We start from the raw sequence: 71293 nt of genomic DNA, 5'->3' as shown, positions 1-71293 counted from the left end.
GTAAGTTCAAACTGAAGGGGTCTCAGTGAATAACACTTCGGTTCTGAAGATTTGGCTTTATCCAATTATGTTGTTTATATAAGTGCTTGTTAGAGAATCAAGCTTCTAAAGAAAGCAGAAAAAGCAAAGCAAAGCTTGGAGGGGAAACCTTTTTAATCTGTGACCCAATTCCTTTGGAAAGAGTCTATCATATTCCCCCCAGATTATCAGCGTCGGCTGCATCAGGAAAAGATCCATGGCTCGAGAGAATGTCCAAAGACGAGAGAAGATATTGACAAATCAATGTGAATAACTGGTTCGATTGCTCGAGTCCTATGAAGAGGACAGAGATTTCGAGAGAAAGAAACCTGAGTTATCTTAGGAAGGTTAGACATCTTCCTATCTTTGTGTAAGGCATTGAGCAGCCCTGTCCATTCTTGAAGGTGCTCCGTACCCATAAACTGCAGACAATCATAGTGACTTTTCTTGAAATGCCACAGAACTTGAGTGATCGATATAAACTCTTCCAAGTTTAGCCGGCGAGAAACATCACCAGATAAAATCTAAATATTTAGCTTTTCATGAGTATGTTGAAAAGAGCGCAGCTGATGTGAGATTGATGGACAGTGAGAGTTAGCACTATGTATCACAACCCACCGATTAATATCTACCGGCCTTCACAACTAGACATCTTGTATAGTCTCAGTTCACAAGGAACAAACTACTTGTTCATTTTATCTAGTGTCTGAAATGTTCATTATTGTCGAGATTCAGGGACTAAATGATGCCAATGCATTATTTCTAGACCTCAAATATGGTTACCGTGAACAGAGCTGTGAGGGTCAAGGGCAGAATGCTGAATGGTAATTTTTCTTCGACCAAAATTTCACGTCCTTGCATGGGGTTTACTCTGATCTAATTAGAATTTAATCAGCCTGATACCTCCTAATCTTGAGCAATAAAATGTGAATAAGACTATGATGAGTATGGTCAAGAAGTGGCCTAAACGATAACATAAAAACAGAGGAGAGCCACGTAAAGATTCTACTTCCCCATTCAATGTATCTATTACCTGATAATTAACTGTATAAATTTCCATTATGAATCAGGAAAAGGAAGGGTGAGAGTTTCGCTAGCAAAGGAAACGAAAACTGAACACTCGGCATCAATAAACTCAGATTCGTAGGCAATTTGCTAAAACACAAACGTGCAGCTGAGAGATTTGTAACTTTTCGTTGACTTACATCAATGAAATCCTGCATAAAGCAAGTGGGAATTGTCATCACCGGCTTGTAAAAGACGACCTTGAGCAGCTCTTTCATCTTCTCTGGCGTCTGTGGTAACATGATACTCACGGCCTCGTCCATGCTCTTCACCTGTCAGACGACATTACCCGAAGACAGATCCAGTTATCACGAATATCAAGAAACAGTGAGACACGCACTGAAATCCCACAAGAATTACACACAAGTTCCAGAGCAGTTTCTGCAACATGATTAGCACTCAGGAAACGAGTCTATTTAATGTTTTCTGGCCCACCTGAAACATTCCATCCTCCATATCCTTCTCCTCCATACAGACCCCTGCACCCCACAGAACCAACTTCTCCACCATCTCAGGGAACTGCGCCGCCAAGCTATATGCCACGAAGCCACCGTAACTTGCCCCCACGACTGCCGTCTTTCTCACTCCCTCAGCCTTCAAGACTCCTGCAAAAAGGGTCAAATGCTGATCCAAGTCAGTCTTTCTCGATTCATTCGGTATCCTGTCTGTCAGAAAGTCGACAATCCTACCTGCGACGCACTGAGCCTGAAACTGCTCGGTCCGCTCGGGCCGGTTCGTGTAGGAGTCGCCAAAGAACAAGAGATCAGGCACGTACACGTTGAATCTCTCGATGAAGCGCGAGACGAACGCATTCCACTGCCACATTCCGCTGGCTCCGAGGCCGTGCACAAGGAGCAAGTTGGGCTTGTTGGGCTTGTACGTCTTGGGGACCCAACAGTGCATGACCGTGCCATCGCCGCTGAGGTCGGTGGTGGTCGACTTCAGGCCCATCCAGGAATAGGAGAAGCGCAACCATCTGTCGTATGTCCCTGAAAAGCTGAAGCACTCTGCCATCGAGATTTGGTTTGGGTTTATGTTGTCTGCTCTTTTGTTGGTATTGTCTTGAGGTTTTCTGAGGAGTAGCTCGCCTTTGGAGGACGGAAATGGTGGGTTTGATGAAGAAATGAAGGTGGCGTTTTCTTTTCTTCTCCCTTAAGAATCTTTTCTTCTTCCTTAAGAATGCGATACTATTGGATTGAGCAGAGACGGCGATAAAGTCAACCTGCTAATGGCTGTATTCTATATAGTCTGCTAATTTTGGTGTTTACCAAGAAGAAGATTCAAAGAAGCTTTATTAACCGGCTGTATTCTATATAGTCTGCTAATTTTAATGTTTACCAGGAAGAAGATTTAAAGAAGCTTCATTGGTTAAGACTTGAAAAGCCAAATCAAACACGGTGGCCGCAAGAGATGTGCGTCTATCGAGAGATTTAAATTAAGCTAACAGTAAAAGTCTATTCAGATGTGCAATTTAATTGTATTTTAGAAGTGTCGATTTCAAGAGTTGGTATATCACGAAATTCAACCATTCTTGAGATATAAGAAATTGTTATTTTATCAATACTCATGAGTTTGATAGTTGAATTTATTCAGAATTGATTAATCATATGAGTTAATTAATCTATTGGCAAAGACCATAAAAGATTAAAAACGCGCATGCTAGAGAATTCAATCGTGGATAAACAGCTTAATCCTCAACAAGGGACAATATTACGCTATTGCAATTCAATCAAAGAATGGATATAAATCGATTCGACGAAAGTACGTAGTCGGTTTACGGGTGATTTTGCACAATTACGATACTCGCTGCGAATGAATAAACTAATTTCCTATTAATCTTGTATTCATGGCAAGTAATTGATTTGTCGCGATTACATGACAATCAAGATTTATCCATAATTTGAAGAGACATAAACATGAATTGAAATTTTATCAACCATGAGACAAATGTGCAAAAGCCCTAAAAGTCACTCGACAATTTAGATTGTACTAAAGTTACACATGATCGATTTTAACCACGAATTTTAATTCAATTTCGGATATCGAACTTCTAAGGATTTCAAAACCGACCTATTGGACGTCGCCTCATTCATCTCGGTAAGTTTTAAATTTTGGATAAGGATTAATAGGTCGAGAATTGGAAGCCAAAAAAAGGAGCCGTGCCGAGTGAAGGCCTAATGGGTTTCATGCCTAGGAAGTGCGGTCAAGAGAGCCCAAAGAAGCCCACCAACCCCATCCAAACCTATTTCAAGCAATTGGGCTCAAGGGCAAAATTGGGATTTTGTGTTAAAGTGGTGAAATAACCAAAATGCCCTTTCTAGAAGACCTTTGGCATTGAAGAAGAAGAAGACAAAAGGTTAAAGACTTGGAAGAGAGGGTTTTTAAAGGGATTTGGTGATTGCATTTGATTGAGGAAGATTTTGGGGGAAAAGTCTCACAAGTCTCTCTCTCTCTCTCCCTCTCCCTCTTCCCTCCTTCCTCCTTATTCGGCTGAACCCCTTCTCTCTCCATCTTTCTTTCATTTTCTTCTCCTTCTTCTCATTTTCTTCACCACAATCATCACCCCTTGCCGTCATGTCCATTGCCATCGCCATTCGCCGCATCTGTGCTGTCCATTCATGTTGTCATTTGCTATTCGACGCCGTTGCCATTCACCACTCGCTATTAGCCATGCCGCCTTCATTGCCATCACTGCTGCCTTTGTGCACCCTCACCAAACCGCTGCTATTAGGGCTGCCATTCAAACTATGAGCACCACGCCCTCATCATTGTCGTGCCACCATCACCATTAACTCATCGTCTTTGTTAAACAGTGAGTTAACTTCCTAATTATTTATTAGAGTGTTGATTGCATTTAGGGGCAGTTTAAATTAAGTTTAATTTTAGTTAGTATTAATTAATGATAGCTTAGTTGATAAGTTATTGCAATAAGTGATAAGTAGTGGTGATAAATTATCAAGGAAAGTGATAAGTGGAAGTGATAACCTATCATGAATAGGATGATAAGCTATCACCAATGGAGTAATAAGCTATCGGTAATTAGGTGATAAGCTATCATAAAGTAAGTGATAAGCTATCATTAAAGGCGTGGCAAGCCATTGGAAAATAAGTGATAAGTTATCACTAATTAGATGATAAGCCAGCAATGGTATGGTAATAAGTTATCGGAATAAGGTTGATAAGTTATCGCAATAGGGCAATAAGTAGTATTTATATACATTTTATGCTTGACTTATGAGGTGAATTTGTACATGATTTATGTTGTTTGAAGCTTGTGATGCCATGAAAAATAATTATCCAGTTTAGAAACCTTGTATGCTTATTTTAAAGAAAGGTTCATGAACATATAAAAGGTTATTCACGAAGTGTCATGTTTGGGTATCATATTTTATGTGTCAAATGGGGCAAGGATGTTTTAAAATAAAAGTGTACAAAGTTTGATGGGTCAATTATATGTATGTTTGTGATCATGTGTGAATATTTTATTTCATTTTCATGTGTGAAAATTGCAGCAGGTTATTGTTTGAGTACAAATCGTGTTTGCATTGGCTAATTGATGAGAAATAAAATTGGTGTAAGTAACTGGTGTGCTCATGTGGTCACTTAAAGGAATCTGTCACCCAACAAGAGTTTGGGGACGATGCCTGATTTTATCAGATGTCCATTAGGGGTCCGGATGCTGAGTTGTAATTGAGGCCATATGATGTTTTTTATGGGAAGCCGTCCATGATGGGGATCCAAGATGATGCCATGCTCGATGGGGCAAAATGATGTCCGGTATGCCGGAGATCGCCAACTCTTGTGTTGGCCATGGCTTGAGTGGTCGTAATAATTAGAACACGCGTGAATATATTATGCATGAAAAAATATGAGGAGTGTTTTGATTATATGTATGCTTGATGTGTTGTTATTGGCATGTGCTAGTTAAAAATATACAAGGTGACGTAATAATGTCCGCGGGATTATTTGACGTGTTGTATGTGTAGGTCGCACCTGAGATGAATAAGCGTTCTAATCAATGCTTAGGTTGTTAACTTACTGAGATTTTACCTCACTTATTGTTGTTTGTTGTTTTCAAGCCCATAGTATGGAGAACTATCATGTTCAGTTCAGGGTCCTGATGGATCAAGAAACTGTTGTGACTCTATACTCTATGCCGAAGACCAAACACATTTGTGAGCCTTTTTTTTACAATCGTCTGGGTAGACAAATGGTTGGCCAATTGTGTGGCCCACATGTTTAAGGCATGGTTCGTCCAAGTCGAGAAGAAACATTTTGGCCTAAAGTGTGGGTTTGATGGACCACCTAGCAAGACTCCTGGAGAGCAGATTTAGAATCCGATGGACATCGACACCCTTGATGGTGCCGTAGAGCATCTGGAGACCAATCTTAATGAGAAGTCTAACCCTAATACTCCACCCAAATATCATGGCTGATGATGGGCACGAGATGCATCTCTTTTGGTTGGCCCTTGTGTTAGAAAATCTTAAGTTAGCCCTAACCCTCTGATGGTTTTTGATGGTTGGTAGGAAACTACAATGTAAGGACTTGTGAATATTCAACTTCCTAGAATTAACAAGTATATAAATAAAGGCAATGCTTTTGGAAATGTTTATTGTTATGCTTGTACTATCGTTGCTCTTTTTTAATTGACCAAGTGTTTATAATATGCTTCCACTTGTATCTAATCAAAAATAAAAATAATGGGTCGACAATGCATCCTGAGAAGTTGCATCTAAATGATCAATGAGAAATAGGGGCTGTCCCGAGCTCGAGGGTTGGGGCTAACAAGAGTGCTCCATAGATCATGCATAGCAAGTAACAACTTTTTTATTTTCCTAAATATTAATTGCTCATATGGCAAAAGAAAATCATTGTATTAAAAGGAAAATCGTAGCATTTTCTTCTATTATTTAGTATAACTCCACTTAATAAGATGACGGAACGCAAGACATAGGGGACCGTGGAGATTTTTTTTATTTATTTTTTTTTTGGCCATTCGCTAAATTAATTTGGAAAATCTGTAGGAAGTATTTGTAATGATGCGGTTGAGGTTAGGAAAACATAGCAATTCCCGTTGTCTATAATTGTTTTGGAACATAGTCTAGATAGGTTGCATTTAAACTCTTAGAAATTCCATAAATTTTTGCCAGAAACTCCGACAAATATTCTGTGCAATGAACTTCGGGTGAAGAAAAGCTCTAATAGTGGCACTTTAAATTCAGGAAGAATTCAATTGTACACTTATGTCATATTTATCCTAAATTAATTTTTTCTGTCATACAAATTAGAGATTTTAGTAGATTTAAAACTTGAGGAAGCTCTCGAGGCAAATTAGTAGGTTTTAGCAGATTTACCAATCTAAGATTTTGGTGAGTTAGGAGTTTATGTGACACAAAAATTACTTTGGGCAAATATGATACAAGTGTTCTTGTTTGGAATTTTTTGTGACCTGAAATTAGTTTGTTGATAAATGTGGTACGATATACCAATTTGGAATTTCTATGACATGAAAATTAGTTTAAATGAAGTATGAGTGCATTAGTTTGATCCTTTTTTTTTTGGGGAGGGGGAGGTTTAACTCTTTTGAGTTCAAGAACAATCCAATTGTACTCCTTACATTTGACATCTCATATGTTAATACCGTCTAAATAGTTTTTACCGAATGGGGCTAAGTAGATAATTAAACATTCACGGCACTTTGATGCCAAAAAAATTATATTGTGGCTTGCCCATTTCATGATTCTTGAGCTTGTGAGCTAATATCACCGATTCTACTGGACTTGTTTCAACTTTATCACTTACATAAAAAGAGCTCTTTGGCAAGGACAAAATTCCACGTCGCTTATATGCACAAATGAGGCAGCATATACCTGGTTTCGTAAGAGGAAATACTATCTAGATCTACCATGTAGACCTCTATATGCACTTCACCTATAATCCTCAAGCTGAGTACCATACACCTCAAGTATCAAAACTTGGCACAAATGAACATTTAAATGTTACAACTTCCAAAAGATACATTTATGTGTCAAAATTTGAGAAGAAATGAATACTTAAGTGCTAAGGGTGAAATTTTTTTGACTAAATTGCCGACGTGGCATTTTCCTTTTTTACTAATGAGGCAATCATTTTGCCCCTAATTTGATTTTTAATATAAATATTAATTAAATTAAATTAAAAATAATTTAAAAAATAAATAATAAAAAGAGAACATGACAACAAATCAACGAGCGCCTCTATGGTCCTCACCATTGCTGCTCCACCATTGTCGAAAAGGACTGACAACGATGTGGCGAGGGTCGATCGAGGTTTTCAGGCCCAGGCCAATGGCCGACAACCTTGGCCAATCACAAGGGAGGGCCAGCGACGACTCTCGCCCAGATCTGGAGGCCGGGTTGTGGGCCTCCCCCAAATTTGGCTCAGGGCTGCCGTTGGTTAGGGCAGGGTTGGCCTCACCTATGATCGGCCGGGGTTGCCGACCACTAGCTGTGACCCAATGACCCGGACCAACTGTGCTCCCACCATTAACAACCCTTTTCAATAATGGCGGGGCCACAGCCCTTGTCGATTTTCTCCTCCCCCCCCCCCCCCCGCTCCCCTTTTCTTTTAATTTATTTTTTAAATTTAATTTAATTAATATTTATATTTAAAATCAAATTTGGGGACAAAACAACATCATTTTGGGACAATCTAGCCACGTCAACACCACATGAATTTCCAGTGAGCCATGTAGATTGGTTTTATTATCAAAATAATGTCACGTCGGATTTCCAGCTAACCTCGCCAAAGTTAGCACTTAAGTATCTAATTTTCAAATAAAGTAGCACTTAAAGGCCTATTCAGTAATCATTCTATTTTCGGAAACAACTTGTGACATCCTAATTTTTTACCCTGCTTCAATTCAATGAAATGGGCTTTCCATCGACACGCCTATGGTATTTTTTCTCTGAGTTGATCACTTATAAGATAACTAATCTATCAGGTAAAGCCGTTAAGGGATATCAACGCGACAAACTTGAGAATTCGATTAAAAATCGACTACTCAACCGTGCTAATCAACAATGGTCAATATGGCACCGTTAAAATCGATTAGAGACCGGAGATAGGTTGATTCGATAAAAGCACGTAATTAAATTGTGGGTAATTCTACCTAATTGCAAAATTCGCGTCAAACAACACTAAATTGATTTTTTTGTCGATTTTGTACCCGGTGCCCGTAATTAAAACTTCAGATTTTTACGACAACCGAGAATTGCCGATGAGTTGGAGATACACAAACGTGAATTAAAAATTATCAACCATGGGTCAAATGCAATAAAATTTCTAAAAGCTACTTGGTAGGTTAGGTCACATTAAAATTGCGTCTGATCGAAATTAACCATGAAATTGAACTCAATTTCGGGAATCGAAAGTTCTAGTGTGTCACGATTTATTTTTAGGACATCGTCTCATCCTTTGAAGAATTTTCAGCGAGCTTGGAATTTTGGCGGAAAATCAAAATTTGGCAAATTAAATTCAAGAAATTCGGATGGGCATCTTAATTGGCAATTTTGGCTACCAAAGTGAGTTGGTTTGTGAGGAATTGAAGGGAAATTGGTGTAAGTTGTTTGGTGGGAAATTGAAGAAGAAATCCACAAAATTCGTAGGCACTGCTGTTGTGTTGTTTTTTGGCATCAAATTGAAGTTATATGGTGAAGTTTTATGGAGAGATTGGCTTGTAGAGGAGGCCTAGCTAGCAAGAGCAGAAGACTTTGTGCCCAAAGTGATCATTGCATGAGATATTTCAAGTGCAAGGTGATTGGCCACAAGCAAGATTTCTTGGCCCCTTGTCCCCTCCTTGTTTGTCCTTCCTTACGTGAACCAGCCTAGCAGAACCCCTTCCAGCAGCAACTTCTTCTTCTTCCTCAGCTTTTCTTCTTCATTTTCCTTCATTATTGTGTTGCCAGCCCTTGCACGGTCCAGGCCAGCCACCGCCTTATGCCCCTGTGTTGTCCGAGTTGCTCGCGAGCTAGTTAACTCTCATGACTAGCATCCCCAAGCCTAGGCCAGCCCACATTGCAGCTCGATGCTAGACCGCCTGGCTTTGCCGTTACTATCAACCAGCCGCCCTTGGCGACTGTCGTCCTTGCTCCTCTCCAGTTGCCGTCCCCATGCCATCCAGCCACCAGCGCTATAACCAGCCTCCTTAGACCAAGACCAGCCCCCGAGCATATACGGTCCTCCCAGCTGGACCTATGAACCTTGTGGGCTTTTTCAGCCCATTCCAAACCTCTTTTGGTGTCACCGTAGGCCTAGGTTTTGGTTACCGTCACGCCGCTGTTGCTATGGACCCATTTGCATGCTTAAATAGTGAGTTGACGCCTTAATATCTAATTAAGGGGTTATTTGTACTTAAGGGATATTAGTGGGGCTAATTAGAGGTTAGAGAATTGGTTAAGCCTAATTAGGATTAAGGTTAGTTAGTTAGTGTAATTATTTACTTAGTTAGTTTAGTTAGGTGATTAAGTGGTTAGATTAATTTAGTTAAGGGTTAATTAGATTATGTGGTTAGTTTAATTAGAAAATTAGTCAGCTTAGTTAGATTAATTTAATTAGTTCGATTAGGTGGTAGATTAGCTTATGTAGATTAATTAAGAGTTTAATTTAAATAATTTACAATTTATTTAATTAAATGTAATTTATTTAATTAATTATTAATTAGCGTAAATTATACCGGGATAGCCAGTGATCAGAATTTTACGCTGATTGTCATGGTTGTATTAGTTTGTGCAATTGATTACTAATTTATGTAATTGAGTGCTGGATGATGATTTTTCAAAAATATGAATTTTTGGTATTTAATTTAGAAAAATACCGAGTGTCAAGTTTTGATGCCAAAAATATTTTAAGTACTATATCAAGTCATGGAATTTTAAAATAGGAGAATATTACGGTTTATGGTCCGATTTGACTGTATAACCACGCACAATTATTTTATCAGGTGTTTTTAATATGAAGAAAATAAGTCAAGTATATTATTTGAAATTGAAGCATTTGAGTGCATAGTACGATGTCCTTGGCCTAGATTGGATGTGTGTGTGATCGCTATAGAGGACACATATAATAGTGAATCACCCCCATTGCATTAAATGACTAGTGACCAAAGTCATTTATGACCAAACTTGCTCTACAAGACAACATTGTTCTAGAACTACTTGTCTTCCAAGTCTCTAAATAGAACAATTATGGCCTAAAGCTTATAGGGGACATATAAGCTTGTGATTCATCCCTTGCATGAAATGACTAGCTTCCAAAATTAATTAATGGCTTGAGCTTGGTCTTCGGGACAACTTGGTTTTGGACTACTTTTCCTTCAAGTAGGTGTGTGACTCATTTCTTGCATTAATTTTCTATCTTCCAAGAACACTAATGGCCATGATGAGGAAGAAAAAAAAGGAGCGCAATTTATCAATGGATGGGAGTTATTAGCATCCATTCATGACCAACCATTTTATTCAAACCAAGCTTCATAGCAAATTTGGAATTGGACGAGGCTAGGTGTGGCTAGGTCCAAAATTGGGATTGGTTGAGCATATGTTCAATTCGGATTGGCATAGGATCAATTCGGATAGGTCTAGGAATTGATCCAATAGGTCCTAAAAATTGATCCGACTAGGCTCAAGGATTAATTTGGGCTGATTCAAGATCCCTCGCAAATGATCCATGGTTGGTTACAAACCAACTCATGTTTGAGGATAATTGACTCATGGCGGACCCTTGGTTGTCATGGAGATCGCGTGGGTTGGTTGATTCGCGTTCAATGCTTGGCCGCACAAGATCAATCCATGGTCGCTTGCTGTTGGGGATGTCACGTGTCACGCCCCGATCCTCGGGCACGCACACATCCTTCTCACTTGGTCGATTTTATACTGCGATATCCCAGGACAATGTATCGCCGACCTTTCATATTTAAGCACATGCGGAAGCAATTATAAATCCCCGACAATAAAAAACAATGGGATAGAAAAGCAGGCTATATTTTTCATATTGAATTATAACCAAACCTTTATACATAGCATTGACAGAGCACTTCACAAACTATTCGCAACTTCAGTCTCACTCTATCTACACATATACAAAAGGGTTCACAAAGAGATGAGATTTCAATCTCGTCTAAGTCATACTCGAGATCATCCCGATCCTCCTCTCGATTCCTCTTCACTCAGATCATTCTCTTCCTCAATTTCACCTGCGAGTTCTCCTTCACAAATTCCTCCTCCTCGGCTCCTCGTCGGATCCCGAAATGTTTTCCCCCAAACTGGGATGAGACTACGTCTCAGCGAGTTCTACCCCACTAAGCCCGATTAGTAAACTATTATACTAAAGGCTGCCTAAACACGCATAGCTCGAAGACGTACCTTAGCATCGATCCCACCCGCAAGTCAAGGTACAATTTACAATAGACACTCAAGCAATCATATCACCGATCGAAGCATCGATCAAATTGACCTAGTCGATTACAAGCCAACAAGACCACTCACGGTCATTTCCATTCAGTCAATCAATTCACAACATCAAATCAAAACAATGATCAATCGACTTCGTCGATTACATGTCAGACGGACCATTCTGGGTCAATTCGATTATTCCATCTCAATCATTAATTACGAACTACGATCCTCATATCACATCTTAAGCAAAGGTGGAAGACACAGTCCCACTCGACAACATTCAATATTTATTGGCTTTACGGTCCCACTCGACCACTTTCGATAATCGATACACAGAAATACGGCCACGTAGGCACAATCTACGCCACACAGGCATGATCAACTATCGCCACACACAGGCATGATCACTTATTGCCACACAGGCATGATCAACTTTCAACAATTTACGAGCATTCTCTAAGGCAACTTCTTCGCCAAGATGACATAATCAACCACCGAATACACGTGCATTCTCCAGGGTGATATTCCGATTCACCGAGCCCACGAATTTCCTTTCAGGTGATAACCAATACCCAACGATTTCTCAATCAAATAATTAAATCAACTCAACAAGCATTATAACCGCTGAATAACATACTTGGCCATTTACCAATCAACAATTCAATCTCAATCAATTTCAATCAATTTAGGGTAAATCCCTAAAATATCACAATTTATTCAATTCCATACAACGTGGAGCTCAAATGAATAAACGGACTGCGCCATGACGATCAGCACGAGATTTCGGTCGTCGGCCATCAAAATCTTAATTTCCGAAAAATAAATAAATAATTTATTAATTTCGAAAATTACATAATTAATATTAAAATTCAATTTAGCTCAAAATAAAGCCTGATTAAATAAACGGACTTCACCACGGTCATCAGCACAATATTCCGGTCCTGAGCCATCTCAGTTGAATTTTCGGAAAATAAATAATTATTTAATTTAATTCCGAAAATTAATATTTAAATACTAAAAATCCACTTAGGCCCGAAAAGCCTAATTGAGCCCACTAAGGGTCGGGAAAAATCCCGAGGCACTTCCAATAATTAGTAGACCACGTCTACTTGTTAATTGCACAATCAATTTATTTAAATCGCATCACAATTGACTAATAATTGCTAATTTATTCTAATCTAACAACCTAAACATAATTAATTAAATCTAAACCAACCTTAAGCATAATTAGCCAACTAATCAAGATTAGTGAGATTACTCACCAAATCGCGCACAAATCGGATCAATCCGACGGCGGCGACGCGAGGAACGATACTTCCCAAAGCACGGCTCGGGTTCGGGGCCTGGAAACGGCCCAAAACGGGCCCGAACCAGCTGGAAACCCATTTCGTGGGTTTCTGCCCTTGGCTGGTCGGAGCAGATCCGGCGGCCAAAACGGCGAGGGAAGGCCGGCGAAGGACGAGGGGGACGCCGGGGAAGTCCGGCGGGGCTAGGCGGTGGCCGGAGGTGGCCGGACGGGCGGCGACGGAGCTGCAGCTTCTGGTTCTGGTTCGCTCGCGAAGAAAGAAGGAGAAGAAGAAGCTGGTTCTGTCGTGCGCGGGAAGGAAGAAGAGAGAGGAGAGAGAAGAGAGAGATAAGCATTGACTGGTCAAAGAGGAAAAGAGAGAGAGAATAGGCGGTGGGGAAGGGCTACGCACGAAGGGGAGGGGAGAGAGAGAGAAAAAGAGAAAAGGAAAAGGGAAAGAAAATAATACTTTAATAAGAAAACCCAATTTTCTTATTTCTAGTATTTTCCTTTTCTCATTCCCTTTTTATTTTCTTTCGGGTCTTCGATTTTTCCTCCGATAATTTCTTTCTTGAAATTTCGGACTCGGCAATAAATTGATAGACGATGAGACGGTCCTAAAAATGAATTGTGACACGTCCGAATATTCGATTCCCGAAACCAAATCAAATTCCATGGTTAAAATCGACCGGACGTGATTTTAGTCAATCCAACCAATTAGGTAGATTTTAGGATTTTACCATGGATATATCCCTTAACAACTCCACCCAATAGGTTAGTTAACTCGTGAGTGATCAGCTCAGAGAAAAAGGACCATAGGCACGTCGACGAAATGCACATTTCATTTTATCAAAACGGGATCGAATTTCAGGATATCACATCACGCCCCGAATCTCGAGCAAGCGAACATCCCTCGATGGTTGATAGAATTGCGACATTCCCAGGACGTGTCGCCGACCCATTCGGTTTATGCATATACGGAAGCGAATTAAATAAACTCCAGACACCAATCAACACAAGATAGTAGAAAGACTTGCTAACACTTTTTTTTTTTCACAAAACATACTTTATATACGCATTAGGTTCAACCTACATGTTTATATACATGAGTCTATATCCAAAAAGAAGCTACTAAGCCAGCTTTACCCTGGACCCTACCTACTCGGGAATCAGGTCTACTGCAACACTGTTTGAGATGTCAATGTCCAAGGGATCAGCTACCTCTACTTTGGACCCTGCAACCTTGGGCCCCGAGTTCGCCATGATATTGTCAAGTATATTGATATCCATGGGGCCAAGTATCTCTTCATACTCCTCCAAAGGACCCTCCCAAATCCCGTTAAGCTTGTTAAGGAACCACGCTTTGAAGCAATAAGGTACCAAGTGAAGTAAGCCCTCATCGACCCAAATAGTAGTCACCACAAGCTCACGGGTCCAGGTGGTCCCGAGGATAGGGAGAAGTGTAGTCTCGGTCTCCACCTACCGTGGACACCCAAAATAGACGTGATGTACCTCCATCTAAGAACCTGAAAAAGGGTTAACTATGACGGGGTGAGATAAATCTCAGCGAGTTTACATCCTAAACCCCAATTAGGACGAGAATTCACCTAGAGGCAGCCTAAACATGCACCATATAAGATTTACCTCGTCTCAGCACCTCTTTGCACATTAGTACATCACATATGCAGTTATCAACGTAGAAGCGTAAATCAATAACTGGAACATCTCATATCATTCATCAAATAATTACAGGGGTCTTGATTATAAGGCCAAATTGTTATGACACGTCTCATTCCGTACCACGCAATTTTTTCCCATAATTAGGCATGGCTATCTCAATCACTCAAGCGTGTCCCAGTTATTTACGACCCAATGGCCACGGCCAACTCATTAGTTGGCAGTTATCTGACATAACCGGGTGTTGTCCCGCTCCGTCGGACACGGCAATGTTTACCCCTAAACGGCATTCCATAAAGAAGCATTGGCCCAACCTCCACTACGATCGGTATCCGTTGTCAAAGGCATCTGAACTTAATTAGGCATCGTCCCACGTGAATGCATTAGGACGGGTTTCGATAATAACCACACACACCTCCATGCTCAGCTAAGAATATTGTACTTTGCACTCAAATACTTACATTTCAAATAATGAACTTGACTAATTTTTTTCATATTAAAAATACCCAATAAAATAATTGTGCGTGGTCACACATTTAATTGACCCAATAAACATGGTACTCTCTCAACTAAAAATCCACGATTTTATATAGTACATAAAATATTTTTGTGTCAAAAATCGACATCTAGTATTTTTCTAATTAAATACCCTAAAATCAATTTTTGGCAATAACTATTCAAAAATCATCACCAAGCACCCAATTACATAATTTATCAATCAATTTCACAAATCAATTCAAGCACGATGAGCAATGTAAAATTCCATTAACTTGCTATCCCGGTACAATTTACACTAATTGTAATTAATTAAATAATTACAATTAATTAAATAAATCACTAATTATTTAAACTAATTCACTTAATTAATTTAATTAAGCTAACCAGACTAACCTAATTGAGCTAACTAAACTAATCAAACTAAGCTAACTACCTTAATCTAATTAAGCTAACCAAATAACCTAACTAACCACTAACTAACTAATTGGCCTAACTAACTAACTTAACTACTAGTTCATCTAACTAAGGATTAACACTAATCCATAATTAACACTAATCAACCTACTAAGTATAGTTAACTTCCTAATACAAAATTAGGGCGTTAACTCACTAGATTAATGAGGTAACGGGTTCACGATGATGGCGAGGTGAAGACAGTGAGATCCCGTGCCTACGACAACTCCAACGAAGGCTTGGAAGAGGCTAAAACAGCCAATCAAGTCTTAGCTAAGGCTGAGCTTCAATTATGCTGGAAGCTAGCTGAGATGTGGCTAGGCTCAACTGACAGCGCGGGGACGGGTGGCTGGATGAGCAAGGCCGGCTAGGTGGCGGGTGGCAGCAACGGGAACTGGCGTTGAGCGGGCTATAGGTGGCCAAGCGGGGTTGGCGAGGTGATTGCGAGGCTGTACTCGTGGGATCGGGGATGGCGTGAGGCGGTGAGGCTAGTCGGGGGCTGCGGTTGAGGCGATTCTAGTGTGACTGGCCGGGCGATGCAGGCGGCTAGTGGCTGGTTGGTTTTGTTTTGCAGCAAGGAAATGGAAATGAAGAAGTGAGGAAGAAGAAGAAGAGCATGGGGTTTTGCTGGGGTTGTCGCACAAAGAAGAAGTGGGGAGGGGGGGGATAAGGGCCAATGAAGTCTAAGATTTGGCCAATAGGGAAATATGCACAAATATCTTTCACTTGAGTGCATAAGCCCCTAAAGTCTTCTACTCTCCAAAGTCCAAGAACCCTTTAATGAGCATTTTTCCCTTAAATCTTCACAAAACGATTCAATTTGAAGGCCAAAAGTCCTAAGGGAGCAGCCCCTACGAATTTCCATAATTTCTTCACAAATTATTTCAATTTGGTAGCCCAAAATTCCTCTAATTCAGCCCGTACTAATTTCTCTTTAATTCTCCACGAACTAATTCATTTAGGTGGCCAAATAACCAAGCAAAGCTGCCCATCCGAATTTCCTCCTATTTAATTTTTGCCGAATTCAAATTTTCCGCAATTTTCTGGGCTCGACAGAAATTTCTTCAAAAGATGAGACGATGTCTTTAAAATAAATCGTGATATGCTCGAACGTTCAATTCCCAAAACCGAGTTTAATTTCGTGGTTAAAATCAACCGGACGTAATTTTAGTGCAACCCAACCTACCGGGTAACTTTTAGAGATTTTATCGTGTTTGACCCGTGATCAATACTTTTTTATCCATGTTTGTGCATCTTCGACTCGTCGGCAACGCTTAGTTGTCGTAAAAATCTCAAGATTTTAATTACAGGTATTGAGTACAGAATCGATAGAAAATTGGGTTAGTGCCGTTCGACGCGAATTTTGCAATCAAGTGGAATCACCCACAATTCAATTATGTGCTTCCGTCGAATTGACTTATATCCAATCACTAATCGATTACAATGGTGCTGTATTGACCCTTACCGATTATCACGGTCGAGCAGTCAATTTATAATCAAAATCTCAAGTTTGTTGCGTTTATATTCCTTATCGGCTTCACTTGATAAATCTGTTAACTCGTGAGTGACCAGCTTAGAGAAAAAGGATCATAAGCGCATCGACGAAAAGCCCATTTCATATTATCAAAACAGGGTTGAATTTTTAGGATGTCACATGCTGTTGGTGTGCAACCATGCGAAATCACCAATAAACGGTGCATGACTGCGCAAAATCGATCCATGATCATCCGTTGATCAATCCATGATGGTGCGTGATTGTGTCACAAACGATCCATGGTTGAGTAACTTTAATCAACTTGCGTGATCAGTGGATCAATCCATTACCAATCCCATGGTCAATCCTTCCATCAGACCATGGTTGGTCTAGGACCACCCTTACCAATTTGGCCAATCGGTTCATGATTGACACTTGGATCAATCCATGGTTGATCCCCGTAATTAGTGCATCAATCCCTTGGCCGTCTCTCATGATTGAAACGGGCACCAAAATCATGGATGTCACACTTATTAAGTCAAACAATCTAACGATACCATAAAAATTACCTTGATCAATCCATGGTTGATCCATGTAATTAGTGCACCAATCCCCTAGCCAATTCAGCCACCTTTACCAATTCAGCCAATCGGTCCATGATTGACACTTGGATCAATCCATGGTTGATCCCCGTAATTAGTGCACCAATCCCCTAGCCGTCTCTCATGATCGAAACAGGTGCCAAAATCATGGATGTCACACTTAATAAGTCAAATAATCTAATGATACCATAAAAATTAGCTTTTATTTGTAATTTGATAGTTTGTACATAATGCACTTCAACTTCTTTACAAATTTAATCTATTTACTTCTCCTCCTTCTCTTCCCATTTTCTTTATCACTCATCTATGTAACTCTTACAATTAAAAAAAATTGTATTATTTTACATATACGTTTACCAAAACAAACTTAATTTTTTTACATGCATTTGATGCAAAGTACATAACGCCCAAAAATAATAAGTTACTATATAAAACTCATGAATTTCTTCGTATAAGTTGCCGTAGACTAGGACAATTTTCTCATCCAATGATGCGTTCATTTGATTATTTATTGTATCGATTTATTTTTAATTAATTTCCATTGTAATATGAATAAAAACTCCTCAAACAACCATCGTGGCATTTGGCCTAGCCAGAAAGGGCATACTCCGAATTTTCTTGGTCGCGGGTTGGATTCTACTTGCTCTTCATCTTAGAAAACCTTAGTTCAATTATGAAGGGCAATTGGGCTTGAGAGAGTCCTCGAAATTTGTACATGCTTACATTCTTGTGGACTAGAATTACATAATTGCATTTTTAAGTGATAGTTATCTCCCAAATCGAACATATGAAAATAGGTGTCGGAATCCTATGATGATGCCTAAAGGAGTCGTCGATGTTGGTTCCTCCTTCCCAAACCGTTTGGGCGACGGAGAAACGACCCTCTAAATATTAATTCGGGCCAAGTCTAGTTCTTAACAAGATCCAGATTTTAGAATGGAACTTCCAATGGCTACTTCTCATGCATTTTTTTAGCAACTTTTGGTTCGAACCCAATACTCGCCTCACTACCTCAGCCTCCTGCTACAAGAACTAACATCTTGACCATCTCTGCACCATCATCTGATGAAGTTCAGCAGCCCAGGAAAGTTAAACTGAAGCCCAGTCAATCTTTATTAATCATGAGATCAGTTGTATCTCAGTGGATGGGAGAAGAGCAATTAGCCCAGTAATATCATCACGACTCTCATTGTCATGAGCGATCTTCGAGGGTGCGAAAAGTTATCGAAATCTCCTCCAAAGAGGCTAGGCCAATCACCTGCTCATGTTTTCAGCTCCAGCAACGAACGGTTTTCAAAATATTGGAGTGCCGGATACCCTAAGTGCCAAAACTTGGCACGAGTAAACACTTAAGTACCGAAATAATATAAAAAAAATAGAGTACTTATGTGCCAATAGCAAAAATTTTCGGTCAAACTGCTGACGTGGCATCTTCCGGCGAGTATTTTTATTGACATGACAATTATTTTAACAATATTTATTCATGTGGATAGAGCAAATGCTAAATGACGTCATTTTGGCGTGGTTGATAAATGATGACATTTAGCATATTGAATCAAGCACTGTCCCATGCTTCCCGTCCATCTCACGCTCACTGTCCTTCTCATGCTCGATTCTTCACGCTTGGTGGCTGTTCTCGTTGAGGCTTTGTCGTCGCTTGCTGTTCACCAACAGTCGCTCGCCAGTCGCTGTCGTTGCTGAGGTACAGGTGCTGGTGCAAGCTGGTGCAAGCACCAGCACCTTGCAGCAGCACACCACCTCCTGGTGGTGGTTGGTGGCTGTGGTGGATGGTTCGTGGTGACTGGTGGCAGCTGGATTTACAGTTTTTAATTTGGGGATTTTGGCCGATTTGGGATTTTTATTTTGGGAGACCATGAAGATGACGTAGTTTTGCACATTGATTATTGAGTAGACAATTCAAGCAAGTCACGTAGACCACTTTTACTTTTAAAATAATGTCACGTTGGATTTTCGGCTAGCTTTGTTGGGGTTGGCACTCAAATGTTTTTTTTTTTTTTTTTTTTTTTTAAGTGATAGTTAAGTGCACCTTTTGGAAATTGTGGTGCTTAAGTGTCTACCTGTACTAAATTTTGGCATTTGTGGCATATTTTTGCCTAGAATATTGAGTACTAATATGCCACAGAATTCATGCTGAACTGGAACTGGAGACAATGTTCATCACAATGGCATTAGTTTGCTTCGTGTACCGTGTAAATAGCGTTACAAGCAAACATTGCAACACTAATCTGGCAAAATTCACGACGAACCAAAATAATTCGTCTGTAACGCAATATCTTAAGGAAACAAGGAGATATTCCCCATACTATCAGCCTTACTCTTCATAAATTATATTTTGTTGAACCATGTTTCTTCTGATTACACAGCTTAAATTAACGCATACATAAAATTTGGACAATCAAGCTGCAGAATTCATTGCCGACTTTCAGTCCACCTTCCGCCCACTAGTTTGATTTAGGTGAAAGGAGTGGATCGCCGAGGAACGCCTCGATGTGTTTGTACATCTCTTTCGGGTTTTCTTTTTGCATCGCGTGACCACAATCCTTTATAACCACTAGTCGCCCGTTTTCATTTAAATGCCTGGCCAAAGTCATTCGAATAATTAAAAAAGAAGCAGGTTATTCCATAGAAAATCTACCAAGAGCAATAGAGCAAAAACAGATCCTCCTGTAATTTGATGCACATAAGCAATGGATTTTCAAATTGAAGTGGTCTTAGATGTTTAAGAACATTTTGGTTCTGAAGATTTGTTTTCAACCCATGATGTTGTTTATGCAAGTGGTTGTTAGAGAAAATCATGTTTCTGAAGACAGTAGAAAAGCCAAAGCAAAGCTTAGAAGGGGAACCTCTTTAATCTGTGACCCAGTTCCAATGGAAAGATTTTATCATATTCCCCCCAGATTATCAGTGTTGGCTGCATCACAAAAGATCAGTGGCTTGAGAGGATGGCAAGGATGAGAGAAGATATCGACAAAATCAATATAAATATGTCATGAGTAAATTGCGCGAGTCCGATAGAGAGGACAGATATTTCAAGAGAGAGAAACCTGAGTTATTTTGGGAAGATTAGACATCTTCCTATCTTTGCACATTGCATTGACCAGCCCTATCCTTTCTTGATGGTACTCCTTATACAAAACCTGCAGACAATCATGGTGACCATTCTTGAAAAGCCACAGAACTTGAGTGATCGACAAAAACTTTTCCTAGATTTCCCGTGAGAAATGTCATCAAATAAAATTTAAATGTTTAGCCTTCCGTAAGTCAGTTGAAACGGGACACTAATGCAAGATCGATGACAGTGAGAGTTAGCACATTGTATGACAAGTGGTTGTTTAATCTCAAGGGTCTTCATATTTTGTGTAGTCTCAGTTCACAAGGAACAAGCTACTAATTCATTCTGTCTTGTGTCCACAATGTTGCATACAGTCGGGATTCATGGACTTAGTGCCCTAATGCAATATTCCTCGGCCTCAAATGTGGGTAAGGGGGAACAAAGCTGCGATAATCCAGGGCAGAAACTTGGATTCATAGGAGATGCGCAAAGACGCAAATGCGCAGCTGAGAGATTTGTAACTTTTCGTCAACTTACATCAATGAAATCCTGCATGATGCAAGTGGGCATTCTCGTCACCGGCTTGTAAAAGGTGACCTCAAACATCTCCTTCACTTTCTCCGGCGTCTGTGGAAGCAGAAAAGTCAGGGCTTCGTCCACGCTCTTCACCTGCCGCGATGACATTGTGCCAAGACTCAGTTCCACTATCCCAAGTATGAAAAAACAGTAAGACGCACAGAACTCCAACAGAAATGCATATTAGTTCCTAAGCAGTTTTTGCAATCGAATCTATGTAATGTTTTTTTGCTCACCTGAAACATCCCATCCTCCATGTCCTTCTCCTCCATACATACCCCTGCACAGCACAGAACCAACTTCTCAACCATCTCCGGGAACTGCACCGACAAGCTATACCCCACGAACCCGCCGTAACTTATCCCCACCACGTTTGTCTTCTTCACTCCCTGATCCTCCAAGACTCCTGCAAAACGGGTCAAATGATTATTCGAGTCAGCCTTGCTCGTGTCCTGTGCTATGCTATCCTGACGTGTCAAAAGATCGACGGTCCTTACCTGCGATGCACTGAGCCTGAAACTGCTCAGTCCGCTCAGGCCGCACCGTGTAGGAGTCGCCAAAGAACAAGAGATCAGGCACGTACACGTTGAATCCAGCGATGAAGGGTGAGATGAACTCGTACCAGTTCCACATGGCGTTGGCTCCAGGCCGTGCAAGAGGAGCAAGTCGGGCTTGTTGGGTTCGTACGTCTTGGGTACCCAACAGTGCACGACCGTGCCGTCACCAAGGTCGATGGTGGTCGGTTTCAGGCCCGCCCAGGAAAAGGAGAAGCGGAACCATCGGTTACATGTCGCTACAAAGCTGAAGTACTTCATCATCAAGATTTGGTTCTCTTGTTTGCTCTTTGGGGTTATCTTCTTGGAGTTTTCTGAGAAGTGGGTCACGTTTGGAGGATGGAGTAGATCGAAGAAAATGGTGGGTTTGATCAAACGACGAAAGAGGTGCTCTTTTTATTTCTCAAGAATGCAATACTATTGGATTTAGCAGAGATGGGGATTCAGGCAAATCTGCAGATTATTCTGTAGCCGGCTAATTTTGGTGTCTAGTGGGATAAAGATTCAATGGAGATTCCATGGTTAAGACTTTTTTTGTGTCAATCCATGATAATGACTTAAAAAGTCAAAAAATAGAGCGTGGGTGGCTTCCTTAAAAAAAAATGATTAGACTATGATATGAGGGCTGCATAAAAGTCGATACAGAATAAAATTTATTTTATTCCGTGTTTAATTTTGTCCAAGATAGGATAAAGTCAAGTACAATAAGAATATAACTTAGATAAAATCGTGAGAATATGAGATAATGGTGGATATAATTTCTTATACGCATCATATGAAATCTATTTCCCTTAAATTTTTTGTATTAAAAACACATGAAATAATATTTGGGTTCTAATATAAAATAAGAAGTGGTTCGTATCCTTCAGTAGAGGGAGCTCGAGGAAAAGTGGTTTGTATCGTGGATTCTCAGAGTTGCCTAACAAACCTGTAAACAATCAGCATTAATATAAATTTTTGCGCCTAAAAACAGGACAATACGTTAAAGTCACTTAAAGCATGCATGATTACTTCAGCACCTGTTTCTTTCATTTCATTTCTTAGTAACATCAATGACGCAAAACAGACATTTAGAGGAGCTAAAGAAAGAGGCTCTCATGACAATAGCTAATGTTATATATCGAAAACAAAGTCCTAAATTTATGCATTCTAGCTAAGCAGTGATATCATCTTGAATAGTAATAATCTGCCTCCCATTCACAATTCATTAAAGTGCAGAGTAGACGGCTTCTCGTACAAGCATGGCCTCTACCGAACAAACTGAAAAAGTAAAACCTAGTGAGAATATGTGGTACCTCACACCTTGGATCAATTAATTCAGTTGGATTCAAAAGCTTTCTACACTTATCACGCCTTACGTAAAATCACAGTTTATCTGGGGTAGGACAGGTACCGTCCACAAGCCGATCAGTTAAAAATCATCACATTAAAGCTGTCACAACAAAACATCGTTCAACTGAAAAAATGTGAGCAACTTGTGCAAATGAATCTGTAAAGATGAACAAGTAAATAGCTTGCCAGACTTTCAAACCCTCTGCATGGTGTTCTTAGAAACCAATTGTTCTTGAACAATTTCTTGAAAATAGCTTGGCAAACTTCAGTCTGCTGTGGGGTTGATGGACGTCCAAACTTATCAAACCATATATTGAACCACTTATAGACTTGCTTATGCACTGCTTAATATCTGCGGCATGACAGGAGAGAAGATCGCATTGAAAATTTGATAAGAAATCAATTTTTATAAAATAAAAATGAATGTAAAAAAAAAAAAAAAAAGAATTTTCACGTCAAGAACGTTCCTACAGAGATGATTGCCGCGACCCACTGCATGATATTTTGATGATAACACGGCTGTCAAAAACATGTGCACAAGAACATAGAAAACCTGGAGTGCCTTTAAAAGAACACATGCCATCTTCTTACCGAAGACGTGTCCAATTAAGAAGAAATTCATTATGTTTTTCACGCATTTCAGAGCATCATCCACTCTTTTGACGTGGCGATGATGTAAAGAAATCAAGAGAAGTTATAATCACGTGTCGTAAGTCTGCTGCGGTGTGCACTTCTTCTCCGAGGTTCTAGTCTCTGTTGCAGTCCCATACTCATCAGTCCCACAAATATATAATGAGTTGTAACCTCTAAGGCGGCAATATCGAGCAAACAGATCCGCACTCAATACACCTGTCCTGACAAGGTAGATCAATCGAATTCTCTAGAGGGGCAAAGAACAAATCAACGAAATGAAACAGGATATAAATTACAGCTTGAAAGGGAAAAACAACAACATCAACTACTCTTCTAGGATAAACCGGTTGCGATGGGGGATAAGAATACCAGATTCTTCCATGCAACTACTATTCAAAGGAGACAATGCAACAAGATTAGTATGCTGCAAGATGACAACCAGGTATGGGTGTGTGACCCTCGGTGTTTAAAACAAATGACAACCGATTACTTCTCTAATCTATATCAGACAGTGGGACACCGCGACTATGGCCCTATTTTGAATCAATGTCCTTGTATAATCACTGAGGAAATGAACTTGTCCCAGACAGCTCCGGTCACTAAGGAGGAAGTCCAATATGCTACTTTCCAGTTGGGAGTTACTAAAGCGCTGAGCCCCAATGGTTTAAATGGATGGTTCTTTCAAAACCATTGGGATATTCTTCAAGATGACCTAGTGTTATTGGTGCAACAATTCTTCCTATCTGGAGTCATGCCACCTGATCTAAATCAAACTATCATCTCTCTAATCCCCAAGGTACCTCACCCTGAAAGACTCGATCAATATCGCCCAATCAGCCTCTGCAATTATGCCTACAAAATCATTTCTAAAGTGATTGCAAACCGCCATAAACCCTACCTGTCTGACCTAATATGCAAGGAACAGAGTGCCTTTGTGAGTGGATGACAAATACAAGATAACATCTTAATAGTGCAGGAGGTACTTCATCAAATTAAGACCAGAAAATGCAAGCGCCAATTTCGAGCTATTCTAAAGATGGAATGCAAAAAGCATATTACCGGGTTGAGTGGGATTTTCTACAAGATTATCTCCTCAAGATAGGTTTTCATGCTACATGGGTACACTGGGTCATGCAATGTATAACGATAGTATCTTTTAGTGTTAAATTCAATGGTGAACATCTTCCATTTTTCCAACCATCCCGAGGTCTTAGACAGGGAGATCCTCTCTCCCCCTATCTATGCATCCTTTTGGCGAATGTTCTCTCTCATCTTATCAATCAAGCAGTTACCATGGGGCTTCTCACAGGCATCAAATTGAACAGGCGGTGTCCTACTCTATCTCACCTGTTTTTTTTGCAGATGATGCAATTTTCTTTTTAGATGGAAAATTACTTGAATGTCAGAATTTGGCCAACATTATCAATCAATACTGCTTTGCTACTAGCCAGGCTGTTAATAGGAATAAATCTGGAATCTTTTTTAGTAAAGATTGTCCTCTTACCCTAAAGGAAAATCTTGCTCGGGAACTCCGAATACCTATGATAGATAAGTCTAGTAAATATCTTGGTATACCATCCGACTGGGGTAGATCTAAGAGGGAGATGTTTGCTTGGATATTGGGAAGAGTGAATTCCAAATTAGAAGGGTGGAAAGAAAACTTGATTTTGAAGGGTGGTAAGGAAATTTTACTAAAGACTGTCGTAGAAGCAATACCTCAGTATGCCATGTCCATTTTTAAGATACTTGTGTCAATTTGCAAGTCCATTGAACATAAAATTGCTAGGTTTGGTGGCAAAGTGACGGAAAGAAATCAGGCATACACTGGAAGAATTTGGAAGCTCTTAAAAGTAGCAAGAATAGTGGGGGTCTCAGCTTTCATGATCTTATTGACTTCAACAAAGCCATGCTTGGTAAGTAAGCATGGAGACTTCCACAGCATCCAACTTCCTTATGGAGTACCCTTTTTAAAGGGCTTTATTTCCACTCACAAGACTTTCTGCAAGCGGATCAGGGTTCCAAACCATCCTAGGGATGGCGGAGTATTCTTCTTGGAAGGGATGTTATTTTACCTCACCCGCAATGGTCTGTTGGTAGTGGACAAGCTATTAAAATTTGGGAAGATCGTTGGCTCCCTAGAGGGGTTATAGGAGGCCCTATACCTCGCGATGCTCCGCAGATGATAGCTGATCTATTCGACTCAAATAACAGCAACTGGAACACCCCCCTTCTTAATCAGAACTTTGATGCACCAACAATTGTTGAAATTCTTGCCATACAGGTAAGCCCTCATTATACTATTGATCATATTATTTGGTTAAAGACTCAAAATGGCAACTATACTGTCAAAAACGCTTACCATACCATCAGACAATACACTTCCAACAATCGACATAACCAAGTGAAGACTTTATTTGATTTGGGCTTAAGGCCCGTCCGCCCAAGTTGGGCCCAGAAAGCCCGGCCCACGGGAATAGGGCCCGTGGAAAGAAGGGGGTATAAAAGGGAGGAGAGAGAGAGAGAAAAGGGACCGTTTAATTAAAAAAAAAAAACGACGTACGCTTCTCTCCCTCCCTCTCTCTGTCGTTTTCCTCCAAAGGGAAACAGTGACTCCCGAAGCGTTTTTGCTTCACCGGATCAACGGGACCAAGATTTCTCTTCCTCCATTGGCATCGGTGTTTAATCTGTGGCTAAAAGGTACGCTCGAATCTGTGGTGTGCTTTAGGATCGGTGATACGTGTTAGAATTCCCGGGCTTGTCTTCCGCTTGAGTTTAGGGGTTCGATTTAGTGTCGAATCCGGTTTTTCGGGGATCAGTCATTCCCAACATTGGTATCAGAGCCCTAGTTCATATTTTCCCGATCAATTTCATGTTCTTTGATTGAGTTTTCGCGAAGAAACTTTCGGCCGTACGGATCAGGACAAAAATCCCGACACCCGAGCGTTCTTCGGCCTTTTTACTGAGTTTTTGTATGTCGAAACTGTTTTCTTAAAAGATGGGGAGAAAGGCGACGCGAGACGAGTCCGGAGGTATGTCGTGCACCACCGGGCGACGCCGCACGCGCCCACACCCGAGCGTTCTTGACGGCCGCCGGCCGTGCGTGGCGCGCGACGCGCTCGAAGCGTTGCGTCGCCCAAGACGTGCGGCACACGCGTCGGTCGCGAACCGGCGCGTGCGCACCGCCGGCGGGCGAGCCGGCACGCGCCGGTCTGCGGACCGACGCGTGCCGACGTCATCGATGACGCCGCACGGCAACGGTTCCGCCGGACGGTCACCGCCAGCGACCCGACCCGGCGAGACTCGGCACGCGCGCGGCACGTGTCGGTTGACGTTGCGTGACGTCAACCCGCGCACGCGTGCGGCACGTGCCGGTTGACGTCTCGCATGACGTCGGCCCGCGCACGCGCGCGGCACGTGCCGTCGGTTCGCGCGAGCCGGGCCCATCGGTCGGACTGGCTCGGCCGGTCCGACGACCGTTGACCGACGTTGACTGGTGACCTCCGTTGACCGTTGACCGCCGTTGACCGTTGACGACCGTTGACCGACGACCGTTGACTGTTGACCGTTGACCAAACAAAAAAAAAAGAAAAAAGAAAAAAAGAATGTGTTTCTTTTTCAATTAAGTCTATGTGGATTATAATGTGATCCCTTGTTTGTTCTGCATTTGTTGCAGGAACAATGCCTCCTCTGAGATTACGCGCACCTATTCGTGCAATTACCGATGAGCAAAAGGATAGGCTGTCTAAGTTGATAGGCGAGGCGACCGATCATCGATGGGAGAGAGGTGACTTAATTGATCATGTCCTTGAAGTCAACGGGAAAATTCAACAGGTCATATGGAATGGTCGTCCAATATCACAGTCGAGATGGTGCGATTTTCATAAACACTCTTCCACCCGAATGGCAAGATGTGTTGAATCGCATATGGGATGTCAACGGAGCTGCTTTCTATAAGAAAATTGTGATGGATTTTGTAAATGAATATTATTGTATTGTTATAAGGGAAAAGATCAAGAAATTGAACAAAATAGGATCTTTCCCAGTTCGTGTGCTGACTTGGTGTTAGTTGTATTGGCTGATATATATTAAGTGTGCTTTGTGGACAACTTAATGTAATAATTACTACCTGATTGTTGTTACTGTAGCAACTTATATGTTATTGGTGTTAATTGAAAGCATTATTGTTTTATTGGATGCCTATAATGTGTTGCTTTACATTCTCGCTGGTTGTCAGTGGGTAATTAGTCAGGTAGTTTTAGAAGTTTTTGTAGCTTCATAGAATTGATTTTGCATAAGATAATTATATTGATGATAGTTTTAAGTTAGGTTTTTGGAGGATAATTGGAAACATAGTGACATTTTGATTCTGAAGCCTTACTTGAAATTATTCATTAATATGATGGGTCTATGTAAAAAGGGATGCATAAATGATAGGCATTAATAATTCGTGCATATGTCCGATGTGTTCGAGATCAATGACTTCAGCCACAAAGAGCATAGTTGCCGAGCTGAACAAAGGTGAAAAGCTCAATGGTGACAACTATGAAATTTGGCACATGAAAGTCCAATATGTGCTGGAAAAGCAAGAAGCACTAGAAGCTCTTGACCATATTATGGAAGATCTTGAGGATGCTGTGCGCCACCTTGAGCTAATAGAGGACCGTCTAATGGCATTTGAGTCAAAAGTAGACATTTACAATGCTGGTTCTAGCTCAGAAAGGGCTTTGAGCTCTAAGCGCAAGCGTATTGATTCGTTCAATATGTGGGATTGCAAAGGATCAAGTCCTTGTTGCAAGAAATCAAAAGTTAACCAACACAAGAGAGGAAAACGTCCTCAAGTGAAGAAAATGTCAAGGGTGAAGTGTTACAATTGTGACCAGAAGGGTCACTATGCTCGCAATTGTCGTGAGCCAAAGAAGGTAAACACCCCTTGTACTTTTCAGAACTTTACTTATGTGTCGAGTTCTGTATTCTTGACTGAGTCTAATCCTTTGTGGACTGTAGATTCAGGAGCGACGGACCATGTAGCGAAGGATAGAGGATCCTTCGTGGAATTCCGACGAGTGCCAACTGGAACTAAGTGGATCTATGTGGGAAACAACTCCAGAGCTGAAGTGAAAGGAATTGGCACATGCCAACTCAATATGCGTGGTGGACGCACTATGTTCCTTCATGATGTATTGTATGCTCCGGAGATTCGTCGGAATTTAGTGTCTGTTTTAGTGTTGGTTAGACTAGGTTTTAATATGAACTTCCATAATAAAGGTGTAGATTTGTATTTGGATATAAACTACTATGGTTGTGGTTATTTTCTAGATGGTTTCATTGTATTAGATATTGAGTATGTCAATGCAAATGTTAGTTATTCCCTTCTCACGTCTCCCAATAAATATGATAATGATGTGAATGTGTGGCATGCTAGCCTTAGTCACATTGGCCAACAGCGTATGAATAGACTAGCCAAAGAGGGCTTGTTGGGCAATATTGAAAAAGTCGATTTGTCCATATGTAAGCATTGCCTAGAAGGGAAAACGACAATGAAACCATTTGGAAAAGGAAAAAGAGCTGAATTTCCTCTGCCTTTAATCCATTCCGATGTCTCGTGGTCCAATGAATGTGAAAGGAAGGCATGGGGCTGTTTATTTCATCACTTTTATAGATGATTATACTGATACGGATATGTCTATTTGATTTCTCATAAATCTGAAGCAATAAGTTGTTTTAAAAGGTTTATGAACCTGGTAGAGAATCAATTAGACAAGAAAAATAAAAGCATTGAGATCCGATCGAGGTCGAGAATATTTATCTGATAAGTTCAGAAAATTATGTGGTGAAAAGGAATAGAATACAGTTGTCTATTCCATATACTCCTCAACAAAATGGTGTTGCGAGAGAAGAAACAACCCTATTGGAAATGGTTAGGTCCATGATGGCGTATGCTAACTTACATATCACTTTTTGGAGTGATGCGTTGTTAACTGCTGCCTATATACTTAACCGGATGCCTTCTAAATCAGTTAGTTCCACTCCATATGAGTTATGGACAGATAGAAAACCGGACTTAAGTTTACTTAAGCCATGGATTATGCTGCCTATACTCATAAGTCCTGTCACAAGTTTGGGAAATTGAGTCCCAGATAAAAGTAGAGTATTTTAATGAAATACTTCGAACACTCGATTGGGTATGTGTTCATAGGTGAGTAGGAAAGTGGGAGAATAATTGAATTTGAATCACGGGATGTCACATTCTTAGTGGATGAATTTCCTAAGAAGGGCGAAATAGGGGAGGATTGTTCCCTATTTGAAACCTTGGATCAAGATAATGACCTTAGTGTGCTCAAACGGTTCTCTTTTGTTTCACTCACTGTTCATTGATTTTTGTTTCCTCTCTTCCGGAGTTCTGCTAATGTTGTACATTTTTAATCTACTGCACAGAGTTCTCCTTTAACTGATCATGTTGGAGCACAAGATACTACAGCAAAATCTGAATAAAACTATTTCATATATTTCAAAATAGGGACTAATTTTCAGGATATCACATATAGTTTGAGGCTTCATCTTTCGAGTGGAAAGGTAGTCATATCACTCACTCATCCCGTTAGAATTTTTTGGGGTGCAACAGTGAAAGCAATACTACAAGCAAACATTACAACACTAATCTAGCAAAATTCACAATGAACCCTAAAATATGCAACTGTAACACAATATCTAGAGGAAAAAATGAAATATTCCCCATTCTTTGGACATTGCTCTTCATGGGTTAATTATGTTGAACCATGTTACTTCAAATTACATAGGCTATATTAATATTTATATACCTCGGACAAGCATGCTGCAGGAGGCTTATTCGACCATAAATTCAATGCTGACTCTCAGTGCACCTTTTGGTCTTTGGTTTGATTTGCCTTCTTAGGTGAAAGGAGTGGATCTATGAGGAACGACTTCATGTGTTCGTATATCCCTTTCAGGTCCCTTCCATTCGGGGCATGACCACAATCCTTTATAATCACTAATTGCGCAATTCCTTCCAAATGCCTGGCCAAAGTCATTCGAACGATACAAAAACAGAAGCAGGTTACTCCATCAAGAAAGTTTACCAAGAGCCATTTAGCAAAAACAGATCCTCCTGGAATTTGATGCACGTTAACATTGTAAGTTCAAACTGAAGGGGTCTCAGTGAATAACACTTCGGTTCTGAAGATTTGGCTTCATCCAATTATGTTGTTTATATAAGTGCTTGTTAGAGAATTAAGCTTCTAAAGAAAGCAGAAAAAGCAAAGCAAAGCTTGGAGGGGAAACCTTTTTAATCTGTGACCCAATTCAATTGGAAAGAGTCTATCATATTCCCCCCAGATTATCAGTGTCGGCTGCATCAGAAAAAGATCCATGGCTTGAGAGGATGTCCAAAGACAAGAGAAGATATTGACAAATCAATGTGAATAACTGGTTCAATTGCTCGAGTCCTATCAAGAGGACAGAGATTTCGAGAGAAAGAAACCTGAGTTATCTTAGGAAGATTAGACATCTTCCTATCTTTGTGTAAGGCATTGAGCAGCCCTGTCCATTCTTGAAGGTGCTCCGTACCCATGAACTGCAGACAATCATGGTAAGCTTTCTTGAAATGCCACAAAACTTGAGTGATCGATATAAGCTCTTCCAAGTTTAGCCCGCGAAAAACATCACCAGATAAAATCTAATATTTAGCTTTTCATGAGTTTGTTGGAAAGAGCGCAGCTGATGTGAGATTGATGGACAGTGAGAGTTAGCACTATGTATCACAACCCACCGTTTAATATCTACTGGCCTTCACAACTTGACATCTTGTAGTCTCAGTTCACAAGGAACAAATTACTTGTTCATTTTATCTAGTGTCTGAAATGTTCATTATTGTCGAGATTCAGGGACAAAATGATGCCAATGCATTATTTGTAGACCTCAAATATGGGTTACCGTGAACAGAGTTGTGAGAGTCAAGGGCAGAATGCTGAATGGTAATTTTTCTTTGACCAAAATTTCACGTCCTTGCACATGTACAAACTCTCATAGAATCGACAGATAACATGGGGTTTTGGGGTTTACTCTGATCTATTTAGAATTTAATCGGCCTGATACCTCCTAATCTTGAGCAATAAAATGTGAATAAGACTATCATGAGTATGGCCAGGAAGTGGCCTACACGATAACATAAAAACAGAGGAGAGCCATGTAAAGATTCTACTTCCCCATTCAATGTATCTATTACCTGATAATTAACCGTATAAACTTCCATTATGAATCAGGAAAAGGAAGGGTGAGAGTTTCGCTAGCAAAGGAAACGAAAACTGAACACTTGGCATCAATAAACTCGGATTTGTAGGCAATGTGCTAAAACACAAACGTGCAGCTGAGAGATTTGTAACTTTTCGTTGACTTACATTAATGAAATCCTGCATCAAGCAAGTGGGAATTGTCATCACCGGCTTGTAACAGACGACCTCGAGCAGCTCTTTCATCTTCTCTGGCGTCTGTGCTAACATGATACTCACGGCCTCGTCCATGCTCTTCACCTGTAAGACGACATTGCCCAAAGACAGACCCAGTTCCATTATCACGAATATCAAGAAACAGTGAGACACGCACTGAACTCCCACAAGAATTAGGCACAAGTTCCAGAGCAGTTTCTGCAACTTGATTACCACTCAGGAAACGAGTCTATCTAATGTTTTCTGGCCCACCTGAAACATCCCATCCTCCATATCCTTCTCCTCCATACAAACCCCTGCACCCCACAAAACCAACTTCTCCACCATCTCAGGGAACTGCGCCGCCAAGCTATATGCCACGAAGCCACCGTAACTTGCCCCCACTACTGCCGTCTTTCTCACTCCCTCAGCCTTCAAGACTCCTGCAAAACGGGTCAAATGCTGATCCAAGTCAGTCTTTCTCGATTCATTTGGTATCCTGTCTGTCAGAAAGTCGACAGTCCTACCTGCGACGCACTGAGCCTGAAACTGCTCGGTCCGCTCGGGCCGGTTCGTGTAGGAGTCGCCAAAGAACAAGAGATCAGGCACGTACACGTTGAATCTCTCGATGAAGCGCGAGACGAACGCATTCCACTGCCACATTCCGCTGGCTCCGAGGCCGTGCACAAGGAGCAAGTTGGGCTTGTTGGGCTTGTACGTCTTGGGGACCCAACAGTGCATGACCGTGCCATCGCCGCTGAGGTCGGTGGTGGTCGACTTCAGGCCCATCCGGGAATAGGAGAAGCGCAACCATCGGTCGTATGTCGCTGAAAAGCTGAAGCACTTTGCCATCGAGATTTGGTTTATCTTGTTTGCTCTTTTGTGGGTATTGTCTTGAGGTTTTCTGAGGAGTGGCTCGCTTTTGGAGGACGGAAATGGTGGGTTTGATGAAGAAATGAAGGTGGCGTTTTCTTTTCTTCTCCCTTAAGAATCTCTTCTTCTTCCTTAAGAATGTGATACTATTGGATTGAGCAGAGACGGCGATAAAGTCAACCTGCTAATGGCTGTATTCTATATAGTCTGCTAATTTTGGTGTTTACCAGGAAGAAGATTCAAAGAAGCTTTCTTAACCGGCTGTATTCTATATAGAATACTAATTTTGGTGTTTACCAAGAAGAAGATTCCAAGAAGCTTCCTTGGTTAAGACTTGAAAAGCCAAATCAAACACGGTGGCCTCAAGAGATGTGCGTCTATCGAGAGATTTAAATTAAGCTAACAGTAAAAGTCTATTCAGATGTGCAATTATTTTAGAAGTGTCAATTTCAAGAGTCCTAAAATTCGACCATTCTTGAGATATAAGAAATTGTTATTTTATCAATACACTGATAGTTGAATTTATTATGAATTGATTACTCATGAGTTAACTAATCTATTGACAGAGACCATAAAAGATTAAAAAGACACATGACTAGAGAATTCAATCGTGGATAAATAGCTTGATCCTCGACAAGGGACAATATTATGCTATTGCAAGTCAATTAGCGAATGGATATAAATCGATTCGATAAAAGTACGTAGTCGGTTTACAGGTGATTTTGCACAATTACGATACTCGCTGTGAACGAATAAACTGATTTCCTATTAATCTTGTATTCATGGCAAGTAATTGATTTGTCGCGATTACGTGGCAATCAAGATTTATCCATGATTTGAAGAGACATAAACATGAATTGAAATTTTATCAACCATGAGACAAATGTGCAAAAGCCCTAAAAGTCACTCGATAATTTAGATTGTACTAAAGTTACACATGATCAATTTTAACCATGAATTTTAATTCGATTTTGGATATCGAACTTCCAAGGATTTCAAAACTGACCTATTGGACGTCGCCTCATTCATCTCAGTAAGTTTTAAATTTTAGATAAGAATTAATAGGTCGAGAATTGGAAGCCAAAACAAGGAGCTGCGCCGAGCAAAGGCCTAATGGGTTTCATGCCTAGGAAGTGTGGCCAGGAGAGCCCAAAGTAGCCCACCAACCCCATCCAAACCTATTTCAAGCAATTGGGCTCAAGGGCAAAATTAGGATTTTGTGTTAAAGTGGTGAAATAACCAAAATGCCTTTCTAGAAGACCTTTGGCATTGAAGAAGAAGAAGACAAAAGGTAAAAGACTTGGAAGAGAGGGTTTTTGGAGGGATTTGGTGATTGCATTTGATTAAGGAAGATTTTGGGGGAAAAGTCTCACAAGTCTCTCTCTCTCTCCCCCTCCCTCTCCCTCTCCCTCTTCCCTCCTTCCTCCTTATTCGGCTGAACCCCTTCTCTCTCCATCTTTCTCTCATTTTCTTCTCCTTCTTCTCATTTTCTTCACCACAATCACCACCCTTTGCCGTCGTGTCCATTGCCACCGCCATTCGCCACATCATTGCTGTCCATTCGTGTTGTCATTTTCCGTTCGACATCGTTGCCATTCACCACTCACTATTAGCCAAGCCGCCCTCATCGCCATCACTGCTGCCTCTGTGTGCCCTCACCAAACCGCCGCCATTAGGGCTGCCATTCAAACTATGAGCACCACGCCCTCATCATTGTCGTGCCACCATCACCATTAACTCACTGTCTCTATTAAACGGTGAGTTAACTTCCTAATCATTGATTATAGTGTTTATTGCATTTAGGGGAAGTTTAGATTAAGTTTAATTCTAGTTAGTATTAATTAATGATAGCTTAGTTGATAGGTTATTGCGATAAATGATGAATAGAATTGATAGGGTATCACAATAGGTGATAAGTAGTGGTGATAGATTATCAAGGAAAGTGATAAGTGGAAGTGATAAACTATCATGAATAGGATGATAAGCTATCACCAATGGAGTGATAAGCTATTGGTAATTAGGTGATAAGCTATTATAAAGTAAGTGATAAGCTATCACCAAAGGCGTGGCAAGCCATTGGAAAATAAGTGATAAGTTATCACTAATTAGATGATAAGCCATCAATGGTATGGTAATAAGTTATCGGAATAATCTTGATAAGTTATCGCAATAGGGTGATAAGTAGTATTTATATACATTTTATGCTTGACTTATGAGGTGAATTTGTACATGATTTATGTTGTTTGAAGCTTGTGATGCCATGAAAAATAATTATCCAGTTTAGAAACCTTGTATGCTTATTTTAAAGAAAGGTTCATGAACATATAAAAGGTTATTCACGAGGTATCGTGTTTGGGTATCATATTTTATGTGTCAAATGGGGCAAGGATGTTTTAAAATAAAAGTGTACAAAGTTTGATGGGTCAATTATATGTATGTTTGTGATCATGTGTGAATATTTTATTTCATTTTCTTGTGTGATAATTGCAGTAGTTTATTGTTTGAGTACAAACCATGTTTGCATTGGCTAATTGATGAGAAATAAAATTAGTGTAAGTAACTAGTGTGCTCATGTGGTCACTTAAAGGAATCTGTCACCCAACAAGAGTTTGGGGACGATGCTTGATTTTATTAGATGTCCATTAGGGGTCCGGATGCCGAGTTGTAATTGAGGCCATATTGATGTTTTTTTTATGGGATGCTGTCCATGATGGGGATCCAAGATGATGCCATGCTCAATGGGGCAAAATGATGTCCGGTATGCCGGAGATTGCCAACTCTTGTGTTGGCCATGGCTTGAGTGGTCATAATAATTAGAACACACGTGAATATATTATGCATGAAAAAATATGAGGAGTGTTTTGATTATATGTATGCTTGATGCATTGTTATTGGCATGTGTTAGTTAAAAATATACAAGGTGAGGTAATAATGCCCGTGGGAGTATTTGACGTGTTGTATGTGTAGGTCGCACCTGAGATGAATGAGCGTTCTAATCAATGCTTAGGTTGTTAACTTATTGAGATTTTACCTTGTTTGTTGTTTTCAAGCCCATAGTATGGAGAACTGTCATGTTCGGTTAAGGGTCATGATGGATCGAGAAATTGTTGTGAATTTGTCTATGCCGAGGACAAAACACATTTGTGAGTTTTTTTTGTATTTTTTACAACTGTCTGGGTAGACGAATGGTTGGCCAATTGTGTGGCCCACAGGTTTAAGGCATGGTTCGTTCGAGTCAAGAAGGAACATTTTGGCCTAAAGTGTGGATTTGATGGACCACCTAGCAAGACTCCTGGAGAGCAGATTTAGGATCCGATGGACATCAACACCCCTGATGGTGCCGTAGAGGATCTGGAGACCAATCTTGATGAGAAGTCTAACCCTAAGACTCCACCCAAATATCATGGCTGGTGATGGGCGCGAGATGCATCTCTTTTGGTTGGCCCTTGTGTTAGAAAATCTTAAGTTAGCCCTAACCCTCTGATGGTTTTTTATGGTTGGTGGGAAACTGCAGTGTAAGGGCTTGTGAATATTCAACTTCCTAGAATTAACAAGTATATAAATAAAGGCAATGCTTTTGGAAATGTTTATTGTTATGCTTGTACTATCGCTGCTCTTTTTTAATTGACCGAGTGTTTAGAATATGCTTCCACTTGTATCTAATCAAAAATAAAAATAATAGGTTGGCAATGCATCCTGAGACGTTGCATCTAAATGATCAAAGAGAAATAGGGGTTGTCCCGAGCTTGAGGGTTGGGGCTAACAAGAGTGTTCCATAGATCATGCATAGCAAGTAACAAATTTTTTATTTTCCTAAATATTGATTGCTCATATGGCAAAAGAGAATCATTGTATTAAAAGGAAAATTGTAGCATTTTCTTCTATTATTTAATAGAACTCCACTTAATAAGATGACGGAAGGCAAGACAGAGGGGACCATGGAGATTTTTTTTTTTGGCCATTCGCTAAATTAATTTGGAAAATCTGTAGGAAGTATTTGTAATGATGTGGTTGAGGTTAGGAAAACATAGCAATTCCCGTTGTCTATAATTGTTTTGGAACATAGTCTAGATAGGTTGAATTTAAACTCTTAGAAATTCCATAAATTTTTGCCAGAAACTCCAACAAATATTCTGTGCAATGAACTCCTGGTGAAGAAAAGCTCTAATAGTGGCACTTTAAATTCAGGAATAATTCAATTGTACACTTATGTCATATTTATCCTAAATTAATTTTTTCTGTCATACAAATTAGAGATTTTAGTAGATTTTGAAATTTGAGGAAGCTCTCAAGGCAAATAAGTAGGTTTCAGCAAATTTCCCAATCTAAGATTTCGATGAGTTTGGAGTTTATGTGACACGAAAATTACTTTGGGCAAATATGATACAAGTGTTCTTGTTTGGAATTTTTTGTAACCTGAAATTAGTTTGTTGATAAATGTGGTATGATATACTAGTTTGGGATTTCTATGACATGAAAATTAGTATGGGATAAATGAAGTATGAGTGCATTAGTTTGATCTTCTTCTTTTTTTGTTGGGGGGGGATTAACTCCTTTGAGTTCGAGAACAATTCAATTGTACTCCTTACATTTGACATCTCATATGTTAATACTGTCTAAATAGTTTTTACTAAATGAGGCCAAGTAGATAATTAAACATTCATGGCACTTTGATGCCAAAAAAATTATATTGTGGCTTGCCCATTTCACGATTCTTGAGCTTGTGACCTAATATCACCGATTCTACTGGGCTTGTTTCGACTTTATCACTTACATAAAAAGAGCCCTTAGGCAAGGACAAAATTCCACGTCGCTTATATGCACAAATGAGGCAGCATATACCTGGTTTCGGAAGAGGAAATACTATCTAGATCTACCATGTGGACCTCTATATGCACTTCACCTATAATCCTTGAGTTGAGTACCAGACACCTCAAGTATCAAAATTTGGCACGAATGGATATTTAAATGTTACAACTTCCAAAAGATACATTTACATGTGAAAATTGGAGAAGAAATGAATACTTAAGTGCTAAGGGTGAAAGTTTTTTGACTAAATTGCCGACATGGCATTTTCCAGCAATATTTTTTACTAATGACGCAATTATCTTAAAAATAATTATACACGTGACGCTGACGTGACTAGATAAGCCTAAAATGACATCATTTTGCCCCCAATTTGATTTTTAATATAAATATTAATTTAATTAAATTAAAACTAATTTAAAAAATAAAAATAAAAAAAGAGAACAGGGCAACAAATCAACGAGCGCCTCTATGGTCCTCACCATTGTTGCCCCACCATTGTCGAAAAGGACTGACAACGATGTGGCGAGGGTCGGTTGTGGTTTTCAGGCCCGGGCCAATAGCCGGCAACCTTGGCCAATCTCAAAGGAGGGCCAGGGACAACACTCACCTAGATCTGGGGCGAGGTTGTGGGCCTCCCCCAAATTTGGCCAAGGGCTGCAGTTAGTTAAGGCAGGGTGGCCTCGCCTATGATCGGCTAGGGTTGCCGGCCACTAGCTGGGACCCAATGACCTGGGCCAACCGTGCTCCCACCATTGACAACCATTTTCGGTGATGGTGGGGCTACAGCCCTTGTCGTTTGCTCCCCCCATTTTCTTTTAATTTAGTTTTTAAATTTAATTTAATTAATATTTATATTTAAAACCAAATTTGGGGACAAAACGACATCATTTTGGGACAAGCTAGCCACGTCAATACCACATGAATTTCCAGTGAGCCATGTAGATTGGTTTTATTATCAAAATAATGTCACGTCAGATTTCCGACTAACCTCGCCAAAGTTGGCACTTAAATATCCAATTTTCAAAGAAAGTAGCACTTAAGGGCCTATTGAGTAACCATTCTATTTTCGGAAACAACTTGTGACATCCTAATTTTCGACCCTGCCTCAATTAAATGAAATGGGCTTTCCATCGACGTGCCTATGGTCCTTTTTCTCTTAGCTGATTACTTACGAGATAACTAATCTATCAGGTGAAGCCGTTAAGGGATATAAATGCGACAAACTTAAGAATTCGATTAGAAATCGCTGCTCGACCGTGCTAATCGATAAGGGTCAATACAGCACTGTTAAAATTAATTAGAGATTGGAGATAGGTCGATTCGATAAAAGCACGTAATTAAATTGTGGGTGATTACACATGATTGCAAAATTCGCATCAACGGCACTAAATTAATTTTTCTGTCGATTTTATACCCTGTGCCCATAATTAAAACCTTAAGATTTTTATGACAATCGAGAGTCGCCGATGAGTTTGAGATGCACAAACGTGGATTGAAAATTATCAACCACGGGTCAAATGCAATAAAATTCATAAAAGTTACTTAGTAAGTTAGATCACGCTAAAATCGCGTCCAATCAAAATTAATCACGAAATTGAACTCAGTTTCAGGAATCGAAAGTTCTAGGGTGTCACGATTTATTTTTAGGACATCATCTCATCCTTTGAAGAATTTTCGGCGAGCTTGGAATTTTGGCGGAAAATCAAAATTTGGCAAATTAAATTCAAGAAATTCGGATGGACATCTTAATTGGCAATTTTGGCTACCAAAATGAGTTGGTTTATGAGGGATTGAATGGAAATTGGTTTAGGTTGCTGCCATGGCATGTTTGACCATTAAATTAAAGTTGTTTGATGTGAAATTGAATAAGAAATCCACCAAATTCGTAAGGGCTGCTGCTGTGTTGTTTTTGGGTATCAAATTGAAGTTATGTGGTAAAGTTTTGTGGAGAGATTGGCTTGTGGAGGAAGCCTAGCCAACAAGGGCAGAAGACTTTGTGCCCAAAGTGATCATTACATGAGATATTTCAAAAGACTTCTTGGCCCCTTGTCCCCTCCTTGTTCCCCATCTCTCCTCCTTATTTCTTCTCCCTTACTTGAACCAGCCCAGGAAAACCTCTTCCAACAGCAACTTCTTCTTCTTCCTCAGCTTTTCTTCTTCATTTTCCTCCATTGTTGTGTTGCCAGCCCTTGCACCGTCTAGGCCAACCACCGCCTCATGCCCCTGCATTGTCCGAGCTGCTTGCGAGCCAGCCAGCATCTTGTGACCAGCGTCCTTGAACCTAGGCCAGCTCACGTCGCAGCTTGATGCTAAACCATCTGACTTCGCCGTTGCAACCAACCAGCCGCCCTTGGCCGACCATCCATCCCTACTCCACTCCAGCTATTGTCCCCATGCCGTTTAGCCATCGGCGCTGCAACCAGCTCCTTCCCAGACCAAGACTAGCCCCCGAGTAGATACGGTCCTCCTAGTTGAACCCATGAGCCTTGTGGGCTTTTTCAGCCATTTCAAACCTCCTTTGGTGTCGCCGTAGGCCCAGGTTTTGGTCGCCGTCGCACCGCTATCGCCATGGACCCGTTTGCCCACTTAAATGATCAGTTGACACCATAATCTCTAATTAAGGGGTTAATTGTACTTAAGGGAGATTAGTGGGGCTAATTAGGGGTTAGTGGATTGGTTAGGCCTAATTAGGATTAAGGTTGGTTAGTTAGTTAGTGTAATTATTTACTTAGTTTAGTTAGGTGATTAGGCGGTTAGATTAATTTAGTTAAGGGTTAATTAGATTATATGGTTAGTTTAATTAGAAAATTAGTTAGCTTAGTTGGATTAATTTAATTAGTTCAATTAGGTGGTTAGATTATCTTATGTACATTAATTAAGAGTTTAATTTAAATAATTTACATTTTATTTAATTAATTATTAATTAGCGTAAATTGTACTGGGATAGCCGGCGATCACAATTTTACGCTGATCGTCATGGTTGTATTGGTTTGTGCAATTGATTACTATTTTATGTAATTGAGTGCTGGATGATGATTTTTAACTATTATTTCAAAAATATGAATTTTTGGTATTTAATTTAGAAAAATACCGAGTGTCGAGTTTTGTCGCCAAAAATATTTTAAATACTATATCAAATTGTGGAATTTTAAAATGGGAGACTATCACGCTTTATGATCCGATTTGACTGTGTGACCACACACAATTATTTTACCGAGTGTTTTTAATATGAAGAAAATATGTCAAATACATTATTTGAAATTGAGGCATTTGAGTGCAAAGCACGATATCCTTGGCCGAGATTGAATGTGTGTGTGATCGCTATCAAATCTCGTCACAATGCGTTTACGCTAGACAATTCTTGATTAAGTTCAAATGCCCCACGTTAACGGATGCCGGTCGCAGTGGAGGCTGGGTCAATGCTCATTCAGGAATGTCGTCTAAATGTAGATGTTGCCATACTTGACAAAGCGGGATGATGCCCAGTTATGCTGGATGACCGCCAACTGTTGAGTTGGCCGTGGCCATTAGGTTGTAACTAATTGGAACACACTTGAGTGATTGAAATAGTCGCGTCTGATTATCATACGAAATTATATGGCACGAAATGTGACGTGTCATAACAAATTGCCCTTATAATCGGGACCCCCTTTGATTAATTGATGAGTGATATAAAGTGTTCCAATTATTGAATACTTTTACTGTATGCATATGTTATATGAGCTTTACTAATGTGTAGGGAGGTGCTGAGGTGAGGTAAGTCTTATATGATGTGTGTTTAGGCTGCCTCTAAGTGAATTTTCATCATAACCGGGGTTTAGGGTGTAGACTTGCTGAGACTTTGTCTCGTCCCGTCGTGGTTTAAAATTTTACAAGTCCTTAGATGGAGGTGCAACACGTTCGTGTTGGGGTCCCACAGGAGGTAGACTTCAAGCGCTCCTATTACCCAATTCCCGGGACCAATCAGATCCGTGAGTTAGTTGAGTCCACTGTCTGGGTCAATGAAAGCCTACCTCATTGGGTACCTTATCGCTTCATAGTGTGGTTTGTCAACTATCCCAACGGGGCTCGGGAGGGTCCCCTGTAGGGTTTTGATGGGCCTACCGTCAAGACCGGGGATTGGGAAATAGGGCATCCTATGAATATTGACATCCCTGATGGTGTCATGGAGGACCCTTAGCCCGAGACTAGAGGATTCGGAGTTTAGATGGCTCAGTGGCTCTTTTTGATCTAGACTTGTATATATACTTGTAGAGTCTAGACCATTTGTATATAAACCTAATGTGTTTATAAAGTGTAATTTGTGTTAATTGGTTGTCCTGTTTTTCTATCACATATTGATTGTTGTCTGGAAATTATTTAATTCACTTCCGCATGTGCATAAAATGAATAGGTCGGCGACATGTCTTGGGAACGTCGCAATTTAGTCGACCAACAAGGGATGTGTGCATGCCCAAAGTTCGAGGCGTGACACAACTTTAGCTCAGAAATGATTTTTTTTCTGATTTTGTACTGTATACGAGTTTCTGAGCATTTTAAAGCATTTGATAACTATCCAAAAATTATACTCTTAGGATAGAGATACGTTTGGTATCATCCTCAAATTCTTTTGTAATTTGGAATTTCTTTTTATTTTTTTAATAATTCTATTTTAGTTTTCTTTTTCTTCTTTTTCTTTGTTATTTTTATTTCTTCTTCTTTCTTTAACCGCTTGCTGGCCTCGGCCATGGCTGGCAACCTCACTGGCCCCCGGCAATGCTGAGCCTTGTCAGCCCAAGCCTTGCAGGCATTGGGCGAGGCTCGGCTTGGCCCAGATTTGGTGAGGTCGAGCTTGCCCAACCATTAGCGAGGCTCGACCTCATTGAGCAAGGCAAACCTCGCCAAGCTAGGCTCGCCCAACCATCAATGAGGCTCAACCTCTCCAAGTCACTGTGAGATCATCCTTGTCTTGGTCGGGCAATGTTAGCCTCGCGGTGGGCCAGCAAGGTCAAGCCTGCCCAGTTGCCAACAAGGCTCGGCTGACAAGGCTTTGGCGAGGCCGCCAACCATCATCGAGGCTGGTGAACAGTAAAAGGAAGAAGAAGAAAATAAAAAATAAAAAAAAGAAAGTTGTCTTGATCCTGAACCTGAACTTGTTGCCAAAAACAAAGAAGTAGCTTTCTTACTTTTCAATTTTATTCCAAATTTATTTACAGGAACAAATTATTCCCGAAAATAAAAAAGTTACTAAATAGATTTCTATTCTTTTATTGTTCCGAGGAAAAAAAATAGAATAAGATACTATTTAGCTAGTCACCAAACAGATCCTGAGTATACCTTTTGAAAATTTTAGCAATTATGTGTCACCCGTGCTAAGTTTTAGCACTTGTGATGTACTTTTGCCTCCTCAAGCTAGTCTTATCAATTACTTAGGCTTGTTCTTAATTTATCACCAATCTTAAATATAAAAAAGAGGCTTCTAGACAGGATGAAGTCCCACATTGCTTGAGGTGGAAAACATTTTTTAAGTTAGGAAGATTATAATTTCACTGCTCTCAAACTTATGAATTTATTCTTTTAAGTTACTGCAAACTTGTATAACGAATTTCTAATGAAATAATGCGCTCAATGATTGTTTCTTATGCTAAGATGTTTTTCACTTGACTTCGATTATAATTCGAATGAGAACTCCTTAAAAGTACCATCGTGGTGATTGGCCTAATTGTACAAGGGCACTCTTAATTTCGTAAGTGGTCCAGAGAAACCTTGGTCCGGGTTTGGATCTTAATCACTCTTGATCTCGGAAAACCTTAGTTCATTTCTTAAGGGTGCTTAGGCTTGGGAGAACCTCCAGCTTTGTACCCGTTTGCATCATGGTGGACTACGATGGGGGATTCGCCTTTCTAGGCAGTAGCTATTCCTTAAACTAGACATTTCAAATTGGGCGTTAGAATAACTACTGTAATGCCCAATGGAATCAGTCATGTTGGTCACTCATTCCTATCTTGTTTGGTTATCAGACATAACGACCCTCCACAAATTCAGGGCAACGTCTAGTTCTTATAAATATACAGATTTTGCAATGTTCTTCTAATGGCTACTTCTCACGCATCTTGGTAACACCTTATGGGTCGAACCCCTACTCGCCTCACTGCCTCGGCCTCCTGCTACAAGAACTAATATCTTGACTGATAAAGTTAGCATCTGTATTAATCATGTTAAGGGTGCGAAAAGTTATGATTTCTCCTTAGCGGCAATGCCAATCACCTGCTTCATGTTTTCAGCTCCATCTGTGAGCAGTTCTCAGAATATTGATGTTCAGAGTACCGATATGCCCCAGAATTAATGCTGAACTGGAATGGAAGACAATTTTCATCACAATGGCATAAATTTGATTTGCGTACTGTGAAAGCAGTATTACAAGCAAACATTACAACATTAATCTAGCAGAATTTACACTGAACCCAAAAACATGCATCTGTAATGCAATATCTCGAGGACAAAAGGAAATATTCCCCACACTATGGCCTAGCTGTTCATCAGTTCAATATGTTGAACTACGTTTCTTCTAATCACGTAGCTTATATTAATATGCACATAACTTGGACAAGCATGCTGCAGAAGGCTGATTCGACTATAAACTCATTGCTGACCCTCAGTGCACCTTCTGGCCTTTGGTTTGATTTGCCTTCTTTGGCTGAAGGAGTGGGTCTATGAGGAACGACTTCATGTGTTTGTACATCTCTTTCACCTCTCCTCCATTCGCCGCATGACCACAATCCTTTATAACCACTAATTGCGCATTTTCATCCAAATGCCTGCCCAAAGTCATTCAAACAATTATAAAAAAGAAAAAGAAAAAGAAAAAAAAAGAACACAGGTTATTCTATCAAGAAAGTTTACTGAGAGCCACTCAGCAAAAACAGATACTCCTGGAACTTGATGCAAATCAATACCGAAAGTTCCAACTGAAGGGGTCTCAGTGATTAAGAACACTTCATCTGAAGATTTGTTTCTATCCAGTTACGTTTTTTATGTAAGTGCTTGTGAAAATCAAGCTTCTAAAGAAGTAGAAAAAACAAAGCAAAGCGTGGAAAAGAAACCTCTTTAATCTTTGACCCAATTCCAATGGGAAGACTTTATCATATTCGCCCCAGATTATTAGTGTTGGCTGCATCAGAAAAGATCCATGGCTTGAGAGGATGTCCAAAGAAGACAGATCTAGAGGAGAGAGATTTTGAGAGAAAGAAACCTGAGTTATCTTGGGAAGATTAGACATCTTCCTATCTTTGAATAAGGCATTGATCAGCCGTGTCCATTCTTGAAGGTGCTCCATGCCAATAAACTGCAGACAATCATGGTGACTTTCTTGAAATGCCACAGAACTTCAGTTATCGAGATAAACTTTCCCAACATTAGGCCTTGAGAAATATCATCAAGTAAAACTTAAATATTTAGCTTTTCATGAGTTTATTAAAACAGCACAGCTGATGTGAGATTGATGACAGTAAAGCAAGCAGTTTGTATCACAACCTACTGCTTAATCTCTACTGGCCTTCACAACTAGACATCTTGTATAGTCTCAGTTCACAAGAAACAAACTACTTGTTCATTTTGTCTAGTCTCTGAAATGTTCTGTATAGTCGAGATTCTGGGACTAAACAACACCAGTAGCTCATAATGTTGAGCAATATGGGTTAGAGGGAACAAAGCTGCAATAGTCGAGTGCAGGAAGCGGAATGGTGATTTCCGTTCAACCAAAAGTTCACGAGTCCTTGCACATGTACAAACTCTCATAGAATTGACAAACAACATGATGTAATCGGCCCGATACCTCATAATGTTGAGCAATAAAATATGAACAAGACTACCATGAGTATGGTCAAGAAGTGGTTTACACAACAACATAAAAACACAGGAAAACCATGTAAAGATCCTACTTCCCCAACCAATAAGCTTTTGGCTGATGATTAACCATAAAAACTTCCATTATGAATCACAAAAAAGGAAGGGCGGGAATTCCGCTAGCAGAATTGGTGGACAATGTACGAAAACACGAACGTGAAGGTGAGAGATCTGTAACTTTTCGTTGACTTACATCAATGAAATCCTGCAGAAAGCAAGTGGGAATACTCATCACGGGCTTGTAAAATACGACCTTGAGCATCTCCTTCATCTTCTCTGGCGTCCGTGGTAACAGCAATTTCACGGCCTCGTCCGTGCTCTTCACCTGCCGGACGACATTCCGAAGACCCGCTTAGTTCATTATCACAAGTATCAAGAGTAAGTAAGACACGCACTGAACTCCACACAAGAAACACACAGGTTCAAAGTTGTTTTCTGCAACGTGATTACCACTCAGGAAACGAATCTATCTAATGTTTTTAGGCCCACCTGAAACATCCCATCCTCCACGTCCTTCTCCTCCATACAAACCCCTGCACCCCACAGAACCAACTTCTCAACCATCTCCGGGAACTGCGCCGCCAAGCTATACGCCACGAACCCACCGTAACTTGGCCCCACCACGTTCGTCTTTGTCACTCCCTGAGACTTCAAGGCTCCTGCAAAACGGGTCAAATGCTGATCCAAGTTAGTCTTGCTCGAGTCATGTACTATCATGTCTGTCAGAAAGTCGACTGTCCTACCTGCGACGCACTGAGCCTGAAAATGCTCGGTCCACTCGGGCCGGGTCGTGTAGGAATCGCCGAAGAACAAGAGATCAGGCACGTACACGTTGAATCTCTCGATGAAGCGCGAGATGAACATGTTCCACGTCCACAGTCCGGTGGGTCCGAGGCCATGTAAGAGGAGCAAGTTGGGCTTATTGGGCTTGTACGTTTTGGGGACCCAACAGTGCATGACCGTGCCTTCGCCGAGGTCGGTGGTGGTCGATTTCAGGCCTGCCCGAGAAAAGGAGAAGCGACACCATCGGTCATATGTCGCTGATAAGCTGAAGCACTTTGCCATCAAGATTTGGTTCTCTTGTTTGCTCTTTTGAGGTTCTGTTCTTGAGGTTTTCTGAGGAGTGTTGGAGGACGGACTAGATCGAAAGAAATGGTGGGTTTGATCAAGAAATGAAGAGGGTTTCTTCTTCTTCTTTTTCTCTAAAGGGTTATACTATTGCTTTTAAGCGGAGATGGAGATTGAGACAATCTGCTAATTGGTTCCTTAGTCTGCTGATTTTGGGGTTTACTGTGGATGAAAATCAAAGGAGCTCCCTTGATTACGACTTCAAAAGTCAAAAACAGACAGAAGGTTGATATCACGGAGCATGTCTATGCATTAAATATATTAAGCCAATCTCAATCCTTGACAACTTGGGTCATATGGTGAGATTTACCTTATTAACGGTTGAGATGATATTAGTCTATATGGTCTATAATCTAGACAGTAAACTCCAATCAAAGGTGGCCTTTTTGTTTATGTTTTTTAAAAAGCAAAATGTAACATTTCATTTTCCCAATAAAATTTAAAATTACATGAAAATTTTTTACAAAAAAATATTGTATGAGAATGTACTTATCAATTTGTGTATATTGTAAAAGTTTCGTGTATTTCGAGTGCTAAAAAAGTTAACATGCGTCCGTCGTGAGACTTAGATTAAGCTAATGATAAAAGTCTATCTAGACGTGTGATTTAGTAATATTTTAGAAGTGTCGACCTCACGAGTGCTCCATAGATCAAGCATAGCTATCAAGCAAATTTTTTATTTTCCAGAACAATAATTGCTCACTCATATGGAAAAAGAAAATCATATTAAAAAAACTGTAGCGTTTTCTTTTATTATTTAATAGAACTCTGCTTAATAAGATGACGGAAGGCAAGACGGAAGGCAAATAGTGTGGCGATTTCCATTCGCTAAATAAATTTAATTGGAAAATCTATAGGAAATATTTGCAATGCTGCGGTTGAGGTTGACTTTAGGAAAACATATATCAATCCCTATTTCCTATAAATGTCTTGGGACATATTCTAGACAGGTTGTATTTAACCTCTTAGGAATTCCATAGATTTTTGCCTAGATGTGTTGGAAACCCCGGCAAATCTTGTGTGCAATGAACTGTGGGCAAAGAGTACTCCACTTAACGATAGAGAGAATTTCTCTGAGATATAGACCATCAAGCAGTCATGATAACGACGCTTTAAATTTGAGAACAATTCAACTGTACACCCATGTTTCCTTTATCCGAAATAATTTTCCACAAAAATTCTAAGTTGAAAAGACTGTGTCACCTTTACCTCACTAATTTTCATGTTATAAAAGTTTGCAATTTTAGCGGATTTTGAAACTTGAGAAAGCTTTGAGGGCAAAACTAACAGATTTTAGTATATATTTCAATTGAAGATTTCGTGATTTGGGATTTTTGTGACATAAAAATTAGTTTTGAGTAAATATATCAATCTAGGAATTTTTGTGACCCAAAATTAGTTTGAAGTAAATGTGACGGGATGTACTAGTTTGAGATTTTTGTAACACATAACTTTTTTTGAAGTAAATGTGACACCAGTCTATTAGTTTGGAATTTTGGTGGTATTAACCCTTTAAATCTCGGAACAATTCAATTGTACTCCTCACGTTTGACATCTCCTACAAATTATCTTAATACATTGCAAATAGGGAAAATTACCCAAAAAGTCATAATCCTATTACAATTGTGCCAATTCAGTCATAAACTTATTTTTTTGACCAATTGAGTCCTAAATCTTTTACAATTATTCCCGATCAGTCCATCCAGCTAAAATTAGCCAGCCCGGCGCCGACGTGTGATCGACCGGTGTTGGCAAGCTTTTTTAATAATATTTTATTTTTGAAATATTTTATTAATTTTTTCCCTTCTCCCTCTTCCTCACTCCTCCCTCCTCCCTCCTCCTTCCTTTAGCTCCGATAACCAGTCGCTAGACTGAGGCAATCCAATGGGCTCGCCTTGCCAGTCGACGGGCCTAGCAACGGTGGGGTGAGCCCCGCTGGATCTGGTGAGGGCTCGCCTCATGGTCTTTGGGCGAGGCGAGCCCTCACTAGATCCGGCGAGGAGGGCCTCACTAGACATGACGGCGAGCCCCCCTCGCTAGATCTGGTGAGGGCTTGCCTCACCCGATGACCATGAAGCGAGCCCTCGCCAAATCCGATGGGGCTCACCTCGCCAGACCTGACGACAGCAAGACCCCCTTCACCAAATCTGGCAAGGGCTCACCCCACAGTGGCTGGGCGAGCTTGCCCTCGCCTAACGATGGCAAGGCGAGCTAGCCCGACCGCCTCAGTCTGGCAACCGGCCAGCCCTCTGGCCGGTCGCCGAAGCCAGAAGAAGGAGGGAGGAGGAGGGAGAAGGGAGTAGGGAAAAAAATGAAAAAGGAAAAAAAAAAGATAAAAAAAATTAATAAAATATTTCAAAAAATAAAATATTATTAAAAAAGCTCGTCGGCGTCGGCCAGCTGTCACGTCAGCATCGACCGACCAATTTTGGCCGGATGGACTAATCGAAAATAATTGTAAAAGGTTTATAACTCAATTGCTCAAAAAAAAATTTATGACCGAATTGACACAATTGTAATAGGTTTAAAACTTTTTTGGTAATTTTCCCCAGTAAATAGTCTTGCCTACAATTCAATTGTACTCCTCACGTTTGACATCTCCTGCAAATTATGTTAACACACTCTAAATTGTACTCCTCACATTTGACATGTCCTACAAATTATTCATGGCGCTTCGATGCGAAAGAACTTACTTACACTATGACTTACTCATTTCGCGTTTCTTGAGCTTTTTATATGCACTTTCTATCTGTCAAAGCTTGTGAGCTAGTCTCACTGATTCTCTAAGACTTATTTCTAGTTTATCGCTTACATTAAAAGAGGCCCTTGGGCAAGGACAACGTTCCGCGTCGCTTGGGGTGCACAAGTGAGGTTATATTGTTGGCGGGTCGTTGGCCTCTATATGCACTTCACATGTATTTCTTGAGCCAGTAAGCTAGTCTAACCAATTATTCAGGGTTTATTCTTAATTTATCACTTATCTTAGATGAAATAAGGTGGACGCTTCTAGACAAGGGTGAAGCTTGAGGTTTGGAAACCATTTTTGGGTTTATTTGATTATGCAGAAGAGACATTCGAAATGCTAGAATAAGCTCAAAAATGATAAATCTCTTGATATAAATTTTATACAAGTTGGGAAAGATTGAAAATGGGATCCAATAATCTTAATATAGTTCTGTTTTCCTGAAATATCCAAAATTTAAAGTCGAATAATCTAATTATGCTAAATATTGAATAATTTTTAAACTAATATCTTCAAATGCATCACGAGAGTATGAAAGCCAATATATATTTAGATGAGGAAAGCCATTAAAATCAAGTAGTGATAGATTTTCTGCCTTTTTAGATATTCTACTCAGTAGACAATATTAGGGGTGACCGATTCCCGGTCTAGTTTGGTCTCACCCAAAAATTGGGAACCAAACTTGGAACTGGGGATTGGACCGCTTGATCCTAGGACTGAACTAGACTGGACTTGCTGGGTGGTCTGATTCCTAGACGATCGAATAGAATCGATCAATTCAAAATTGTCTGGACTTGGACGCAAAGGAGGCATACGTGTGAGAGGCGAACATGGGAAGAGGAAAGGATGCATGAGAAATTCAATAAATAAATAATAAATAATTAGTCTGGACCAAAAATCACCAATTCCGATTTTATAGAATTGAGAATTGGACAGATGCCCTTAGGAACCACCCAAAATTGTCTAGTTCAGTTCGGTTCAGTATGGGTGGTTCTCAATTCGGGTGGTCTGTGGTACTCACTAATAGACAATACTAGGACTGTTGTCTCTCCTCTTGAGTCTAGTCTCTACCTATTTACTTCCCCTCCTTCTCTTCCCCTTTATGTAATTCTAATAATTAAAAAGAATTCGTATGAGTTCACAAATACTTTTACTAGAACAAAATAGCCTTATATATATGCATTTGATGCATAGCGAAAGAACTCACAAAAATAACAAGTTACTATATCAAACTCATGAATTTGTTTGTACAAGTTACTCCAAAACTTCTACAATGATTTTCTAATGTAATTATCTGTTCATTTTGAATGTTTATTTTGTTACGATGTTTTCTACTTTGTTTATAATTCGAGAAATGACTCCGTAAAAGTACCATCGTGGTGATTGGCCTAATCGTACAAGGCATACTCTAAAATTCCTAGGTGGCTTGGAAAAACTTTGGTCCAGGTTTGATTCTTAACCACTCTTGGTCTCGGAAAACCTTAATTCATTTATCAAAAGCACTTGGGCTTGGGAGAGTCTTGGAAAATTAGTTTGGAGTAAATATAATATAAGCATACCAGTTTGAGATTTTCTATGACTTGAAATTAGTTTTGAATAAATATGGTAGGGTGTACCGATTTAAGATTTTTGTAATAAGAAAATTATTTTTGGAGTAAATGTGGCACTACTCTATTAGTTTAGAACATTTTTATGGTATGAGCCCTAAAAATCCAGGAACAATTCAATTGTACTCCTCACATTTGACATCTTCTACAAATTACGTTAATGCACTCCAAATAGTCTTTCTAGAATGCGGCCAAGTAGAAGATAAATTATTCACGGCATTTCGATGCCAAAGAACTTACTTATACTATGTCTATGACCTACTCATTCGGCATTTCTTGAGCTTTCTATATGCACCTTCTATCTGTCAAAGATTGTGAGCTAATCTCGCCGATTCTCTAAAACTTTTATCTAGTTTATCACTCATAAAAAGAAGCCTTTGGGCAAGGACGAAGTTCCATGTCGCTTGGTGTGCACCGGTGAGGTTACCTTTTTGGCAGGTCGTGGACCTCTCTATTGGGTTCACATGTATTCCTTAAGCCTCTAGTCTTACCAATTATACAGGGTTTATTCCTAATTTATCACTAATTTTAAATAAAATAAGGGAGACACTTCTAGACAAGGGTGAAGTCCCCCGTCGCTCGACGTTGGAAGCCATTTTTGCGTTTGTTTGATTGTACAGAGAGACATTCAAAATGCTAGAATAAGCTCAAAAATGATAAATCTGTTGTTATAAATTTTACACAAGTTGGGAAATATTGAAATTGGGAACCACTAATCTAAAGGGATAAGTGAACTAGAAGTCATAAAACTTGTCACAACAGTGCAATTAAATTCTAAAATTTTGAAAAAGTGCAATACATAAAAGGACTTACTTTGATTAATTTGATAAGTTTCAAAATTTGATTGTATTTTTTAAAAGTTTTATTACTCAATTATACTTTAATGACAAGTTTCGGGACTAACTTGCACTTTTTGAAAGTTTTAGAATTTAATTGTACTTTCATGACAAGTTTTTAAACTTCAAATATACTTATCCCTAATCTTAATGGGGTTTGACTCCCACGCCCTACAAGAGGCAGAGCAAAAGTCTGAGAGTGAGTGTAAAGTAGAAATAGAGTAGGACTGACTAAAAAAAAAAAATCTTAATGGGGTTCATACATAAAAAAATCTCAAACTGATACATTTATAATAAATTTATCCCAAATAACAAAAAAAAAAAATCCTAAACTGATACACTTGTGATAAATTTATCTCGAACTAATTTTTTTACCACCAAAAACCTCAAACTGATACATTTATGATGAGATTAATCAACAAAAAACCACAAACTAGTACAATCATGACAAACAAAGAGTAAAATCTCAAATCGATATGTTAATTAACTGCCATGTGTTATCCAACTGAACAATTTAACAACAACTAATAGAAGCTAAATTTGTACAAAAGCACCAATTTAGGATTTTTCGTTTATTAGCCCATCTTAATATAGTTTTGTTATCCTTAAATATCCAAAACTTAAAAGTCAGATAATCTAAATATACTAAATATGGAATAGTTTTTAAAATAAAATTTTCAATTGCATAACAAGAGTATGAAAGTAAATTATTATTTATATGAGGAAAGCTATTAAAATCAAGTAATGGGAGAGTTTCTACCTTTTGATCTATTTTTCCTAGTAGACAATACAATGACTTTTCGAAAAGTATCGAAAAAATCCTAAACCTACTGCATTGATGCAAGTTTAGTCCTTTTTACCTAATGTCAATTCAATCTTTCTAACTAGTTTTTGCTAAATATTGTTATTATAGACACTAGCTGACCTATACGGCATGGCCAACGCTAATGTAGCGAACTTTTAGAAATATTTTAATATTTTTTCTAGTTTTTATTTTCTCTTTTTTTCCCTTCCCTTCCTTCTTCCTATATCAAGTCCTTGGACCTTGGTGATAGGCCAAAGGCAAGGACCGGTAAGGAACCTTGTTAGCCTCTAGAGATCTTCCCCTGCCACTAATGAGGCTCATTTTTGCCAGATCTAGTGAGGGTCAAGCCTCATCCAGCCACTAGTGAGACTCGAGCCCTCAACAAAGACTGTGAGGTCACAGCCTTCGACCTAGTGGCCTCTAGCCAAGTCTCAAGTCTCCCTAGTGGTTGGGCGAGGCTCAACCTCCACGGATTTGACAAGGTTGAACTCACCCATGGCTGACAAGGCTTGACCCTTACTAGATTTGGCGAGGGCAAGCCTCGCCAACCTAGTGCGAGGCCGCCTCGCGGCCTTTGATAAGGTTGGGCCTCACCAATAGCCAACTACACTCAGCAGCCCACACCTCGGCCCACACCTCTAGCCAGTGGTCAACAACCACCTAGAGGAAGAAGAAAGTGAATGAGGAGAAAAAGGGAAAAAGTAAATAAAATAAAAAATTTCAAAAATATTATTAAAGATTGTTAGTGCCGAACATGCCATGAAGCCCATCAACGTCCACATCAGCTGGTCCAAATTATCCGGATGATTGAATTGACATTAGGTAAAAAAAGTTTATGACTAAATCGGTATCAATGTAATAGGTTTAGGAATTTTCTAACATCTTTCTCCATAGACTCTTGTCTCTCATTTTGACTCTAGTCTCTACCCATTTACTTCCCCTCCTTCTCTTCCCCTTCATGTAACTCTAATAATTAAAAAGAATTCGTATGAGTTCACAAATACTTTTACTATAACAAAATAGCCTTATTTATATGCATTTGATGCATAGCTAAAAACCCACAAAAACAATTAGTTGCTATATCAAATTCATGAATTTATTCGTATAACTTGCTCCAAACTTGTATAACGATTTTCTAATGTAATAATCCATTTGTTTTGATTGTATATTTTGTTTCAATGTTTTCTGCTTAACTTTGACTACAATTCAAATAATAACTCCTTAAAAGTACTAGAGTGGTGATTGGCCCAATAGTACGAGGCATGCTTTTGGTTTCCTAAGTGGTTTGGAAAAACATTGGTCTGCGTTTGGATCTTGGTCGCTCTTGGTCTTGGAAAACCTTAGTTCATTTATGGAAAGCACTTGGGCTTGGGAGAGTCTCCGGCTTTGTACCCACTTGCATACGATGGATCACAACGAAAAATTCGCCTTTCAAAATGGGTGTCAGGATCCCTATAGGAGTGCCCAATGAAATCGCCAATGTTGGTCGCTCCTTCCCAACACGTTTGGTTATCAAAGAAAACGACCCTCTGCAACTTCAGGGCAACGTCTAGTCCTTAGAAATGCCCGACTTCTACAATGGAAATTCTGATAGTTACTTCAAAAGCATCTTGTGAACACCTTTTGGGCCGAACCAATACTCGCCTCACTACCTCAGACTCCTTCTACAGGAACCAACATCTTGACTGACTCCGCACCATGGTCTGATGCAGCATATCAGCCTGGGCATCTTAAACTAAATCAGAGTCATCTGTATTCATCATGAGATTAAGGATGAGAAAGTTATTGAGAACTCCTGCAAAGCGGCGAAGTCAATCGCCCATTTCATGTTTCAACTCCTTCAGTGAACGTCTTTCAGGATATTGATATTCTGGCTACCAAATATGTCCCAGAATTCATGCTGAACTGGAAAGGAAGACTATGTTCATCACAGCCAGCATAAATTTGATTTGTGTAACCTGAAAGCAGCATTACAAGCAAACAATGCAATGCTACTATAGCAAAATCCACAATGAACCCAAAAAAATGTGTCTGTAATGCTTTATCTCAAGAAAAAAAAGGAAACATTCCCCATAGTATGACCCTCAATTTTCATAGATTCATTATGTTGAACAATGTTTCTTGTAATTACATAGCTTAGATCAATGTGTGCATGCTGCAGAAGGCTGATTCGAATATAACATCATTGCCGACTCTTAGTCCACCTTCTGGCCATTTGTTTGATTTGCCTTTTTAGGTGAAAGTTGTGGATCGACGAGGAACAACTTGATGTGTTTGTACATCTCTTTCGGCTTCTCTGCATTCATCGCATGACCACAGTCCTTTATAACCACTAATTGTGCGTTTTCATCCAAATGCCTGCCCAAAGTCATTCAAATTATAATTAAAAAAAGAAAAAAAAAAGAGCAGATTATAGTCAGAGAGCAAACATAGATGATTAAAAAGAAGCAAATAGATGATTAAAAAGAAGCAGATTATTCAGTAAGAACATCTACCAAGAGCCATTCAGCAAACATAGATTCTCCTGGAAATTAATGCTGATGAGCGTTGAATGTTCAAACTGAAGAGGCCATAGATGATTAAATACATTTTGGTTCTGAAGATTTGATTTTAACCCATGGTGTTGTTTATACAAATTCTAGTCAGAGAACAAACTTATTAAGAAAGTGGAAAAACCAAAGCAAAGTGTAGAAGGGGAACCTCTTTAATCTGTGACCCAATTCCAATGGAAAGACCTTATCATATTCCCCCCAGATAATCAGTGTTGACTGCATCAGAAAAGATCAATGGCTTGAGAGGATGCCAAGAAGGAGAGTGATATCAACAAAATCAATGTGAATATATAATGAGTCGATTGCGTGGGTCCGATTGAGAGGACAGAGATTTCGAGAGAAAGAAACCTGGTTTATTTTGGGAACATTAGACATCTTCCTATCTTTGTGTAAGGCATTGACCAGCTCTGTCCTTTCTTGAAGGTACTCCGTGCACAGAACCTGCAGAATCATGGTGACCTTTCTTAAAATGCCACAGAACTTGAGTGATTGAGAAACTTATCCTAGATAGCCCCACGAGAAATATCATTAAATAAAATCTTGATATATAGCTTTTCCTAAGTTAGTTGGAACAGCCCAGCTAATGCAAGATCATTGACTGCAATAGTTAGCACTTTGTCTCACAAGCTGCTGTTTAACCTCTACCGGCCTTCACAACTAGACATCTAGTGCAGTCAGAGTTTACAGAACAAGCTACTTATTCGTCTAGTGGACTAACTGACACAATGCCATATTCCTCGGCCTCAAATATGGGTTAGAGGGGACAAAGCTGCCATAGTCGAGGGCAGAAGGTCGACTGGTGATTTTTCTTTGACCAAAAGTTCACAGTCTTCGCATGTGCACCAATTCTCATAGAATGGACTAGTAACATGGGGTTGACCTCACTTCTCTAAAAGCAGAGGTCTATCTCTTTACCGACATTTGTCTTCTTTTATCCTTTAAACATCCACATAAACATTACAAACAACCAGAGCTGCTAAAACAAGGATAGAAGCTTTGTTAAACTACAGAATGTAATCTGCCTGTTACCGTGTAATTTTTTAGCAATAAAAATGTGAAACAAGACTATGAGTATGGTCATAAAATGGTTTAGTCAATAACGTAAAAAAACACGAGAGCCATGTAAAGATTCTATCTCGCTGTTCAATGTAGCTATTAGCTTATAACTAACTGTACAAACTCTCGTTACCAATCAGGAAAAGCAACTGCAGGAATTTCACGAGCAAAGGAAACAAACACTGAACACTTGGCATCAACTAAACTCAGATTCCTAGGCAATGTGCAAAAACACAAACGTTAAGCAGAGAGAATTTGTAACTTTTTGTCAACTTACATCAATGAAATCCTGCACAAAGCAAGAGGGGACTTTCACCATTGGCTTGTAAAACACGACCTTGAGCATCTCCTTTACCTTCTCTGGCGTTTGCGGGAACAGGAAACTCACCGCCTCGTCCACGCTCTTCACCTGCCGAGATGACATTGCGCCAAGACCCACTTAGTTCTACCATCACAAGTATCAAGAAACGGTAAGACATGCGCTGAACTCCACAAGAAACACACACGAGTCTCGAAGCAGCTTCTGCAACGTGATTATAATTCTTAGGACTCTAGAGTCTATCAAATGTTTTTCGGCTCACCGGAAACATCCCATCCTCCATGTCCTTATCCTCCATACACACCCCTGCACAGCACAGAACCAATTTCTCCACCATCTCCGGGAACTGCGCCGCCAGGCTGTACGACACGAACCCGCCGTAACTTATCCCCACCACATTCGTCTTCCTCACTCCCTGAGCCTTCAAGACTCCTGCAAAAACGGGTCAAATGCTGATTCGAGTCGGTCTTTCTCGAGTAATGTGCTCCCGAGCCTTGTCAGAGAATTGAGAGTCCTACCTGCGACGCACTGAGCCTGAAACTGCTCGGTCCGCTCGGGCCGGGTCGTGTAGGAATCGCCGAAGAACAGGAGATCAGGCACGTACACGTTGAATCTGGCGACGAAGGGGGAGATGAACTCGTTCCACTGCCACATGGCGTTAGCACCGATGCCGTGCACGAGGAGCAAGTTGGGCTTGCTGGGCTTGTACGTCTTGGGGACCCAACAGTGCATGACCGTGCCGTCGCCGAGGTCGGTGGTGGCCGATTTCAGGCCCGCTTGGGAGAAGGAGAAGCGGAAGCATCGGTTCCTCGTCTCTGCAAAGCTGAAGCACTTTGCCATCAAGATTCTGGTTATCTTTTGTGTTGCTCTCTTGTGGGTAATATTCTTGAGGTCTTCTGAGAAATCGGGTCGCTTCTGGAGGACGGATCAGATCGAGAAAAATGGTAAGTCTGATCCAGAAACCAAGAGGGTGTTCTTCTTTTCCTCAAGAACGGGACATTATTATCGGATTGAGCAGGGTGTCTTCTTCAGCCTGCTGATTTTTGGCGTTTAGTGGGATGAAGATTCAAAGGAGCTTTCCTTGATTGCAACTTCAAAAGTCAAAAAAGGGCCACTGGGGTAGAGGAAGACAGGACAGGAGGGAGGAGAGGACCTTTGAATCTTTTATTTAGAACACAGGTCATCAAATGTAATCTTCAATCTCATAAAAAATTCTAAACGGTATCCCCGAGTAAGATTTGCCGTGCATTAAAATGTATACGTGTCAATACAAATGCAAATGAATTGTCCACATCTAATCCATCTGACCGTTGTTCGCCATGCGTGTACTGGTGCCAATTTGAAGTTCTCTGTGTGGTGTAGCCCATAAATGAATTATATAATTGAGTTAGCTAAATTAAATAAACGTGGAAAATGTAATATGAGTTTAAATGGATCATGAACGGGTTTATAATTTATTTACACCTAACTTACTTCTATGGATCTCTTTTTCATTCTTTCTCATCATCACTACGCTCATTTTACATAATCATATCGATTTGGGTATAAGTTTTCATAAATTTAGTTAAATATTGAAAAAATTTAACAATATGGGTTGGAATCGGATTGGTACGAGTCATTATATTTGCATATATATATATATTGGTGCATAGAAATAGGTCAAAACGAGGTTCGGAAATATGTCTATTTGAGCCACCAGGAAATCATTTTCAACTCAATCTATGCATTTAATAGTTCTAATAGGGTGGTCGATTAATTTGCAATGCAAAAAATAGTCAAAACGAGTTAAATATGTTTATTTGAGTTGAATCATTTTCAATTTATTATCCATAAAGTAATCAGGGTTAAAAAAAAAAAACCCAAAACTAGTATATACATAAATTTATTCTAAATAATCAAAAAAAAAAAATCTCAAAGTAATACACTTGTGACAAATTTTTACAATCAAAAATCCAAAAATGGTACATTTGTGAAAAAAACTATGTTAAATTTGATTAATACCATAAAAAAACACAAAATTAATACAATTTTGACAAATGAAGAGTAAAATTCCAAATTAGTATGCTAGTTAACTGTCATGTATCATTTAACTCAGTAATTTGATAATATAATTAAATAAAAACTAACAAAGGATAAATTTATTATAAGTATACTAATTTGCATAAATTTGTCAAATTGCAACAATTTGGAGTAATTTTAGAGTAAATTTGCCGTTGTATCAATTTGAGTTTTTCGTGATATGAGCCTATTTTTTATAAGGCACAAATTGGGTCTGAATTAATTAATCATGAAATATCGAGTTGTGATTTTTAATGATTTAATCTATTATTTAAACCCGAAGAGCAAACATGACGGGCGACAAGACAGAAGGGAAACGATTTAAAAATTGGCTAAATTAATATGGAGTATCTTTAGAAAGTATTCGTGTCGTTGTCCGATGTCGCTCTGAAGTAAGTCTAGGGGAAGTGATTCAGGCAAGGAGTACGTGGCAATCCCCATTTTCTATAATTGTTTCAGAACATGTTCTAGAGGAGTAACATCTCCCCAACTTTTGTGCCCAAAAAAAAGAAAAATCTCTCTAACTAACTAATGATTCCATTGACCTTTGTCCAAATTTGCCGGAATCTCGGACGAATATTCCGTGCCAACGTTACTCATCTCATGCCCCGATTTTACAAGTATAAAGAAGTGATACTGTTATCCTATTACCTTAAAATACAACCTCATTAGCATAACCAACATTAACATGTTATAGCAATATATGTCCACTTATATATCTAACAACACAGCAAGTTGATTTAGGATCGGTGTTCTAAAGTTCACAGAAAAAAAAAATACATATCTAGTGACTAGTAAACTAAACTCAACAAATATCATATTGAATATATAACTATTTTAATTTATACAAAAATTGAACTCCCCAATAATTCCCCGTTGATATTGCTTTCACCCTATTTGCCGATAGCTATAAAAACTTAAAAAGAATTGTGATGGTGTATGAGTGGTGCAAATATTTTCTAAATAGATTAAATATCTATTATGCACATTAATGAAAGATACCGTAAACACATTTATCTTAATCTAGTATAAAATATACACTTAAGTTCAAAGATGAGTTATATCAACTCAACAAAGTCTTACAAAAAGAAAAAAAATACTCATTCTATAAATATGAATGATTTAGTCTATTGATCAATTCAATTCTCAATTACAAATTATGGCTATGCGTAACACCCAATCATAAAGTCTACCAAGACTCCCACTTGGGGTAACCTCTTCATTTATATTAGCCGGTGGCTTTGTGAAATTGGTCATCCTCAGACAATTTGCATACATATCTCCTCAATGGGTTCGTACAAAGCAACACTGAGTATAAAACCATTAACTAGTCCTCCAACCACCCCCATAATCAATCTTATCAATTTTTAAAAAAAAATTGGATTCACTAACTAAAACAAATTACCTTTCACAATTTAATTTATATCAAGTAGAATACATTCAATATAACATTTCATAAATAACAAACTCGCAAATTATTTTATGAAATGTTTATTATGCCAATTCAAATAACAAAATGGATAGTAAATGTCAAATCCAATTTTATGCAATAAACATTACTAAACATCAAATTTCTTTGGCTTAATAAATATTATACTATGCGAGCCTCTTTCATAACTTATAACACATCCGGTTCTTATAATTTTCATCATGTGAGCTCTCAAATCATCAAGTGAATGAGAAATAGATATTAAAATCAAGTAGATAACTACGTTATCTAAGAATCAACTAAACTAAGTTTATTCGATTGCAAAACCACTTTCGATGAGCCGAAAAAAAGCTTGACCAAAGTAGAATAATTACTGTTGTCCATTGTATTGCCACAACTCGTGAGCTGAATTTAAAATGGTTAGGCACTAATGCCCTTTCAAGGAGGTATGGAGTCATTACAAAACTAATTCAACGTAGTTAAAAGAGAACTCGCCTCCGACCAACAAATGGTCAACGATGGGAAAACACTTACCCAAATATAGTAGTTCCAATTTGGTACTAGCAATGTGCAGCAGATTTCAAAATTTCACTCGAACCAAATTGTAATCCCAAATCGAATTCTGTAAAATTTTACTATCCCACGGCACCTTAAAGTTTCTTTACTATATAATTTCACAGCTCAGCAACCTCTAAAATCAATCTAGCAAATCAGAATTCAACACAATCTGAAATTAAAGTTTAATTAAGGAATTCTCTTTGATTAAAGGAATCAAGGCTTGAAATTCTTAACAAGCGCTTTGAAACGACTTAATTTCAAATGTCGAGATCTCTGTGGCTTGCATGGACGAAACCTCACTTCTCTCTCTCTCTCTCTCTCTCTCTCTCTCAACGAGCTGTAGAAGAAATAAAGATGGGCTAAGGTAATAGCTTCACGAACTTAAATGAAACATGGGCTTGAGTTTCTTGGGCTTAAATCTTTTTTTCCAAAAAGAGGCCCATTTATTAAAGTTTGGGCGTGCCCAAGTGAGGCCGCATATTATATAGGTTGTCTAAACCTACCATTTTGGCGGGCCTTGAGCCTAATATGCAATTCCCATTTATCCCTCAAATCTGCAAGCTATCCTTTGGAGAAAATTTACAACGAAAGACCCATGCATAACCTTAATGGGAAAACCAAGTGACTCCTTGCACTCTCCACTTCAGAAACCCCCATGAGAGACCTTGAAAAGTTACACACTGCCAGTCGCATGGATAATTTCCTTTCATGAAAGTACAGTTATCCACATAGCTTCGTGAAAGCATTTGCTCAATTATAATTCACTGGATTGTAGCACTCACTTCAATGGATTATTGATGGTATTTTTAATGGATGTCAGTACTTTTATGCAGTAGATGTACAGTCGATGCCCTTCGTTGGGATATTATTGACTTGCTGAACACAAATGATTTAGCTGAGGAAGAAAGCATTTCAATACTCGTTAAAAAGGAAAATTAGATAGTTAGTTTTGCTTTAAAAGGGATTTCTAAACAAGAAGCTGAATGTAGGTCAAACTGGACAACTCAACATAATCATTCAACATTACTTTAGTTAAGGAATTTCTGAACAAGCATAGCTTTACATGATGATTAACATCCCCAAGCAGAACAATGAACTTTCCTACTTTACAGTTGATTGAGCTTCATCCCCTTCAAAATGTTGTACGCTCAGAACCATGTAATTTCTATGGAATGAATAACATGCATCAATTTAACTAGGATCACTAGTAGTTTGGGTGCGAGAACTACTAATTGTTCCTACCCCTGTAACGCTCGGACAAGCTTTGCCTAGACGAGACAGTCTTGTGCTTCTCAGGGCGAACCCTGAATTTGGGACAAGTTCCTACTATTCAAATACCGAGAGATGAGCATCTCGCCATCGTTTTGATTTCATTGTCAGAACTTGAGAAGGAGAAGAGGAATCATCTAATCCAGAAGAAATCAAAGAATTTCTGCGGGAATCCATGGGTACGCAATCTGGTGAAATGAATTGAAACATCTCAGTAGCTAAAGTCAAATAAAGCAGAAATGACTCCAAGCCTGGTAGGTTCTACATAAAGAAGATTCAATTCTCTTAATCGTCAGCATCCTGGCAAAGCTTCCTGGCTAAGGACGAGCCCCTATGGCGCCTGATGAGTTGGAATACTAGGCCAACCTTCTTTGGATAGATCGTTTCCAAGGATTGTATGGCGAATCGCATTGTCATAATTGAACGTATCACGCCAAAATTTGCTCAGACATCCAATTTTTCGAACAAGATATAAAGTTCACTCCTGCACAACAACTGGTTTTGGCCTGATGTGGTCATCATCAAGAGAGCCACATCAGCTCCTGATCAGTTTGCACACAAGAGGCCAATCTCCACCTTCAGAGATTCTCTAAAATGATCATCATCCCATTAATGGATTTCTAGCACAAACATCCCAATGCCACTCCCAGGAACAAGGTGTATCAGACCTTTTGCACCTTCAAAGATCGCCTGAGATGTTATTATCCTCTAAGATGATAACCATCACAATATGTTGAACTGTGTTTCTTCTAATTTTATTAATACGCATGTATATACAAACTTGGACAAGCAAATGCTGCAGAAGGCTGATCCAACTATAAATTTATTGCTGATTCTCAGTCCGCTTTCTGGCCACTGCTTTGATTTGCCTTCTTAGGATAAAGGAGCGGATCGATGAGGAACTCCTCGATGTGTTTGTACATCTCTTTCGGCTTCTCTTTATTTATCCCATGACCACAATCCTTTACAACCACTAATTGTGCGTTTTCATCTAAATGCCTGGCCAAAGTCAATCAAACAATAAAAAAAGATGCAGATTATTCCATAAGAAAATCTACCAAGAGCAATAGAGCAAAAAATAGATCCTCCTAATATTTGATGCATGTGAACATTAAATTTTCAAACAGAAGTGGTCATATATGACTAAGAACATTTCGTATCTGAAGAATTGATTTCCTGCCATGATGTTGTTTATACAGGTTCTTGTTAGAGAATCAAGCTTCTGAAGATGGTAGAAAAATCAGAGCAAAGCGTAGAAGGGGAACGGCGCAGAAGGGGAACCTCTTTAATCTGTGACCCAATTCCAATGGAAAGACTTTATCATATTCTGCCCACATTATGAGTGTCGGCTGCATCAGAAAAGATCAATGGCTTGAGAGGATGCCAAGGAAGAGAGAAGATATTGACAAAATCGGTGTGAATAGGACAGATTTCAAGAAAAAGAAACCTGAGTTATTTTGGGAAGATCAGACATCTTCCTATCTCTGTACAAGGAATTGACCAGCCCTATCCTTTCTTGAAGGTGCTCCTTCCACATTACCTGCAGACAATCATGGTGAACTTTCTTGAAATGCCACAGAAATTGAGCGATGGAGATAAACTTTTCCCAGATTGCCATGAGAAACGATCATCAAATAAAATCTTAATATTTAGCTATCACAAGTCAGTTGAAATGGCACAGCCAAGATTGATGATAGTGGAAACTATCAGTTTGCATCACAAGGTGCTGTTTAATCTCTAGTGGCCTTCATGACTAGACATCTTGTATAGTCTCAGCTCACAAAGAACAAGCTACTTATTCAATTTGTCTAGTGTCCGAAATGTTTTATATGGTCAAAAGCATGGAGTAGACAACGCCAATGCAATATTCCTTGGCCTCAAATATGGGTTAGAGGAATGAAACCTGCAATAGTCAAGGGCACAATGCTGAATCCTCATTTTTGTTCAACCAAAAGTTCAGAAGTCCTTGCACATGTATCGATCCTCATAGAATGGAAAAGTAACATTGAATTGACTCTGTTCTCTCAAAGCAGAGGACTTTCTATTTACTGACAAACATGTATTAAATACCCACATAAACATAACAAACTCTCCGCAGCTGCTACAGCAAGGAAAGAAGCTTTGCTCAATTATGGAATCTAATCCTCCCGATACCTCGAAAACTAGAGCAATAACAATTGTGACACCAAACCACCATGAGCATGGTCAAGAAGGGGTTTAGTCATAACGTGAAGACAGAGAATAGCCTTGTACAGATTCTACTTCTCCATTCAACGTAGCTATTAGCTGATACTTAACTGTAGAAACTTCCATTACAAATCAGGAAAAGGATGCGCGCCAATTCTGCTAGCAAAGCACACAAACTCTGCACACTTAGCATCAACTAAACTCTGATTTCTCACACAATTGTGAAGAACAAACGTTCAGCTGAGAGATTTGTAACTTTTCATCAACTTACATCAATATAATCCTGAATAAAGTAGGTGGGCACTTTCTTCACCGGCTTGTAAAAGACGAACTCGAACATCTCATTCGCTTTCTCTGGTGTCTGCGGGAACAGCAAAGTCAAGGCCTCATCCACAGTCTTCACCTGTCGAGACGACGTTGCACCAAGAGTCAAATTAATTACACTATCACAAGTATCAAGAAACGGTAGGACACGCACTGAACTCCAGAGGAAGTACACAAAAGTATCATCAATAGAACCAGTCCGTCTAATGTTTAGAGGCTCACCTGAAACATCCCATCCTCCATGTCCTTCTCCTCCATAGACACCCCTGCACAGCACAGAACCAACTTCTCCACCATCTCCGGGAACTGCGCTGCCAAGCTATACGCCACGAACCCGCCGTAACTTAACCCCACCACGTTCAGTTTCCTCACTCCCTGAGTCTCTAAGACTCCTGTAAAGCGGGTCAACATGCAAATTCGAGTCATGGGCTACCATGTCGCGTCAGAAAATCGACAGTCCTACCTGCGACGCACTGAGCCTGGAACTGCTCGGTCCGCTCGGGCCGGGTCGTGTGGGAATCGCCGAAGAACAAGAGATCAGGCACGTACACGTTGAACCTGGCGAGGAAGGAGGAGATGAACTCGTTCCACTGCCACATTGCGTTGGCTCCGATGCCGTGCAGGAGGAGCAAGTTGGGCTTGCTGGGCTCGCGCGTCCTGGGGACCCAACAGTGCATGACCGTGCCGTCGCCGAGGTCGGTGGTGGTCGATTTCAGGCCCGCCAGGAAAAACGACAAGCGAAACCATCTGTCCCTTATCGCTGTAAGGCTGAAGCACTTCGCCATCAGGATTTGGTTCTCTTGTTTGGTCCTCTGCGGGTGCAGCTCCTCGAGGTTTCTTGAGGATTGGGTCGCTGCTGGAGGACGGTTTAGATCGAGAAAAATGGTGGGTCTGATCAAAAAACGAAGAGAGTTTGCCCTTTTTCTCAAGAATCTGACGTAATTGGATTGAGCAGAGATGGAGAGTGAGGCAATCTGTTAGTTGAATGGGAGCTTCCGTGATCGAGACTTCAAAGGTCGAAAAGAGACAAAAAAAAGTGGGCCTCGAGACGGACGTTGAGGAAGAGCCAATGACAGGAGGACTTGAAGGTGGGAATGGAACTCCCAGTACTCCTCTCCCACAATAGGAAGGGTGCTTGATGGGGCAACCCAATTGCTAATGCTTTTAATTAGAATTCTGCAAAAGTAGGTGAGACCATAGCACTTTCTATAAAAATTTGTCCAAGAATATTGTACAGTCTACGCATCATATAGCCTAAGCTCATCTCAATTATTCGTTATGTGAGACACACGGTGAGACTCACGATATTCTCCATATCTTGTCTAATTATGCATATCTTTAACAGCCTAATAATCCCTTTAAAAAGCACGAGTTTAAAATGTTTGAGCCAAATTTGGGATCTGAGTTTCTAAAAAGATTGGCTCATACATTTTTTTCATCTCATAAAAATTCAAATTTAGCATTGGTTCCAATTCTAACCCAAACTCTTTTTGTCCGGTTGAAAAGCATGAATCTTTAACTAGTACTTAAATCTGGCCCTTATCAAATTTTTGCCCAATCATGCCGTTAAAGATGTGGCATATTATTCCACGTGTTAGTGAATGGCATGTTGAATTTTTAACTATATTATTGGACCAAATTTGACGGGTTCTAAATTTGGGTACCAAATGAAGTTGGTGGTTACTTTAATAGAACAAGAAAAAGAAATAAAGTTTGGACCAGAATGGGGACCTTAGCTAAAGTTAGTGCTTCTTTTTTTTTTTTTTTTTTACAAAAAAGATTTTGGCCAAAATTGGGACTTGAACCAAAATTTATGCTTACAAAACGAAACAACTTAAGGCCAAAATTGAGATCCGAGCTTTGGTATATTTTGAAGAATGAGCCATATCCTAGATTCATCAAATGACTATCTAATAATTAATATAATAATATCTTTTTACATTAGATAATCATTTGATGAAGTCTATAAATACCTAATTTACTCTTCATTATACACTCTCTTCCGCAAACTCTCACCTTGGTATCTTAGCCAAGTTCTATCCTAGTTTATTTCATGTATGCAGCATCTTGTTTATCAAATTCCACTCATATGGGGTTTTAGGAATGTCACGCATCGCTTATCTACGTGGTTTATTGTTCTTTATATAAATATAGTATTCCTTCAACTATTAGCTTAAACTTTCGAGACTGGTACAAAGTTCTAACTTCATGCAATTTATTAGGCAGCTGATGACCAGAACAAACATCGCTTAAAGACTTGAAAAAGATTTGGAATTAGAAGCGCTATCATATAAGCATTTGCAAAGAGAAATGTACCTATAGTTTTTCTTACCAATTCTTTAGGGGTTTCCAAACCTTCATCTCCGAAGTTGTCTTCTCTGATGGTGCTACTTCTAATGATGCCACTTTAGCGGCTCTTTACATGTTTGCACCATCCAAGAGCTAGCCACCCTTCCCTCTTATTTGGTTCACCGTTCCACCATCTAAGTTAACCTTAGATTTAGCTTCATGATTTCCATTGTTATTCTACCGTTGCTTTTTTTTTTTTTTTTTTTTTGTGAGCCTCACTCTTATAGAGAAAATAGTAATCATCCTCTTTGACAACAAGCAATGACAAATGAGTTATAGGCTTTACACAAAATTCATACTTGGGCTTTGATTGATTAGCCCCTTGGAAAGTTTGCATAGGTTGTAATTGAGTGATTAATATTAAAACAGAGACAAATTATATTGTGGAACCCTACAAAACTTGACTAAAAGCAAAAGGCTTCACTGAAAGCATAGAATTGACTATGATGAAACTTTTGGTCATGTTGCATGTCTTACATTTGTTCAAATTTTTCTTGTTGTTGGCTCTACTAACTAATAGTCTCTGTTCTAAATGAATTTTAAAAATGCATTCCTCAACGGTAAGCTTATTGAAGAAGTCTATGTCGAGTTTCCTTTTGGATATACCCATACTATTTACAAAGCATGTTAATCACGTTGAGCATTATTTGGACTGAATGGGCTCATTTCGTATTTTAAGTTTATCTTGATCATAAAATGTCTAGGCTTTACATCCAATCCCCTATGATCATGTTCTCTATGTTTGGCAAACATCTCAGGGGTATATTTTGCAGATATATATATATATATATATTACTAGTTATGATCATATTAGCATTACAAAGCTTAGTATCTTAGTTAACAGTTTGAACTAATCTTCTTTCTCAAGTAGGACTTACTGATGATGAGATCGTTATAACTCTTCATGAGACTATTGCCAAATTGATGACAAAGAAGGGGCACATCTTCCAAATAATATACTCTATTGTTAAGAGGTTGGTAGACTTGTATATGTGGCTATTGCTTATCATAATATCACCTATGCTATTCATATTGTCAGTCAATTCCTGACCACACCATGTACGACTAACTTTGTACTTATTCGGATTCTTTGTTTTCTTAAGTGTACCTTATTTCATGTCCTTCACTTTTTCTTTTTTCTTTTTTTTTTGCTTAGTCTACATTAAATTTGCAACCGTATTCAGATGTTGACTAGGGAAGCTTTCCTTTAGATTGTCGCTCCACAAGATGCTATTGTTTTTTTTTTCTTTTTCTTTTTTTAAATAAAAATAAAGGTAAGACACTTGTTTCATTACATAGTAAAAAGCAAATCATTGTTGCTCGATTTAGCATGGAAGTAGAATATTGAGCTCTTGCTAGTATGAGATCAAAAATCACTATGGTTGTGGTGGTATAATGATATATGGGAGTCCATCACAGTGGTGATATAGTCATTTATTGCGATAACCGAAGTGTATCTATAAGCACATGTTTTCCGTGAGCAGTATCATGGTTTGTGACATTATTCATCTCGTTTCTACTTCATCGGTCAATCAAATTACTAATATCTTCACTAAGGCGCATCAACACAAGATTTTTTGTTTTAGATTTTCCTCTCCTAATTTCAGTTGATGTTTTTGATGTCACCTTGAGCTTTACGGTGGGCATATTAGAGATATTCAATAGATTCTCCATATCTTCCTTGATCGTGTTTATACTTGATTGATCATATTTAATTATAATTGATACTATACTATTTTGTTACATTATATAGTCATAGTATAACACCTATAAATAAGTCATGTACTCCTCCTAGATTAAATTACACAATTTTATTATGCATATTTTTCTCTGTCCATATGGTCTAAAGGTCAAACAATAACTTCTCATTATAGTGGGCCTCATTATTTGTGTTTTTTCAAAAAGCAAAAAGTTACTTTTATTTTCCGCTAAAATGTAAAACAATTTGAAAAAAAATTTATCGAAAAAAATTATGTCAATTTTTTTTCGGTCGAAATATGTCAATTTATATGCTAGTGTTTGTATATTTTAAAAATTTTGAGTGCTTAAAAAGTTAATGTGTGTCCGCCGCAATATTTACCTTAAGTTAAAGGTAAAAATCTATCTAGATATTCATTTAGAATCTTCACCTTTACTTGCGATCAATAGATACTCCTTGTCAAGCATAGTTAACAAAAAGTTTATCGTTTCCCTAAATTCTAATTGCGCATACGGCAAAAGAAAATGTCAGCATATTACCATCTTCTTTCATTACTTAATAGAACTCAATATGGAAAGATAATATGTCAATTTATATGCTAGTGTTTGTATAATTTGAAAATTTTTGAGTGCTTTAAAAAGTTAATTTGTGTCCACCGCAATATTTAAATAAAGTTGAAAGTAAAAATCTGTCTAGACATTCATTTAGAATCATCTCCTTTACTTGTGATCCATAGATACTCCTTGTCAAGCATAGTTAACAAGAAAATTTTCGTTTCCTTAAATGCTAATTGCACAAATGGGAAAGGAAAATGTCACTATGTTAGCATCTTCTTTCATCACTTAATAGCGCTCAATTTGGAAAGATGACAGACTCCAAGATAGAAGGGAAATAGCTTAGCGATTTTTCTTTTTCCTCATTTGCTAAAATAATTTTGGAGAATCTCTTGAAAGTATTTGTGTCGTTGTCAAAGGACTCCAATGTTGTTGTGAAGTAGGTCCGGGAGTGATGATGCAGTCGAGGTCAGGAAAACATAGCCATCCCCATTTTTTTTTTTTTAATAGTCCCATTTAAACAAATTCTAGACATGTTTTTAGTGGTTCCGTAGATCATGCCCAAATATGTCGGAAGCTCCGACGAATCCACCGTGCAATGAATTCTGGCCAAGGCTAAAATCAACCCACAGCGACCCTTTAAGTTAGGGAACAATTCAACTGTCCTCCCCTCATTGGCAATCTTATTCAAGTTATATAAAGACAGTCTAGACGGTCTCAGTGAACAAGGCCAAGTAGATGATTAAACTACTCATGATTTTTATATACACTTCACATCTCTCCCTCAAGCCTGCGAGTTAGTCACTTACATAAAAAAGAAGCCTTTGGATGGATGATGTCCCATATTGCTTGAGTGTGCACAAGTGAGGCTGTACACGTACGCGATTCCATGAAAGGTGAGGCTCTATATGCACTTCACTTATGTCCCTCAGGCTTGTGACCTAATTTCACCAATTCTCTATGGCTTGTTCCCAGTCTATCACTTACACAAAAAGAAAAAAAGAAGAGGCCTCGGGCAAGTACGAAATCTCACAGGTGAGCCTGTATATATGCTTGGTCCAAGAAAGGTGAGTATATCTAGACCAGTCATTTGGGCATGCCTTGAGCTTCTGTCTGCAATTCACATCAGTCCTTCAAGGGACTCTTTGCTTCAAAGAAGACCATCGGTTGTCGTGCCCTTTCCAGAAGATCGGTGCTTTGAAATTTGATTTTATGTTGCGTGTGCATGTCCATTAGTTTTCCTTTAATTTCCTCCATGAATAACCTTATTTGCAATTCAAAGTTAGCTAACACTGCTGTAAATGAAGAGGCACTCTCCCCCTCAAGGCGCAGTGAGAAGTTACACTCTTGCAGTTATATATATAATTTCTTTATATGAAATTACAGTTATATAGATAGCTTGGTAAAAGCTTTTGCACAAATATATCATATCAAGAGGCTCAGTTCCAATAGCCTATTGAATATTGAACTTCCATAACTACTATAATATCATTCATTCGATTCTAGCACTCTCTTCAACACATCATTGATGGTACTCTCAGTGGCTATTTACGGAACTTGAAAAGGAGAAGGAGGATCATCTACTTCTGAAAAAAATCTGAAGAATTTCTTGGGGAATCTATGGGTAGGCAAGAGACAATTTAGCAAATTGAATTGAAACGCCTTAATAACTTGAGGAAAAGAAAGCAAATATGACTCCAATATGAGTAGGTTTTACATGAAGAAGATTTGGTCTCCTGCGCGTCCAACTTCATGCCACAAAATTTTCGTGGGTTGCGATTTTCCAACCAATAGTGTCCCTTGATCCCATTTGAATTGCCATTACCCTTTCAGCTCCTCAGTCGCAATCTCATAGGGAATCGCTCTTGATCATGGGTGTAATCAATTTAAATTTCAGTGAAATTATTATTTCCACAACCTAAGTAATGCTTTGATTTGATAATTCTTATGAAGAACTACTAAATTGGAAGTTTAGAGTGCCAACTAAAATCCTTTTTTATGATGAAGCTCACCTAAAATCAGTGAATCAAAGACCCATGAAAAATCTTATTAATCTTGTGAATTGGGTAAGATGTAAGTTAAAACCCAGTTATACATGTATTGTGAAAATGAAATTGCTTGCATTTGATGAGTTATAGAG

General features: G+C 39.3%; 6 protein-coding genes across 8 annotated transcripts in view; all 6 read right to left on the bottom strand.

Annotated features, from left to right (window-relative positions):
- LOC104430621 (2-hydroxy-6-oxo-2,4-heptadienoate hydrolase) overlaps positions 1–2273 on the bottom strand; it is a 7154-nt gene extending 4881 nt beyond the window's left edge. For 2 of the 3 annotated variants that reach the window (XR_005546296.1, XR_005546295.1), the window contains exons 1-5: positions 1773–2273; positions 1519–1688; positions 1224–1355; positions 348–440; positions 149–216 (exon numbers count right to left, since the gene is read on the bottom strand). Coding sequence is in view for 1 of the 3 variants with exons in the window: in XM_010043373.3 (XP_010041675.2) it covers positions 149–216; positions 348–440; positions 1224–1355; positions 1519–1688; positions 1773–2097 (788 nt within the window). In the remaining 2 variants the exon portion in view is untranslated. The remainder of the gene's footprint in view (positions 1–148; positions 217–347; positions 441–1223; positions 1356–1518; positions 1689–1772) is intronic. The other variant, XM_010043373.3, reaches the window with a different exon arrangement.
- A 17406-nt stretch (positions 2274–19679) lies between these two features.
- LOC104418302 (2-hydroxy-6-oxononadienedioate/2-hydroxy-6-oxononatrienedioate hydrolase-like) lies at positions 19680–30593 on the bottom strand. The gene is given in 8 exon segments (XM_039301341.1): positions 19680–20103; positions 20370–20437; positions 20571–20663; positions 21116–21247; positions 21391–21560; positions 21652–21801; positions 21804–22022; positions 30492–30593. Coding segments are annotated over 8 exon segments (981 nt in total). The 5' UTR covers positions 30505–30593; the 3' UTR covers positions 19680–19967.
- Positions 30159–33174, bottom strand: LOC120285986 (2-hydroxy-6-oxo-2,4-heptadienoate hydrolase-like). The gene is made up of 6 exons (XM_010029605.3): positions 32642–33174; positions 32388–32557; positions 32088–32219; positions 31172–31264; positions 30973–31040; positions 30159–30708 (listed from the first exon to the last, which is right to left on the bottom strand). Exons 1-6 carry the CDS (start codon positions 32964–32966, stop codon positions 30546–30548), a joined length of 951 nt encoding a protein of 316 aa, XP_010027907.2. The 5' UTR covers positions 32967–33174; the 3' UTR covers positions 30159–30545.
- A 10976-nt stretch (positions 33175–44150) lies between these two features.
- LOC104418304 (2-hydroxy-6-oxononadienedioate/2-hydroxy-6-oxononatrienedioate hydrolase) lies at positions 44151–47499 on the bottom strand. Its single transcript, XM_018862995.2, has 6 exons — positions 46424–47499; positions 46170–46339; positions 45874–46005; positions 45028–45120; positions 44879–44946; positions 44151–44593 (listed from the first exon to the last, which is right to left on the bottom strand). Exons 1-6 carry the CDS (start codon positions 46743–46745, stop codon positions 44431–44433), a joined length of 948 nt encoding a protein of 315 aa, XP_018718540.2. The 5' UTR covers positions 46746–47499; the 3' UTR covers positions 44151–44430.
- A 7223-nt stretch (positions 47500–54722) lies between these two features.
- Positions 54723–57789, bottom strand: LOC104418298 (uncharacterized hydrolase YugF). The gene is made up of 6 exons (XM_010029601.3): positions 57245–57789; positions 56989–57158; positions 56685–56816; positions 55700–55792; positions 55500–55567; positions 54723–55157 (listed from the first exon to the last, which is right to left on the bottom strand). Exons 1-6 carry the CDS (start codon positions 57564–57566, stop codon positions 54995–54997), a joined length of 948 nt encoding a protein of 315 aa, XP_010027903.1. The 5' UTR covers positions 57567–57789; the 3' UTR covers positions 54723–54994.
- Positions 57790–62095: 4306 nt separating this feature from the next.
- Positions 62096–65484, bottom strand: LOC104418299 (monoacylglycerol lipase ABHD6). The gene is made up of 6 exons (XM_010029602.3): positions 65015–65484; positions 64774–64943; positions 64499–64630; positions 63488–63580; positions 63322–63389; positions 62096–63039 (listed from the first exon to the last, which is right to left on the bottom strand). The coding sequence occupies exons 1-6, from the start codon at positions 65334–65336 to the stop codon at positions 62877–62879; spliced, it is 948 nt and encodes a 315-aa protein (XP_010027904.2). The 5' UTR covers positions 65337–65484; the 3' UTR covers positions 62096–62876.
- Between the last annotated feature and the right edge of the window lie 5809 nt (positions 65485–71293).

This window comes from Eucalyptus grandis, chromosome 9 (assembly GCF_016545825.1).
Source record: "Eucalyptus grandis isolate ANBG69807.140 chromosome 9, ASM1654582v1, whole genome shotgun sequence".
Classification (NCBI taxonomy): Eukaryota; Viridiplantae; Streptophyta; class Magnoliopsida; order Myrtales; family Myrtaceae; genus Eucalyptus; species Eucalyptus grandis.
The sequence above is the reverse complement of the archived record's forward strand: the minus strand, read 5'-3'. Positions and strand labels throughout refer to the sequence as shown.

Bases quoted from the DNA above. Each gene is read 5' to 3' on its own strand.
- LOC104418299 (XM_010029602.3), bottom strand. From the start codon at position 65,336: ATGGCGAAGTGCTTCAGCCTTACAGCGATAAGGGACAGATGGTTTCGC. The intron at 64,944-65,014 runs GTAGGACTGTCG...CCCGCTTTACAG, and splicing joins CCAGGCTCAGTGCGTCGCAG to GAGTCTTAGAGACTCAGGGA. The intron at 63,581-64,498 runs GTAAGTTGATGA...GATTGTCTGCAG, and splicing joins TTATTCAGGATTATATTGAT to GTAATGTGGAAGGAGCACCT.
- LOC104418298 (XM_010029601.3), bottom strand. From the start codon at position 57,566: ATGGCAAAGTGCTTCAGCTTTGCAGAGACGAGGAACCGATGCTTCCGC. The intron at 55,568-55,699 runs GTTTCTTTCTCT...TTTCTGATGCAG, and splicing joins ATGTTCCCAAAATAAACCAG to TCAACACTGATTATCTGGGG. The intron at 55,158-55,499 runs GTTCCCCTTCTA...GACTTTGGGCAG, and splicing joins TTGGGTCACAGATTAAAGAG to GCATTTGGATGAAAACGCAC.
- LOC104418304 (XM_018862995.2), bottom strand. From the start codon at position 46,745: ATGGCAAAGTGCTTCAGCTTATCAGCGACATATGACCGATGGTGTCGC. The intron at 46,340-46,423 runs GTAGGACAGTCG...CCCGTTTTGCAG, and splicing joins TCAGGCTCAGTGCGTCGCAG to GAGCCTTGAAGTCTCAGGGA. The intron at 45,121-45,873 runs GTAAGTCAACGA...GATTGTCTGCAG, and splicing joins TTCTGCAGGATTTCATTGAT to TTTATTGGCATGGAGCACCT.
- LOC120285986 (XM_010029605.3), bottom strand. From the start codon at position 32,966: ATGGCAAAGTGCTTCAGCTTTTCAGCGACATACGACCGATGGTTGCGC. The intron at 32,558-32,641 runs GTAGGACTGTCG...CCCGTTTTGCAG, and splicing joins TCAGGCTCAGTGCGTCGCAG to GAGTCTTGAAGGCTGAGGGA. The intron at 31,265-32,087 runs GTAAGTCAACGA...GATTGTCTGCAG, and splicing joins TGATGCAGGATTTCATTAAT to TTCATGGGTACGGAGCACCT.